The sequence below is a fragment of the Arachis ipaensis genome, chromosome B3 (assembly GCF_059453495.1).
Source record: "Arachis ipaensis isolate K30076 ecotype BB chromosome B3, ASM5945349v1, whole genome shotgun sequence".
NCBI classification, from domain to species: domain Eukaryota; kingdom Viridiplantae; phylum Streptophyta; class Magnoliopsida; order Fabales; family Fabaceae; genus Arachis; species Arachis ipaensis.
In genome coordinates this window covers 4,826,197-4,883,001 of record NC_142438.1, presented here as the reverse complement: position 1 = coordinate 4,883,001, position 56,805 = coordinate 4,826,197, and the positions used below count along the sequence as shown (strand labels likewise).

At 33.5% G+C, this 56,805-nt stretch overlaps 6 protein-coding genes, 1 long non-coding RNA gene and 1 pseudogene across 11 annotated transcripts; 6 read left to right on the top strand and 2 right to left on the bottom strand.

The window, feature by feature from the left end:
* Nucleotides 1–5,532: 5,532 nt before the first annotated feature.
* LOC107634107 (uncharacterized) lies at nucleotides 5,533–6,328 on the bottom strand. The gene has a single exon (XM_016337681.3). The coding sequence runs from the start codon at nucleotides 6,114–6,116 to the stop codon at nucleotides 5,760–5,762; it is 357 nt and encodes a 118-aa protein (XP_016193167.1). The 5' UTR covers nucleotides 6,117–6,328; the 3' UTR covers nucleotides 5,533–5,759.
* A 14,723-nt stretch (nucleotides 6,329–21,051) lies between these two features.
* Nucleotides 21,052–23,915, top strand: LOC110262341 (ATP-dependent zinc metalloprotease FTSH 10, mitochondrial). Of its 4 annotated transcripts, none has more exons than XM_021117848.2 (5): nucleotides 21,057–21,264; nucleotides 21,339–21,564; nucleotides 21,815–21,942; nucleotides 22,742–23,058; nucleotides 23,652–23,915. In XM_021117848.2, the coding sequence occupies exons 1-5, from the start codon at nucleotides 21,214–21,216 to the stop codon at nucleotides 23,686–23,688; spliced, it is 759 nt and encodes a 252-aa protein (XP_020973507.1). In that variant the 5' UTR covers nucleotides 21,057–21,213; the 3' UTR covers nucleotides 23,689–23,915. The 4 variants fall into 4 exon arrangements, with proteins under 4 accessions (XP_016187267.1, XP_020973507.1, XP_020973508.1 ...); XM_021117849.2 differs by having other exon boundaries at nucleotides 23,546–23,658; XM_088508787.1 differs by lacking the exon at nucleotides 23,652–23,915 and adding an exon at nucleotides 23,552–23,597.
* Nucleotides 23,916–24,338: 423 nt separating this feature from the next.
* Nucleotides 24,339–26,843, top strand: LOC107629084 (ATP-dependent zinc metalloprotease FTSH 8, mitochondrial). Its single transcript, XM_016331778.3, has 5 exons — nucleotides 24,339–24,645; nucleotides 24,747–24,969; nucleotides 25,151–25,222; nucleotides 25,446–25,576; nucleotides 26,313–26,843. The coding sequence occupies exons 1-5, from the start codon at nucleotides 24,595–24,597 to the stop codon at nucleotides 26,688–26,690; spliced, it is 855 nt and encodes a 284-aa protein (XP_016187264.1). The 5' UTR covers nucleotides 24,339–24,594; the 3' UTR covers nucleotides 26,691–26,843.
* A 2,414-nt stretch (nucleotides 26,844–29,257) lies between these two features.
* Nucleotides 29,258–31,719, top strand: LOC107629083 (ATP-dependent zinc metalloprotease FTSH 10, mitochondrial-like). Its single transcript, XM_016331777.3, has 5 exons — nucleotides 29,258–29,336; nucleotides 29,447–29,672; nucleotides 29,838–29,909; nucleotides 30,133–30,257; nucleotides 31,030–31,719. The coding sequence occupies exons 1-5, from the start codon at nucleotides 29,286–29,288 to the stop codon at nucleotides 31,414–31,416; spliced, it is 861 nt and encodes a 286-aa protein (XP_016187263.2). The 5' UTR covers nucleotides 29,258–29,285; the 3' UTR covers nucleotides 31,417–31,719.
* Nucleotides 31,720–32,766: 1,047 nt separating this feature from the next.
* Nucleotides 32,767–33,729, bottom strand: LOC107620122 (subtilisin-like protease SBT2.6 pseudogene; annotated as a pseudogene).
* Nucleotides 33,730–39,699: 5,970 nt separating this feature from the next.
* LOC148569686 (uncharacterized) lies at nucleotides 39,700–42,119 on the top strand. Its single transcript, XR_015907338.1, has 3 exons — nucleotides 39,700–40,671; nucleotides 40,788–40,892; nucleotides 41,638–42,119. It is a non-coding gene; the product is annotated as an uncharacterized LOC148569686 (long non-coding RNA).
* An 892-nt stretch (nucleotides 42,120–43,011) lies between these two features.
* On the top strand, nucleotides 43,012–48,016 carry LOC107629082 (ATP-dependent zinc metalloprotease FTSH 10, mitochondrial). 2 transcript variants are annotated; one of them, XM_088508786.1, is made up of 8 exons: nucleotides 43,012–43,456; nucleotides 43,559–43,784; nucleotides 43,973–44,044; nucleotides 44,267–44,406; nucleotides 45,158–45,631; nucleotides 45,809–46,576; nucleotides 46,911–47,138; nucleotides 47,370–48,016. In XM_088508786.1, exons 1-8 carry the CDS (start codon nucleotides 43,406–43,408, stop codon nucleotides 47,850–47,852), a joined length of 2,442 nt encoding a protein of 813 aa, XP_088364912.1. In that variant the 5' UTR covers nucleotides 43,012–43,405; the 3' UTR covers nucleotides 47,853–48,016. The 2 variants fall into 2 exon arrangements, with proteins under 2 accessions (XP_088364912.1, XP_020973504.1); XM_021117845.2 differs by having other exon boundaries at nucleotides 43,099–43,456; nucleotides 43,970–44,044.
* A 3,169-nt stretch (nucleotides 48,017–51,185) lies between these two features.
* LOC107632343 (uncharacterized protein C24B11.05) lies at nucleotides 51,186–56,054 on the top strand. The gene is made up of 8 exons (XM_088509787.1): nucleotides 51,186–51,375; nucleotides 51,461–51,526; nucleotides 51,611–51,711; nucleotides 51,797–51,834; nucleotides 51,935–52,025; nucleotides 53,027–53,347; nucleotides 53,741–53,806; nucleotides 55,846–56,054. Exons 1-8 carry the CDS (start codon nucleotides 51,306–51,308, stop codon nucleotides 55,942–55,944), a joined length of 852 nt encoding a protein of 283 aa, XP_088365913.1. The 5' UTR covers nucleotides 51,186–51,305; the 3' UTR covers nucleotides 55,945–56,054.
* Nucleotides 56,055–56,805: the final 751 nt, after the last annotated feature.

The window sequence follows — 56,805 nt, the reverse complement described above, 5'->3', positions numbered from 1 at the left end:
GGGCCGAATTCGGGTGACCCGAACTTGACCCGAAATACTGACCGGGTCTATTTTTGAGACCCTTACCCGATCCTAGACCCGATGAAATCACACTAAATTAGCCCCTAACGTATTCGGGGCCGGACCGGGTCGGGCCATGTACACCCCTAACAAGTAGAAAGGGTAAAGGAGAATTTACCTAAATATTTATATTTATATTTATATTTATATTTATATTTATATTTATACGTTAGATAGTAGGTACTAGCTTGCTTAGTACGTAATTGACGGATCCAGCGTTGGTATATTAAATGTTTAAACTTGCGTACATAGTAGTGGCGACCAAGACCACCGGTTTAGGATTGATTACTATCAGAAGCAACTTAATTACATAGAGAAAGGATGTCAAATAATGTAAGCCCGTTGGAGGAAGCTGCTCTATCCGGAGATATAGATCGGCTCTATGCTCTAATTGAGGAGGATCCAGATATGATGAATGCCGTGGATGCGAAACCATTTGTTAACACACCTTTGCATATTACTGCATCTGTGGATCTCAGGACGAATCCTGATGAGGAGCTCAAGTATCTCTACTTTGCTACCGAGATCATGATGTTGAAGCCTTCATTTGCTTTGAAGCTCAACCCGCAAGGGTTCAGCCCCATCCACCTTGCTGTAAAAAATGGGCATAGTAAACTGGCTCGTCGCCTTGTAGACATGAAGAAAGAGCTTGTGAGAGTGAAAGGAAGGGAAGGCAAATAGGAGAGTGTGACCTCTTAGCTTACTTTCTGTCTGCTTGTCCAGATTCCATTCTAGATGTGAACACAAGAGATGAGACTGCGCTTCACATTGCAGTGAGAAATCAACAGTTTGACGCCCTCGGGGTGCTGATTGGGTGGCTCAAGGGGAATACCCGCAAGGGTGCTGCAAGCCTGGAAAGATCCATCTTGAACCGGAGAGATGTGGCAGGCAACACCATTTTGCACCTTTCTGTTATCAATCATGACATACAGGTCTACACGTTCGCTCGCTCATGTATGATTATTGAAGAGTATTTTAGTCAAATGAACTAAAATATATATATGGAGAGGAGAGTGTACATCTTAGAAACAGAAAGAAATTGAGTGACATTTAGATCATTTTCTCTTGATTTTAATTTGTTGGATACACATGCACGCATGCAGGCTCTTAATTTTTTACTTTGGCATCAGCTATGTCTATTCTGTGGAACTTATAACTCCCCCACGTGAAACAACCCGGCACCTGATGAGTGCTGCTCAAGTGACGCTTCTATTTGTCATCATCGTCTCTGGACTTCTCATTACAGCGGGGATGACTAATCTCCGTGTCCGTGCAGTAGCAGGCCTTTCTCCATTCACAGCAATCAACAAATACATCTTGCGCCCGCTTCTTAAAATGTTTAGGAGGAGTAACAATGCAAGTAACATATAATAGTGACACTAGTGTTACTGCTCAAACAGGGAAATTAAATGGTTATGAATTCCAATGAAGAGGAAGGTAATCAAACTGCCATGAAAGAATTAAAAATACCAGATCTGATGCAACAAGTAGAGTGCTTCATGTTAATCAAGAAATATATATCAGATCATTAAAAGGAATTGTCAAAAGATTTCTACATCCAAAAATTCAAAATCAATATTAGTTGATTATTGACTGATTTTTATTGTTTTCTCGTATTTATACTTTCAGTATGGTTTGTTATGCGTGAGAATAAATTTAAAAAATATAACAGGATAGGCGCGGCTAAAATTTTTTTGCTATGGATGTTGGCATGGAAGTCAGTAATTGGACTTATTCATTATTTTGCAAGGGAATTTTTAACTCACAAATCGAAAGATCCAAATCGTTTCTCAAAAATTAAAGAAACTGATTTCTACATTTTAAATCAAATAATATCATATTTGAAAATAATATCTTTACAATCCATGATGATGCAAAACACCATTCCCATCTCAATATAAAAAATAATTTGTGGGTAGGCGCTATGCTATTTGCATTATTTTTACATATTCATCATAATATTATACAATTATTTGACTAGTATTATTATTTGGCTGGTATCATTTAGGAAGACTTTTTCATAAGCTAAATGTATCCAACTTATAAACTAAAATTAAATAATGGTGCATTTAAAACATTAATTATATATTTTAACAGAGGAGGGAACTTACATTTACAGTCAAGATCTGCTATAACTTGTTTATTACTAATTAATTTCTCTTACTGTATTGTTCTAATAAGAAAAGCAAAATGTATTATAGTAGCTACAAAGAAGCTTAACATACATAGTAATATATTTGCAAGTAATAAGCATGGCAAATATAAGTAGGTCATTGGAGGATGGATCCATACATTTTGGAGCATGTTGATGCCATACCATTTGTTCACACTCATTTGCACATAGCCGCATCTTCCGTGAGCCTCAAGAATCATCCCCATCTACACTTGAGATTATGAGATTGAAACCTTCATTACCCCTCTGCATTTTGTAAGCCAAACCGGTGATTCCAAGCAGTTGGACGCTTTTCAAGTACTCATTGGCTAGCTCATAAGGCATGTTAGAATGGATGCTTGGACTTTTCAACAATCCATCTTAAACTTCAAGGATAATGAGGAAGGAAAAACCATTCTACACCTTTCAGCTCTCAGTTATAACATCCAGGATAATCAAATTTATTTATAAATATTATATATATTGAAAATGATGCACCGACGATAATTAGCGTATATAATATGGATTGGAGCCAGTTATGTATGTTTAACAAGGTGCATATGTTTATCCTTTGGCATGTGCGTTAATGCCATATGTATTGGGTTACAAAAGAATAATTTCTGCACCTCTAAATCGGGGGTAACTTCAGCATCGTTTCATATAATTCTATGGTTATTATTTTATTTCCCCATTTTCATATCCATCTTCTACTCTTGGCACACAAAAGTCATTTTCCGTGGTTACAATTGTCGTTTTATTTGTATATGGATACATTTGTTAGCGTCTGTATGTTTCATGGGTACAAATAGTAATTTATTCATACTTTTTGGATTCATTTCATCGATAAGGCTTAAACCATAAGTACAATCATATACATGTGATATATATGAGTATTATAAGTCCATGCATGAAATAGACTATTTTACATAAAAATATGGTTAAAATATCAGCACCCATTATGTTAAGCAGTATAGTCCCTTCTTATGAGATGTATTTGGCAACTAGTAGTATATAGTAACGCAAATTGGGAGTGGGTGGTTTGATGGGCCATGATACATAACACAATGCCCAATTTCAAGTTGAGGATTGTGGGGTTCTGGCTGAGGGCCACTCTAGGGGGCCGGGCCCTTAATCATCCTCCCTGACCGCAGCCAGTCTTATCGATTTCCCAAACCCTATAAAGAAATCCCCATTCTCTTCGGTGAGTGGTGGAACGTCAAGCTCTTCAGACATGCGCTGGCCCTAATGTTTCTCATGCCTTCACTATTAACGGACTTCCCGGGCCCCCTCTACAATTCTCTCAAACTCTCCAGGTTTTTAAACTGCGGTTATTACCAATAAATAATTTAGATGGTGACCATCATCCTTCCTTTTGCTAAATAATCTCCTTTCAAACAAATGCAAACAAACTGCTTGCTATATAATAATTAGATCCACGTTTTACACTGACATTCACATCATATCAACAGTACACTACACAAGAAAGAAGCTTCCACTTTTAAAGCCTAATCTTCCATTGCCAATTTCAGCAACTTGTTCCGCACTTTGAATTCCCCAGAGTACCCTTGCAACGTTCCTGAAACCGTAGACAAGAGCTACTTCGAATTCTTACCGTTAATCACACACAACTTACATGACTTCCTATTTCCTAACTGCCTAACAGAATTTCCCACCAATTCTAACCGCTCAAGCAAATGTGTCAATTAAGAGGAAAGGAAATAAATTACCTTATTTTTGAAATTAATTAAATAAATAAGGTGTCTATTATTATTTATTTCTGAGCGTGCCGTATAGTTTGATCTGTTCTTTCTGTCTAGCTAGTGTCTATATATATATACAACCAACATGAAGCACGCTTGTGTTGGTTAATTGGTACCACACACGGGGAAACACTGTTGATGTTGACGGTTACATTATTGTTCATTTCATTTTCACAAGTTCTGTTCTTGACTGGTCTCATGTTAACAAAGAAAAATGACATTTTATAAGAGGAATGCTAGGGGCAGCAATTTTTGTGATTTGTAGCCATCAAATAGGTATCAATGATGGTTTTAATGGTGTGAGATTTTATCCAATGGCTCACTTTTCTTTACTGATTACATGCTGGTCAGAATTTAACAAAGTTGCTTGCCCTTTCATAAGAGTGTTTGGTTTGTAACTCTGTTTTTCAAAATCAGGTATTCAAAATGCAAAGTCTCTCCCACCTTGACTAATGCGTGTAACCACTGTACAGCATTTTACACACACATGCAGAGATAGATATATTTAAGAGAAAGTCTAGGGCAGTAACTTTTGTGTTTTGTGGCCAGCACTTAATTATTAAAAGAAAAGTGAGTGATCTCCCACTATTAAATGTAATCTCATACCATTAAAAATACTATTGATGGCCAATTGATAGTTATAAAACACAAAAATTGTTGGCCCCTAACACTCCTGTCACTTCATGATATGGAATACCCCACACCAAGCAACTTAAAATAATAGTGTACCTTATACCTACCTACCTAATACGTAAAATGCATTACATTATTGTTAGCTGTTTTTTTATTGCTGGATTAATCTTGTAAAACAAAGCCTGATTAATGGTTCAAATACCCACTATTATGTGTGGGATAAATAAAACAGAAAATGAAGTAATAAGTAACAACTCTAAAGAAAAAGATTCTAACTTTACAGTTTACATGGTGCACCTTGCTCCTCGGCATCTGTCTAATTCCGAAAAGGTTAGCAAATTTTCCCTGTTGGATGTGTCATTTGCTGGATTCAAAATTGATGAAAAAGTTTTTTTATTTTTTTAAAAAACAAAAAAAGAGGGAGCAAAAGTCAGGGTAAATTGTATATTGCAACATTTAGACCAAAAAACAATGGTGTCTACTATATTTTATGGGAAAAACGATGAAGGAATGTGGCTTACATTTTCAATGCAGATCCAAATTCTATTATTATAATAATATCCTGTGAATATGATCTACCAAAAAGTAAATCTTTTCTTCTAACCAAGAAAAAGTAGCACACTAAGCAAAAGGGGGATATGAATATGACAGAAGCAGAGTCATCACTCATCAGTAACCGGATTTAGCACATGAAAGCAACTTGAGGATCTAAATCTTAATATAGCAGTTCTTGCTTCATAAGATTCTCAAACAAACTAAACTAGTGTAAGAGCTGCAGGGTGAAGATTCAAGAGAATATAATGTAGGTGACATATATCTATCTATACATTTTCATAAAGCAATGTGCAAAGCTTTTAATCATCTTGATTATGTAATTTATCTAAACTAAATTATAAACCAATGTATAATATATTTTCATTACACGATATCTGTTACCTAAAAATTTGATACATTCATAATATATGATATCTGAATGTTTCAAATTTTGAAAGTGACAAAATAGTCAAAATCATCAAAATGGGATTCTAGTAGTTGAGATAGTTAAAAAAAGAAACTTGTCCAAATTGCAAACTCAACCCATAAAATCTGAACAAGGGATCTCTGTGGAAAATAGACTTAGCTTCTTCTTCTTCTTCTTGTTCTTGTTTCTTTCTTCAAGAATCACCATGCTTGTGCCAGCAAACTAACATGGCCACACACCTTCTCATGATGTAAAATCTTGCCTTTTGTTCCTTAGCTATCTTGGTGCATTTCCTTCCAATAGAAGGGTTGTTACTATTACTGTTACTGTTACTATTATTCTTCTGCGAGAAGCTCCTATGGAGATTAAGATTGTTACTATTGCACTTTGATGTGGAGGAACTTCTCCTCAATAGAGGGGAGTTTGAAGAAGAAGATCCTCTTGTTGAGCAACTCCTTGAGAACAATGACTTGTTGGTGTTGCTACTGTTGTTGCTGCTGCTTGAACCAGTTTCCTTCTTTGATGATGATAGCTTCCACTTCTCATCCATTGAGAAATTATACAAAGAAATTAAAGTTTAGAATCTATAGAACTAGCTAGCAATATGATACACCCTTATTAGTGTGTAGTGTGAAGAGGGGAAAAAGGTTGTGAATGAATCTAGTAAGAGAAAAAAAAGAAAGGTTGTTGTAGTGTAGGACTGTGCAGTAGTGTCTAAATATAATAAGGGTCGATCATAGAAAAATTATTAGTAAAATTCGATGCCACATTGCTCCAATTAGTTTTATAACGATATACATAACAGGTATGCAATACTTACTCATCATTCACATATATATAATATTCTTTTTATATTTACATGGCATAAGCTGTGTCACACAGTGTACACTACACTACAAACATTTTTAAGCATTTTTTTTCTTCTAATTAGCTCTTTTTTATTCCAATTTTTGACTGATTAATTAAGGAGTAGTAGAATTTTGAAGTTAAAAATTTGAGACACTATTCTTATGTATTTATACACAAATATATAAATATATATGTGTTAATTTTAATGGCTAATTTTGATATATACATATTTTTTAATAACTAATTATGATCTAAACAACTAGAATTCAATGTTTATCGGCTTCAAAAGAAATAATTTTAACATAAGTTGAATAAAAAATAAAAATATTCATGCAAAAATTGACACGAATTCAAAAGAAAATTTTATGTGACAGAACGTGTTAAAGATAGGATCATTCATATTTTTCTTTTTATCGGTCTAAGTTTTTGAGAGAAATAACTTCATAAATATTGTTGTAGGGGAGAGCACGGGTCGATTTGGTTTGGGTTCATTGTAAAATTAGAACCGAACTGATTAAAATATAATTGGTTCGGTTTGGTTCGAATTTGTATTTTTTTGTACATGTACCCGAACCAAACCAAACCGATTAATAATGGATTGGTTCGGTTCGGGTAATTGGATACCCGATAACTTTGAAATTCATAAAAAAAAACAAATTTTTATTTTAAAAATTCAACAAGTACAATAAACATGTAATATTAATAGAAATAATCCAAACATGTTAAATACCAAATACATTAAAAACTAAACTCATTAAAATCCAAACATATTAATAGTGAATAATCATTGTCTGATGAAAAAGTCATATATATATTTTTTATTTTTTATTTAATTAATATATGATCGGGTTCGCAGGTTGGTTTGGGTTCCGCACCCCTATAACCGATACCTGAACCAATCACTAACAAAGCCTATCAGTTTGGTTCGGATTGAACCCGATTACCCGTTGGTTTCAAAACCAATTTAATTGGTTCGGTTCAGATTCGTACGAGTAATCGGATACCCCTACCCTTGCTCACCCCTACATTGTTGCCCGTATAAATTCTTTTCTTACCCTTTTTTTTTTTTTTTTGCATAATTATGAATTATATTGCATTGTAACTAATAATTGTAAGTATAAATTACCGAGTAGTAAGAGTTGAAAGTGTGTATTATTGAATGGGAGGTTCAGCCTCGAAAGGTTTGATTCTTTATGGAGACAGAGTCTCCCTTGTACGCTTCTAAAATGGGCAATCACTTATTAAAATTGTCCACTGTTGTATGTAGACCACATCGTTAGCTGGTTTTCATGTGGACGGTTCTGTGCCTTGTGCCCCCTTTCCAGCATCCCAAGTTACTAACACACCTTCCAAATATTAATCTTCATTAATTAAAACAATATTTTTCACACTATAATACCTACTATTACTACTTATGATTAGTTCGCCTAAGATGCCCTCTCTTCTTGCTTCACCAAATCAATTAAATGTGCACATGCATGTGGGGATTAACCAACCTTGTCACTAAGCTAACCTAACTCTAAGATCCTTGTTGAGAGTCAAAAAGTTGTCTTTGAATAATTACAAGTCGTCATCATCATAGTGAGTAATATAAGATACCATATAGTCCTCATGATTCTTATTATTATTTTATTCCTGTGAACGTGACTCTTGTTTGTCAATTGTCACCCATGGAAATTATTTTTTTTATTTTTTAAATTTGCTCTTCATAGGAATAATTTACACCAAGGTATGGTGTGATGCATAAGAAGACAATATGTTCCTTAAATCATCTTTTTGAATATCTCTTGCTCTCTCCTTTTTTCAAAAGGTGGGGAATAATAAGAAAGGATATCATTTTTAAAATTTGGGGTATAGTCAATTATAGCCAATTATTTAAAAAATATGCTAGTTACATAAAAAAAAAAAAATCTATTACCTATATATAGGTATTTTATAATTGATTTTTTAGAATTTTTTATTACCTATATATAGGTATTTTATAAGATATGTTAAATTAATATATATTTTTTAAATTGAAAGATATTGTTTATGCGTTTTACATTATTAAATAAGATTTAAGAATAAAAATATCAACTTATTCATGCACGAATCAAAAAATAAATTTAAATAATACATATGTCAAAAAAACATTGCTCATGATCATCATCACTTAATCTTATATATGAACTAATTATTAATTAACACCTGAGGAACATAATTCAGTGCTAAAGTATCTTTTTCACCCTTGATATATATGATCTTGATGTAGTTTTCAAATTTTTCTAATGATTAATGAAAAATATGGCATATCACAAAAGAAACTAGCTACAAGTCGATCCTGCCAAATTTCGTGACAATCACAAACCACTGTTAAGCATATTCATGTAATTTAAATAATGGCCGTAATATTTATTTGTATTCGTTATCTAATATTCTGGATTCACAGGCACATGGCAACTACGTAGCTAGACTGCTAGAGCAGTGGTTATGATCAGATTTCAAAATTTTGAATTAGGATACAAAACCTTAGAGTTAGCTAAACTTAACATGTGAATAAATTGATTTGTATTTTTCTTATGAATGATGTAACATCTTAATTATCTTAATATCGAATTCTGATCATTAATACTAGCTTATTATATATATATATATATTTTTTTTTTTTCGTGCATTATTATTGTTGCAACACTTTTTTTTTTATTACGACTAAGGTTAATGCGCTCCAAAATTAAAAAAAAAACGAAGTGCAATGCTTATTGAATTTTTAAGTCTGAATTTTAAATTTTTAATTTTAAATTATAAATCCTAATTATTAAACCAAGAATATAAACCTTAAAATCCTAAATTTTAAATATACATTTTAAATTTAAATTATTGATATAAAATATAATAAATAAAGAGTTAAAATTTATTTAATTGGTAAGAAGTGTTACTTAATATAAATAAAAATGAACTCATAATTATTCACATACAATCCCGCTAGATAACCAATTAAGATATCAGTCAATTTGATGAACAATTTTTTAAAATTATTAAAAAAAATAAACTTTTAAATTTTTTAAAATAGGACTTTTTTAAAAGAAAAAACTTTCATTCAAGGAAATAGTCAAGCGTCACTTATATATTGCAGAAAAGACATTAAATTTAAAACTAAATAAGAAAATAAATAAGTTCTATGTTGAACTATGATTTGAGAGGAGGTACAAAGTTAAATTACAAAAAATCTTATACAAAAAAAACAGACTAATTACAATATTTTTTGTTTCTAAATCTACACAGAAAGTGGTACAACACAAAAACATATCTTCTCTTCTTCTCAAAATTGGTCTGAATGTTGTCTGAAACTGTAAATATTTCCATGGATGAAAGGCTCTCATTGTATCTTTATCCCGTATCTGTGAAAACATATCCAAAACATCCATAAAAGAGACTAATATATCATAAAAGGGGAGAGAAACACCACAAAAAAATTATTTAATCTAGATCTGGATCTTAAATATAGATCTCTAAAAAAAAAGTAAAAAAACAATGAGATCAGTAAAAACAACAACAAACTAAGGAAAGGAAAAAGAGGAAAAGGATGGGTAAAGGAAGGAAAGAAAGAAAAAGACGATGACGTGGAGGTGGGGTGGCGGGAGAATGGCGATGGTGGGAAAGGTAAATAGAGAAAAGCAAGAGAAGGAGTGAGACTAAGGAGGGAAGAAGAAGAGAGAAGAGAAATAAAAGAGAAAATGGTTAAAGAGGGGAGGAGCAAGTGAGGGCCACCGCGACCTAGACTGAGACACCAGCACGACCCTTAGGGGTTTCTTTTTTTCCTTCTTCCTTTGCAAGAGCAAGAGAGAGAAAACTTTAGGCTGCTCCACTCTTATTACTAGCTCTTAAATTATTTTCAAAGTGATCTCATTTTAAATTATTTTAAAAATAGGATTTTAATTAAACTTGTAACCGCTTTTAAAAATAAATTTTTGAATTTTTGAAATAGGATTTTAAATTTGTAATTGCTTCGCCAAGGTAAAGCTTCATCTCATCCTCTCTCATTGCATCATTGATATCTTGTCTTCAACCGTCCGTCACGCTACCATTGTACCCTTTGTCGCAATTTTTCTGTGTGTCGTGCGAGGGCGAACTGCATCAAAATATCCCAAGTTTAAAAAAAAGAAACATCTAAAGTTTAATAAAAGAAACATCCCAATTTAACAGTAGAAATATTTTAATTTTTACAAAAGAAACATCCAAGTATAAAAAAATTCCAAATTTAATAAAAGAAACATCCCAAAGTAAATAAAAAGAAATTTTTTCACGTTGAAAATCCAATGGGGTCTCACGAAACTTTGCATGCATAGCCGCACGTCGTGGCAAAAAGAATTGTAATACGTTCGACGACGATCGGCGGCGAACTCCAATAGACGAGACTCACGACAACCGAATCATAACGTCAACGATCCGATTTTACTGCAGGATATGTTGCATGGAGATCGGCACATCACACCAAAGAGGTTTCGATGCAGAGGAGACTGGCGCCGTGATGCGATATCAGTTATAGTCTATGAGGCGACGACGACGTGCGACGGTTGCTAAAGCTTCAGGAAACACATGTAAGGAGATGGCATTCATGTTGTAGAAGCGGCTACACGAGAATTGATAAGTTTGGAAAACTCTAAATTAATATTTATGATGACTAAACATTATTAATTATATTATTAATTTGATTTTCATTTAAACATATGTTAATTAATAATTTTGTAATGCAGGTTTTCTTATTGGGCCGAACAAGAAAAGAATTATTGCTAGCCCAATATGCTTAAAAACCATTCAGCCTTGTTTAATGATTCCTATATCATGTGGCTGAAGCAATTTGTGATTATTTGAGCCAGAATTCAAATATCATCATAAGCACAAATTAAAGCTAACATTCAGCATTGATACAAAAACTGTTTTGATCCACATTGTTGAATTAATGGTAACATTACCTGGGCCAAAATTGAACTATTATTGCTACATGACCCAATGCTTGATCCGAAACTTATTATGAAAGGAAGCAAACTTGCTTCATGCCTCCAATGGATCCCAATCCTTCTCTTGGGATGGATTTCAAAATTTAATTTGTTAGCATTGAAAACATGAGAGAGAATGTCATTGATATTATTGATGGCATTAAGGCTACACGCTACTCAGGGAAGGAAAAGCAACTTCTATTCAACTAATTTGTTTAATTCATTTAATTACTTTTCTTCCAATTGTTTCTTCTCTCTCACTCTGATACGTGCTTCAAATGTTCGTGATATGAAGAGTTCAAGAGTTATTTAGAAGATATTTTAGTTTACATTTTTAGAATATTTTATTTAATGTATTTTTATTTTGTTTATTTAATTACTAGATTGGGCCTTGTGTTCATGGGCTTTAGGGTTTTCTTTGTTTTAACCTAATAAGAGGTTATAAATACCTCCTTGGCTATTGTAGTCGGAGAATAGAATTATTTAGAGGTTTCAAAACCCCTTTTTGGTTTCGTGATGAAACCATGGTGTGGACAATTGAGGTTGAGGAGTCCCTCTCTTGTTACATCGGGGAATTGAGTAGAAGGTTGAGGAGTCCCTTCAATTCAATTCCCAAACTATGGCGTTGACAAGTTAGGTTGATGAGTCCCTTTCTTGTTGCGTCAAGAAATTGGTAGAAAGTAGAGTGATTCTCTTTGTACTCAATTTCAATTTATCTTTTTTGTTTCTATTTTAATTTCAATGTATCTTTTTATTTAGTTTGAATCCTTATTTTCTTATTTATCTTTTATTTCCGTATCACATTCTTTCTTTCTTCTCTTTCGGACATTACCCAGCAAACCATGGAAGCTACATTGAGCTACCGAAAAGAAGCAAAGACACGCCAAAAGACTATCACAATGATGGCAAGAAAAAGTAAACTAAAAGTATGTAGTGGCTGAGATTCTCACCATGAATGGTAAGATTTGGTGAGGTAATCTCGAGTTCTTCATACCCAAAAAGAAAGAAGAAGATCTCGGCCAGCAAGGAGAAGATCTTGGAAAGGATGGCTTGTCTCTGATTCTGCTCAACTATCACAGGAGGTAGCTAGAGTGGCTACGTGATGAAAGAGGCAGAGATTGGAGCAGATGAAGCTATCATCATCATGAAGCATCAAGGGCCAGAAGTTCATCTTGGAGAGCAAGGCAAGGATGAAGGGCTCGGATTGATGAAGAGTGGTGACCAAGGAAGGACTAGAGGTAATTGCATGTTGGGTTTTGCATGAGTTATCTCTTCTCTCTCTCTGGCCGAACCGGTTCTGTTTAAACAAGAAGAAGATTGGCTTGGTTTGTTTGGTTTCAACCTTGGAGGGTTCTTCCTATAAGTAAGGGTGAACAGTTAGGGTTGATTCAAGGAATGAGAGTGCAAGGCACAGAGTTCTCATAGCAGCACAAGCTGACATAATTTCTTCTCCTTCAATGTTTTATGTTTTGTATTTTTCTATTTAATTTTTTCATGTCTTGAGTCTCATGGAAAAAGGCAAACAGTGAGGTTTGTATAAAAAAGCCATAGAGCGGAAAAAAGGCAGAAAGTGCAAAATTAAAAGAAAAAGCCATAGATGTCCTTAGAGTTCCTTTGTTCATCTATGTTGTGTTTCATGATTCTGTGGGAATCCCCTTGTTAGTTGGGTTAGCACTTTATAGTCTGTAATTAAGAAGATTATAGTGAAATTCCATCATGGTTGTGATGGAGACTGGATATAGGCTGCACTGCACTTAGCAGCTGAACCAGGATATATCTGGGTGTAATTTTCTCTCTTCTCTACTCCATTTCTGTTTCTACTGCACAGGAGCTAAAACTGAAAAAATATCCCGTGCCAAGTGACGAGACAAAAATAAAAATCTCGTGCCAAATGATGAGACAAAAATAAAAGTCTCGTGACTAGGGATGAGACAAAAATCAAAAAGTCTTCTGAAGTTATTTCAAAGACTAGCAAGTGTTACTGAGCAAAAAGGGGGCTAAGATTCAACCCCTCTTCTCTTAGCCACTGAAACCATCAAGAATGGTACATGGAGGGTGTTTTGCGTTAGGCTTATATGACGCATTTTTTATATCCTAATCATATGTTTTCAAAATCTTAATTTCTGAAAAGTTGTTCAAATGGGCTTACAGTGGAATTGGTTCCTATACTTTCTCTAATACTAATAAACAATAAATACACAATGTACATGATGATGATGTATGAATTTAAGAAAATATTTTTGTTATGAAATTATACATCCCAAAAATTTAAATTGATAAAAAGAGGTAATATGAATAATTATATCTTGAATACTCCTTCAAACAAGAATCTCTTTTTTAAGTTTGCTTAATCTTTGCATAGACCTTTTTTATTTTTATTTGTCTTATACTTTTTTTTGAAACTCACCAAAAATTGAATTATTGATTTTTTGGACATAAAATTTTGATACCATATTATAAAATTATTCATTCCAAAAAAAGAAGTAATATTAATGATTATATCTCAAATAATTTTATATTTATTTGTTGTATTAAAATCTTTTTAGAAATTGCTGCGCTGAATGCAGCAATTGCAGCATGGAGTTTAGTTAATTGATTAACATATCATACTGTAGTTGTTAACTATATATATTAAACCAACAGAAAGAAGAAATTAAATAATGGAAAAAGTTATAATAAATGCAGGAGGAATCTAATAATGATTTGGAAACAAACTTTTTGTTGTGGGAATTATTTGACTGGTCAAAAAAATTTTCAATGCATGCAAGTATTGCTATGATTGTAAGCAAAACTAATGAAAAAAAATAGATGCACCATCTTCGTCCCTTTTTCTCTTTGGTTGGTCATATAGAGGGTCATTCACGACACAAAAAAAACGAATTTATATCATGATGTTCTCTTATAGTACTCTCTCCCCACATTCGGTGGGAAATAGTAATATTTCGAGGTCTCTAGAAAGCTCATATACTGTTAATTATTATTATTATTTAAGAGTGAATATATATAAAAAATTGAAAGCTGAGATATGCATAAAAGAAAAATGGTTTAAAGATGACAAGGATGATCAATATAATGTCGTATCACGTGGAGTTTTGGATTTTTAGGCCGGAATTGAATTTTATTTTATGGTGAGTTCTTTATCTCCTCGATTCTTTGGTATTATTGGATTGCTAATTAATGATTAAAAATACACAGTGGTTAAGAAAAATACAATGATAAAGTTTAGACGAAATAGGACGACATGCATGATGATTGTCAAGCAAAGTAAAAACCTTTGCAGTAGTTTACACTTTTTTAGGCAAAAAATAATTGAACTTGTTGAGAAAAAGGATCCCTCCTAACACAAGGGGACATACATGATACATGCTTTAGGATCCACAAAATAGTTACAAAAATACCAATATATAGAAGAACCCAATGTATAATCAAACTCAAATCATAACAATGAAATGCTATACTCTCTTTTATTTTCACTAACAATTAGTATGCGTTGATATTGGCCATCATTTTGTCAAGAGCTAATATAAACATAGAATATTTAGAGAGTAGAGTGACAATTAGTTATTGAGGATTTTGACTTTAGATTAATTAATTTAAAAAAAAAAATATTAATTAGGTCTTTCATAATAACAAATAGTAGACATATATATTTTTTTGTCAATAAATAGTATAAAACAAAATAAAATTGTTCATATATTTTATTATCTTCAGTATGTGTGTTCTATTGTCACTTGTAAGTGAATATATTATAAAAATAATATAATTTTAGATAGTAATGTATTTATTATTTTTTTTGAATTTTTATATTATTTTAATTAATTGTTCTTTATTTATAACGAATTTTATCAAAATAAGTAAAATTTCGCTTCAAAAATTATTATTTGCATGACGATATTTTATAAATAAATAAATTATAGTAGACAATATATATAAATACCACTATTAAACTTTATATAATAAATTAATAAAAAACATTACATATCTACTGTCTACTATTATAAAAAATCAAGTTAATACTTTTTTTTAAATTAATTAATTTAAAATCAAAATTTATAAAAACTTAATTGTCACTATTTAAAATTGTACAGAGATAGATATGGACAGAGTTTATTCATGAGCTTTATTATAGCAAGTGAATTATAGTGTATGATTTTCGTTACTATTTAACTAGTAGGATAGGATTTTGCAATTTGGTGGTGGGGTGGCCATGTCGGCTGGAAAATGAATATGAGGATCGAGGAGTGCCACATGCACACATGTGACCTGCAACTCCATCGTCATTCCTCAGCTGCAACAGTTGCACCTCCAATTTAAATTATGGAGGTGCCGGGGTAAACAATGAAAATTTTAAACAACATGAATAATTACCAATCAAATAAAAATACATTATATTTTAATTTAATATTACTAATTAAATTTACTATTTTAACCTTATTAATTCATATTATTTATACATTGTTCAAAAATTTTGTTACCTATACTTTTCTTTAAATTATTAACAAGTATACAGACTAATTTATAACACAAATTTGGACAAACAATTTTATTAAATTCTTTAAAAAAGATTAAAATATAAAAAATAATTTATAAATACTTTTTGTATTTTTTATTTTTTTCATAAATACTTTAAATAATTTTTAAGAAAATTATAATTTAATTTTAAAAATTATATCAATTTTGAAAAATTATTAGATAATTTTTTATAAAATTATTCTTTTAAATTTTTTGGAAAATTTAAAATTTAGAGTTACAATTTTGTGTTTCGAATTTAAATTTTAGATTTATAATTTAAAATTAAAAAGAATTCGTTGATATTGATAAAAAAATTAATTCCTTAATTGAACTTAATTATTAATTAATTAACTGCCATTCCCACTAGGTAATCAATAGCAGCTAAAGCTATACCTATCTAATTAACACACCACTGCTCTTGATATTATTACTTTGGCACTTTTCATTGTTTCATCTATCTCATATTAATTAGAAAAACAATTTTATTCTTGTTTTGATCGATGAGCTTCGCCTTGCATAATTATTCGTCCTAGATGAACCCAATCTTAATTTAGTTACTTTTATTCCCAAAAAAAGATAGGTGTTTAATTTGTGCCCTTCTTTAATTAGTTCTTTTAGTATTATTATTATTATTAATTTTGTGGCAAACGCTAATTGAGAGTATATATATATTATATATACACTCAATATTTAAGAGTAGTTTATTGCAACTTATTAGCAGGTATGCATCACTATATATATGCAATATTTTTAGATGCATGGGGGGAGACAGATTCTGTTTTCTGTATGAACGACGTTTTTTTGAGTTTAGATGATGTTCTTTGACTGGTGACCAATGGCAGCAGTTATAGCAATGCATGACAACCACCCTAATCTTCAGCCGAAAATATAGAACACAAACTAAAGCTAAGAAAGAAAATCTATTAGAGGGACAAAAAAAAAAGTAAATTGTAAACATGCACATGTGCTGCAATATGTGTATCTTTTATATTATTATAAGTAAATCAATGTTGCTATATTTAATTAGTATAAAAGAAATCATAGATATATGTATCTATTTCAACATTACACATACTAATCAACCTTAGAGTCCTCAGAGATAAAAAAAGTTGCTAGCAAGAGAAAATTAAATCGATCATTCAAAAATTTCTAGTACCAAAATAAAGCACTTGTCCAGTCACTATAAAGACTTTTAAATCAGATTAATCATCGACTCTGATACCATTTGTTGGATCGTTATGTGGACTGTTGTGGGGAGCTCTTAACCACCAGAAATATTTTGAAAAGAAATTAAATGAGAGAACATAAGATAAAAAGATAATATATCTAACTAAAAATTTTAAAATAATAAGTTAATGAATCTCTTATCTTATAAATTTTTTTCTTTTTTTATTTTTTTTTTAATGTGGGATTAATTTCATAGGCTACTCACCCCTTGCAATACTAACATGTGTGTGTTTATTTGGTGATATATATATGGATGCACAAGCTAAGGCACAACATCAGTCAACATATATATCAAATTAATGTAAATTATTCTGCATCGTATTACTACTTTAATTTATTTTTTGAGTGATGGTATGCTAATTTTTTTGAACATATAATTATTTATGTGATTTTTTTATTAATTTAAATTTTTTAAAAAGTAATTTTATAATATATTATTAAAATTTTTATGACAAAAAATATAAAATTCGATTCTTATTGTTATCTGCAAAAAATTAGTATAAAACAAATAAAAAAAATCTAAAAAAAAAATTCTTGTGTTAAAAAAATGTATTTAATACACAAATATTTAAGTTTTTTAAAAAAGTAATTTTATGAGGCCCAACGTATTTATATATTGAATAATAATGTTATTTATGTATTTAAGTTAATATTTTATGTTTAGTCATCTATATATTATGCCCTATTATTGATTAGATTTTGATTTCTGACTATTTTTTTATTTATTTTATCTTTTTCATCTTTAAATTCAAATAATGTCATAAATAGACATTGGATTACTTATATACTATATTGCCTTTATTAATTTTTTATTATTGGTCATGTAAATATTATTATTTATTCATCTCCTTCGACATATGGGAGACAGCAAGAGGAATTGTGCTACATGATTAATAATTTTGTAGACATATGTACACCATAAGAGAAAAAAAAATCTAATTAAGTATATACATTCTCATTTCGTGAAATAAGAAGAAAAAGCAAAAATAATATTATTAACTACATGTTAATTAAAAAATTATTGTTGCTACTCGGATCCAATTTTTCATAAAGAATATCTTATTGACTTATTAGAGACTTTGAATTAAAGGAAAAAACTTAGTAGAAAAAAACTATAAAAATGTATATTTCTAATGAGAATATTTTAATATAGCAGCGTTATAATTCATTGTTGGCGTTCCTTCTAACCATAAACCAAAGTTTTTGTCGCCAACACTGTGGCAATAGCATGCATTGGCCAGCAGCAATAAGCTAAGATATAGTGAATCGAAAATGTTTAGTAACAAAAAAAAATCAGCCAAAAATAGTCATAATTTGTCTTATTTAATATTTATTAATTATTACGATAATTAATTAATACTAAATAAAACAAATTTTGACTTTTTTTTATCTACCTAACATTATCCATATTAAATATAGGATGCGCATGTTTAAACCTCGCTCTTCGCCTTTTTTTTCCCCTAAGAAACATAAAAAATAAAAAAATTAATAAAATGAGTATTTCTAATAAATTCAAACAGAGTGTTAATTAAATTAAGAGAAAACAAAAGGATAAGAGTCTAATTATTTTTAAATTAAAATAATTAAATACAAATAAATATAATGTTAATTATAAAATTAATAATGATTAAGCTCTCTTATTTTCTCACTTTAAGAATTTCTTTACTTTATAAGATCCTTTTTCTTTTGAGATCAATGCATGTATGTATGTTAAGCCTGCCAAACGCAATTAATCTCACACGTTCGTCATTTCTTTTTTTTTTTTTTTTTTTAATTTAAGAACACTTAGTTTGATATATATTTTATGTGCCAGATCTAATTCGGATTAACAACAGAATTGTCTATTCAATTTACTGCAGATAAGATAAGATACGATATGAATATGCCTGTAAGTAGGGTAGAATACGGATTTCGAATATATCTTATTCTATCATACTCGCATACCTTATCCTATCATACTAGGACCTCATATATATATATATATATATATATATATAAAATGAAAAAGTGAATGTTAAATTTATAATTTTATTTATAAAAATTTAAAATAATTATTAAATTAATTAATGATTATATTATTTATAATTTTATGTTAGATTTGTTTTAATTTTTATTATTTTAAATTTTAATTTTAATTTAAATTTTTAATTTTATTAATATATATAAAATTTAAAATAATTGAATTTTATATTTGTTTAAAAAATTTTTTATTTTTTTGCAGATATAATCAGGTAAAATTTGAAATTTTAAAATATGAATAAAGTTAAAATTAAAAAATTTTCAAATAAGGTAGGATAAAATTTTACAAAATTTTTTTAACTCTGAGTAAGGTTAATTAGAATACTTTATCTATTGCCAGCTCTATTTGAAGTATTCATAAAGTAGCAATTAAGAGAATTTACTAGTAGAGGTTAAAAAATAAATAAGAAAAAAAAGAAACATACATTATTCCCATGCATTTGAGAACACTCTGATCTTATTAGTTTCCAAGACAAATGCAAATTGTAACGAACATTTTTTTATTTTAATTATGAAGAAATTAAACTAATTAATTAATGATCACAAACACACGTTTTTTGAGGGCGTGGCAATAGAGAGAATAGCTCCTCCAAGTCACAAGGCTGAAAATACCTATTATTCTTTGTTGATGGCCGCCATTGTTTCTTCTTCTTCTTACCAAATGAAAACGGCTTCTTTTTCGGTGGTGGCGGTGGCACTAACGCCGCCGGTATCCGGCATTCCCACCGCTCCGGTGTTGAACAACCATCACTTCCTCTTATCTCTTCATCCATGTACCTAATATTAATTCTTTTAATTTTTTTGTTACCCTAAATTTTAATTGAAAGATCAGAAACCTTACAAAAGGCTCTAATTTATATATACAAAGTGGAAAAGGAGTTAATAATGGAGTGATAATAATAAGAAGGAGGTAATCAAATTAAACATACATGCATGCATGAAATGAAAAGCAAGTAAGCAACAATGGAGGAAAGTTGAAAGTGCAAGGTGGCTAGCGAGCAGTGACCAATATTTATATGTATTAAGGCTTAACCAAGCTGAATTCAGCCACTGAAATTTATGTCACTTGTTGCCATGCATGCATGCATGCATATACTAATAATTCTGTGATTATGATAGCGACACCTACTCTTTACTTCCCTTCTTACGTGGTGAGATCAGCTTAATCTTTTATATATACGTGTCTTGATGCTATAGGTCTCCTTTTTCAGCTAAAAAATTTAAATATAGATATCAATTTGGTGTAATCCTTTAAAATGAGATTTTTGAGTGAAATAAGATAAAGTTTTTTTACAGAAACAACTTTTGGTTAATAGAAATAGTCATATAATACATATAAATAATAAAAATAAATTAGATCTAATTTTAACCAAAAGGCATATGATACAGAAAATAATAGGCTAATTTTTTTTAATAGTGATTAAATATATGTAATACATTATTATTGGAAGATCAGGTGTTTTTTTTATATAGTATTTTATTTAAATCGGACGGTCTGATTTGTTTGAAAAAAAATAAACTGCAAATTGGAGGATCCAATTTATTTGAAGAAAAAAATAAATTACAAATTGAAAGGTCTGATTTGTATTTTTTTGAAAAATGCTAGGAGGCCAACAATTTTAGTGTTTTGTAACCATTAATTGGCCATTAATAATATTTTTAATGATGTGAAATTACATCTAACAGTAGAAGTTTTAATAATTAAGTGCTGGCCAAAAAACACAAAAATTATTTACTCCTAAATTTTTTTTTATTTTTTAAAATAAAATCGATTTTAATATTAAAATTTTTTTTATTTTCAAAATCATAAATTGATCCGCCCAATTTATGATTGTTGATTTAAAAAATAAAACAAATCAAAAACACCAAATTATTTAAGCCATCTCTTTCTCACATCATTGTGAGATACAGTACCTCTCACAAGGCAGTTAGGTCGTTCATGTTATTTTCGCCACCGATATTAACACACTTCCTCATTTTTTCCCAAATCCTTTGTTTAGATCTATCCAATTCACTCTTCATGCTTAATTCTTCTTCTTCCTCTGTCTGTGTTTTCTTCGAACCATGATTTTTTCAAGGATTGGGCGCTCACTCTCGCGCTCTTCACGCGCCAAAGTAAGAAACCTTCTCCCTTTTTTTTTCCCTCTTTCGATCCGAGTTCCGTTTGCTCCTCAGGATTTGGATTGCAGGAATATTTGGGCGGTGATGCGAAATTGGGAACCCTTCTCGGAGCTTGGCGAACGAACGTGCATTCACAAGGAACAGAATTGGGATTAGGGGTTTTCAGGGGATATGTTGCTCATGCTAGAGCTCGTGGAAACGGAATCCTTTCCAGTTTGCCTGATTTTAAGTGTGTTCCGGCGAACCCTAAGATTCATTACCGGTTGTTTTGCAGCGAAGGACCTAAGAAGAATAGTAAGTTAGGGCTTTTGCTGTGCCATCTGTGTCTGTGTGCGTCTGTATTGCTTTTATTGTGTGAAGTTGATCATCGCAAATTGTGTGATTGGTGCACTAATATCAACTAATAATAGGTTAACAGTTGCTTAACTTTTGTGTAGCTCTTATGGACTTGTAGATGCTCTTTTAATTTTTCTTTATTCTTCCTGGGTTTGGCGTATCGTGCTATAACTTTTGTAATGTGTACATTTGCCCCTTCTAATTTCAGAAGAGCCAGAGACAAATACAGATGATCATGGAAATGTTTACTTTTGTCCCTTTAAGCTACTTTTTATCTCTACTTTGATGATGGTGCTAATCACGGTTGCATTATGTTATCGTCGTGAAGGGAAACAGGTAAGCATATTACCAGTGCCTGTTGCTTGGTTTGAATTTATTGGATCAGTGAAATTGGGTTGAGTTGAGAACTTGATATACAAATACCTGCTTTTCATTTGATGAAATCAGTGATTTCAAATGCATGAAAAGTTCACCATGTATTGCCCAGATAAGTGATACATTTTGCCTCAATTGTCTTCATCTTTCAATGTATTGGGATACATGGAAATAGCAGAGCTCATAAAAACTGGTGCTATTTTATATCATGCATTACACTAAGTTGTTTGCTGAATTCTTTTGATGCTACATCAGTATCTTTTCTGAGACCTGCATTTTTTATATCATTAGGACCCCTCCCTGATTCCTTGTCTTCTCCTTAGCCCTTATCCTCATTTGCATGCGTGTACCCTTGGAAGTTTTATTTTCAGGGACTCTTATATGAAGCTCATTTAATTGATATACCTTTACTGATTTTACTTGGTGAATTTTTCTATGGCTAAAGTTATTCATATTGGAAAAATGGTGAATCTGCTAGATGAGCTCTATGCTGCTGTCACCAACAGCTTGCTTGTATTGAAGCTCCATTAATAATTTTAAATACTATTAATTTCAAGAATTTGGTTGTTGCTAGTCTTGAATTTTGTTTGAGCTGTGAAGTGCTTGCTATAATAAGGATGACTTTGCATGATTTCTAAGCTGAGAATACACCACTGTTCCTCCTGGCTATAAGATGGTTTTTTGTGTCTGATTTTGTTAGTTTCTTTTGTTTTGTTATATGATTTCGTGCTGACATCAAGAATAATTTGATTATGTGCAGATTAACTTTCAGGAGTTTAAATATGAGCTTTTGGAGCCACGTTTAGTAGACCATATTGTTGTGTCAATAAATAAGTCAGTTGCCAAAATATACGTGAGGAATACTCCACGTAACCAAACAGACAGTGAAGTTGTCAAAGGAACCCTCCCCGCGAAGGGAACTGGTGGGCAATATAAATTTTATTTCAATATTGGAAGTGTGAAATCTTTTGAGGAGAATTTAAAAGCAGCACAAGAAGAACTAGGCCTTGAACCCGATGATTATGTTCCTGTTACATATTCTTTTGAAGTGGATTGGTGGGAACAGGAGTTGATGAGGTATGCTCTAACAGCGACTGCTTTGTTTTCGGGATCCTTCCTGTTATTCCTGTATATGATAACGTGATTGTAAGGTGGACTTGGTGTTGGTGTGGACTGACTTAGCAATCCATTAGTCCAGATAATAAAATTTAACTTCCACAAGACAGTAATGTTGAGCCGTTTAACTCTTATGACATGACATTACAAGTTGACCGTTTAACTCTTATGACATTATAAGTTGAGTAGCGGTGTTACTAGTGTTAATCATAAGGGCGAAATCCTAAGAACTCAAGTAACACAAGTAATTGGTGCCTATGCAAGGGAAGTATTTCTCTGGATATATTTCCTATGTACCCTTTTCCAAGATAAAAGGATACTTTTATTGTGGAACTATAAATTAACGTGAACGTTTTTACTGCATTGTTAAAAAGATGTTTGTGTAGGAAGTCATCATTGCATTGAGGTGTTATTCCTGAGTCAATAATGTGTTCTGTGTTCTGGGTAGGGTTAGATTGCTGTGGAAGTTGATCTTCTACCAGTGAAGGTGTTTGTGGTGGTGGCTATGAGTTGTTATGTGGAATTGATGAGGGAATTTCACTTTGCTGGAACAGGACTTTGGGCTTGGATTGTGTAGCAGATTGGGCCTGACCTTGGCTACCAACAGCATCTTGGACCCCACTTTTAGCCCAACATCTTCTTTGGTTCGGATACATGTACAAAAAATCGCAAATCCGAACCAAACAAAACCAATTACATTTTGGTCGGTTCGGTTCTAATTTGATCATAAATTCGAACCAAACTGAGTCGTGCTCACCCCTACAAGGTTGCCCTTTGTTAAATGAAAATAGACTAAATAGTACAAGAATTATCCAAAATTAATATGAGGTTTATTAATTTAGATATGCCAACCATATGTGTATTATACGCTGATATGAATTATGGGGGTGCTATACATGAATGTGGGACAGTTTTTAACTGAAACCTGGTGGAAGAAATCGAACCATTCAAATTCTGTACAACAAAAAATTGGATAACCAAATCGGATAGTCCAAGTCATAAGAGACGAAAAATTTGAATTTCAAGAGTCCGATTAGTTTTTTTTTTTTTTTTCTAAAATCAAAACAGACCTTCTGATTAGGCTTTTTATTTTTTATTTTTTATTTTTTTTTCTAAAATAAAAACGGACCCTCTGAATTCTGTTAAAACACCCTACCCCTCTCCTCCGCAATGTTGTATCAACCCCCCCCCCCCTTTCTCTCTCCTCCACGTTAAAAATAAAAAGCGTTAATATGATACTTAACTGGCGTACTGCCTCAAGGAAATGCCCGAAATGCTGCATCTCTATTACAAAACTGCCTTACCGCGTCGTTCATGTTATCTTCGCCACTAATAATAACACACTCATTCTTTCCCTATTCCATTCTTCAGATCTATCCAATTCAATCTTCACGCTTGATTCTTCATTCTTATTGTGATGATTATATTTTTATACTTCAATCAACTTCAACCTGCGACATAAGTAGATAGAATCTCTGTTTGCGTCTTCTTCCAACCATGAATTTTTCAAGGATTGGGCGCTCACTCTCGCGCTCTTCACGCGCCAAAGTAAGAAACCTTCTCCCTGTTTTTTTTTCCTCTTTCGATCCGAGTTCTGTTTGCTCCTCAGAATATAGCGTAAAAGTTCCAACTTTGGATTTGGATTGCAGGATTATTTGCGCGGTGATGCGAAATTGGGAACCCTTCTCGGAGCTACGCGAACGAATGTGCATTCAGAAGGAACGGAATTGGGATTAGGGTTTTTCAGGGGATATGTTCCTCATTGTAGAGCTCGTGGAAACGGAATCCTTTCCAGTTTGCCTGATTTTAAGTGTGTTGCGGCGAACCGTAACATTCATTATCGGTTGTTTTTCAGCGAAGGACCTAAGAAGAGTAAGTTAGGGCTTTTGATATGCCATTGGTGTACTGTGTGCGTCTGTATTGGTAGTGGAGATGGAACTGATTCTGTTGTTGCTTTTATCTGCTGAACTGAGCTGATTGTTTTTGCTTTAGGGATTGTATGGATTCAGTTTTGCAATTTTCTGATTGATGTTTGTTGTTGTTTTCTTGGCAGATTCTGAGAAGTTCTATCCCAAGGAGAAGGAGGAAACTCCAAAGGGGGAGGATAAAAAGCATGAGTCTAAAGGTAAGAAAAAGAGAGAGGACATTTTGTGTGAAGTTGATCATCGTAAATTGTGTGATTGGTGCACTAATATCAACTAATATTAGGTTAACAGTTGCTTAACTTTTGTGTAGTTCTTGTGGACTTGTAGATACTCTTTTAGTTTTCCTTTATTCTTCCTGGGTTTGGCGTATCCTTTACGTACTATACCTTCTGTAATGTGTACATTTGCTCTTTCTAATTTTAGAAGAGTCAGAGACAAACACAGATGATCATGGAAATGTTTACACGATTGAGATGCCCCTTATGGAATTTATCATCTCTTGTTTGGTGATGACGCTATTTGTTAAAGTGTTTCTTCATCGTGAAAAGCAACAGGTAAGCATAGCTTTAAGTGTATTACCAGTGCCTGTTGCGTGGTTTGAATTTGTTGGATCAGTGAAATTGGGTTGAGTTGAGAACTTGAGATATACAAATACCTGCTTTTTATTTGATGAAAGCAGTGATTTCAAATGCATAAAAAGTTCACTATGTATTGCCCAGATAACTGACACATTTTGCCGCTATTGTCTTCATCTTTCAATGTATTGGGATCCATGGAAATAGCAGAGCTCATGAAAACTGGTGCTATGTTATATCATGCATCACACTACTTTGTATGCTGAATTCTTTTGATGCTACATCAGTATCTTTTCTGAGACCTGCATCCAATGTATCATTAGGAGCCCTCAATAATTCCTTGTCTTCTCCTTAGTCCTTATCTTTACTGATTTTACTAGGTGAATTTTTCTATGGCTAAAGTTTTTCATATTGTAAAAATGGTGTATCTGCTAGATGAGCTCTATGCTGCTGTCAGTGACAGCTTGCTTGTATTGATGCTCCATTAATAATTTTAAATACTGTTAATTTCAAGAATTTGGTTGTTGCAAGTCTTACATCTTGCTTGAGCTGTGAACTGCCTGCTATAATAAGGATGACTTTGCATGATTTCTAAGATGAGAATACACCACTGTTCCTCCTGGCTATAAGATGGTTTTGTGTCTGATTTTGTTGGTTTATTTTGTTTCGTCATATGATTTCGTGCTGACATCAAGAACAATTGGATTATGTGCAGATTAACTTTCAGGAGTTTAGAAAGGAGCTTTTGGAGCCAGGTTTAGTAGACCATATTGTTGTGTCAAATAAGTCAGTTGCCAAAATATACGTGAGGAATACTCCTCGTAACCAAACAGACGGTGAAGCTGTCGAAGGAACCCTCCCAGGAAATGGAACTGGTGGGCAATATAAATTTTATTTCAATATTGGAAGTGTGAAATATTTTGAGAAGAAGTTAGAAGCAGCGCAAGAAGCACTAGGCCTTGACCCCCATGATTATGTTCCTGTTATATATTCTTTTGAAGTGGATTGGGATCACGAGTTTATGAGGTATGCTCCAACAATGATTGCTTTGCTTGTGGGATCCCTCTTGTATATGGTGACCAGGAGATTGTAAGGTGAACTTGGTGTTGGTGGCGACAGTGGTCATAGGGGTGCTCGTGAAATACTTAACATAGGGAAAATGGGAGAAAATATGGGTAAATTAGTAAATTCATACTATATTAATGTTTTTTTAATATTTGCTGTTAATAAAGACTTAATAACAAAATTTAATATGGTAAAAGTATTTAATTAAAAAGAAAAAAAATATATGGACTTAATTAAAAATTCAGTGAAGCTATAGAGTCTGAAACTATAGAAAGTGATGGAATTATTAAACTATTAATTAATACATGAACTTATATTCAACTTTTTAACAACTTTTTAATTTTGATAAGCCGCAAACTGTTTTTAAAAGGTTTTTATCTTAGATTCTTTTAAAAACACCTATTTTTTAAAAGTTTCAAATATAAGTACAGTCTTTTTATTTACTAAACTTAAGTAAGATGAAATAGACTAAAGCCCCATAGTTAAGGGTGAGCGCGGATCGGATATGGCTAAAATCTTGATTTAATATGCACTAAAAATATCCGTAATTGTTTAGCTTGGATTGGATCGGATCGGATATCGAATATATCTATAAAATATAAAAATATTTTTTAAAAGCTTATTTTTATTTAAAAAATTCAATAAAATCTTTTTTTTTATTTTTTAAATATTTTTATTTTTAAAATAATATTAAACATTTTTTTAATAATAAAAATAAAATAATACAACATATGATCATTATTTATTAGTTGAAATAAAATATAAAAAGAATATTTTTTTATTTATTTATTTTTGTGATACGTATATATGTGGATACTTATATAAAATCCGCAATTCGATCTTATTAGTGTGCATATCCGCAATTTTCGAATTGAATTCGGATAAATACTTCGGATCCGATCCATGAATGTCCCTACCCATAGTGGTGGTTGACATTCACGACTTTCATCATTTTCGAGATCCAGTTACAGCCACCATATTGATTTCTAGACTTTTTCCGACGTTGAGTCAACGAATGAAATGCTAAACTAGTTCTAACTTGCCACACTAAACATATGACTAAATGATATCTTTTCGTTTTAGCTCTTAAATAAGATAGAAGTAAAGTTTTTTTTGGAGAATGAAGGGAGATATAATAATTTGTACATTATATTAAAACTCTTTTTTATTTTATCTTTTTTATCTTGCTTAAGTGCCAAAACAAAACGATGCTGTTTAGTCTTGTGTTTAACGTGACAAGTAGTCAACTTAATACTTAATTTACTGGACTAAATCCCCATTTTGGTTCATGAGATTCACGCGATTACTCAATTTGGTCCCAAAATTCCAAATTATCTATACTAGTCCTCCAGATTCAAGTTTGGGCATCAATTTGGTCCCTCAACTCTTTCCGGCGATGACTAGCAACTCTTTTCGGCGATGACTAGGCAAACGGAGTGCTGAGATGACACCCTCCCTGCCATGCTGCTGGATGATGAGTAAACGACGTCATTTACCTTTGGCACCCAAATAAGTAAAAGATGTTGTCACTTTGTATATGAAGGGAGTAGAAACGATGGAGACCTAAAATAAAGTCAGAAATGAAGAATAGTGGAGGTAGAGAAGAAAAAGAATACTTTATTTTAGGTCTCCATCGTTTTTACTACCTTCATATACAAAGTGACGACATTTTTGACTTGTTTGGGTGCCAAAGATAAACGACGTCGTTTACTCATCATCAAGCGTGATAGGGAGGGTGTCATCTCAATATTCCATTTGTCTAATCATCGTTGAAAAGAGTCGAGAGACCACATTGATGCCCAAATTTAAATATGGAGGACCAGTATAGGTAATTTTAAATTTTAAAGACTAAAATAAGTAATCACGTAAATCTTAAGGATCAAAATGAAAATTTTGGTTTAATTTATTAATTCAATACTAAAAAAATTTAAAAGTTAATATAGTGTCTAAAATAAAATTTAAAAAAGTTAATATAAATAATTTTAAATTTAAGAAATTAAAATAATAAATATAAAGGATCCTTTGATGATTTAGTGGTAAAATTCAAGCACCTCTGAAAAAATGTTTTTAAACAAAATTAAGGCTGTCAGGTAGTTCATGTTATCTTCGCCTACACCGGTAATAACACTTAAAACACCCTTTGGTCATTCTTTTCAAATCTTTTCGTTCACATCTATTCAAACTCTTCATGACTCTTCATTCTTAGTTCGAATAAAATTTTAGGATAGGATTATTATACTTTTCCTTATACTTCGGTTCTGCTACGTTACCAATAGCATATTTGCTAACTTCTGTTAACTCTTATTTATAATTGTGTTTCATGAAAGTATGTTTGTGGATGTGTCTAATAAAAATATCTTTTTTATAACTGTGTTTAATAGAAGTATTTTTATAGATATATTTTTTGGATGTGTCTCTTTATATATATATTTAAAATATATTAATTATGTCACAAAAAAAATATATTAATTATTAGACACATCCACAAACACACTTTTATAAAACACAATTATAAATAAAAGTTGGTAAAAGTTGGCAGATAATATGTTACTACCCTATCTTTTCGTTGTACTTAAATTAAATTTCAACTTGCGACAGAAGTAGATAGATTCCTTTCAGACAAATGATTTTTTCAAGGATCGGGCGCTCACTTTCGCGCTCTTCTCGCGCCAAAGTAAGAAACCTTCTCCCTTTTTTTTCTTTTTTTTTTTCTTCTTTCGATCCTAGTTCCGTTTGCTCCTCAGAATATAGCGTAAAAGTTCCAACTTTGGATTTGGATTGCAGGATTATTTGCGCGGTGATGTGAAATTGGGAACCCTTCTCGGAACAACGCGAACGAATGTGCATTCAGCAGGAACGGAATTGGGATTAGGGTTTTTCAGGGGATATGTTGCTCATGATAGAGCTCGTGGAAACGGAATCCTTTCCAGTTTGCCTGATTTTAAGTGTGTCGCGGCGAACCGTAACATTCATTACCGGTTGTTTTTCAGCGAAGGACCTAAGAAGAAGAGTAAGTTAGGGCTTTTGCTGTGCCATTTGTGTACTGTGTGCGTCTGTATTGGTAGTGGAAATGGAATTGATTCTGTTGTTGCTTTTATCTGCTGAACTGAGCTGATTGCTTATGGATTCAGTTTTGCAATTTTCTGATTGATGATTCTTGTTGTTTTCTTGGCAGATTATGAGAAGTTCTATCCCAATGAGAAGAAGGAAATTCCAAAGGGGGAGGATAAAAAGCATGAGTCTAAAGGTAAGAAAAAAAAAGAGGACATTTTGTGTGAGGTTGATCATCGTAAATTGTGTGATTGGTGCACTAATATCAACTAATAATAGGTTAACAGTTGCTTAACTTTTGTGTAGTTCTTATAGACTTGTAGATGCTCTTTTAATTTTCCTTTATTCTTCTTGGGTTTGGCGTATCCTTTACGTGCTATAACTTTTGTAATGTGTACATTTGCTCCTTCTAATTTCAGAAGAGTCAGAGACATACACAGATGAGCATGGAAATGTTTACAAGTTTCCCTTTAAGCAAATTTTCATCTCTTCTTTGGTGATGACGCTAGTTGTTAAATTGTTTGATCGTTGTGAAGCGCAGCAGGTAAGCATAGCTTTGAGCATATTACCAGTTCCTGTTGCTTGGTTTGAATTTGTTGGATCAGTGAAATTGGGTTGAGTTGAGAACTTGAGATATACAAATACCTTCTTTTCATTTGATGAAAGCAGTGATTTCAAATGCAGAAAAAGTTCACTATGTATTGCCCAGATAACTGACACATTTTGCCGCTATTGTCTTCATCTTTCAATGTATTATACATGGAAATAGCAGAGCTCATGAAAACTGGTGCTATGTTATATCATGCATCACACTACTTTGTATGCTGAATTCTTTTGATGCTACATCAGTATCTTTTCTGAGACCTGCATCCAATGTATCATTAGGAGTCCTCCATAATTCCTTGTCTTCTCCTTAGTCCTTATCCTCATTTGCATGCGTGTACCAATGGAGGTTTTATTTTCAGGGACCCTTATATGAAGCTCATTTAATTGATTTACCTTTACTGATTTTACTAGGTGAATTTTTCTATGGCTAAAGTTATTCATATTGGAAAAATGGTGTATCTGCTAGATGAGCTCTATGCTGCTGTCACTGACAGCTTGCTTGTATTGAAGCTCCATTAATAATTTTAAATACTGTTAATTTCAAGAATTTGGTTGTTGCAAGTCTTACATCTTGCTTGAGCTGTGAACTGGTTGCTATAATAAGGATGACTTTGCATGATTTCTAATTTTGTGACTGATTTTGTTAGTTTCTTTTGTTTCGTCATATGATTTCGTGCTGCTGACATCAAGAACAATTGGATTATGTGCAGATTAACTTTCAGGAGTTTAAAAAGGAGCTTTTGGAGCCAGGTTTAGTAGACCATATTGTTGTGTCAATAAATAAGTCAATTGCCAAAATATACGTGAGGAATACTCCTCTTAACCAAACAGACGGTGAAGCTGTCGAAGGAACCCTCCCCGCAAATGGAACTGGTGGGCAATATAAATTTTATTTCAATATTGGAAGTGTGAAATCTTTTGAGAAGAATTTAGAAGCAGCGCAAGAAGCACTAGGCCTTGACCCCCATGATTATGTTCCTGTTACATATTCTTTTGAAGTGGATTGGGATCAGGAGTTTATGAGGTATGCTCCAACAATGATTGCTTTGCTTTCGGGATCCCTCTTGTTCTTGTATATGGTGATAAGGAGATTTTAAGGTGGACTTGGTGAGTTGGTGTTGGTGGCGACAGTGGTCATAAGGGTGCTCGTGAAATACTTAACATAGGGAAAGCCTATATTACTAAAGTTGACAAGAAAGCAAAAACTAAGGTTAATTGCTTTATTCTTCATCTTATAGAAGATGGCCATTTTTCTGAATCATTTTTTAACAGCATGTTTCCAGTTGCTCTCATTGCCTTGCCATTTTTGTTATTTATTCAAGGGAGATGTAGTTGTGCATAACACAGCGCAGATACAAATTTCTTTTTTTCTATTCATATATTTACAGTTCTTCCTTAAAGATGTTTCTGGTTGTGATGAGGCAAGGCAAGAAATTATGGAGTCCGTCCACTTCCTTGAGAACCCAAAGAAATATGAACAACTAGGGGTGTAAATTCCCAAGGGTGCTCCCCTGGTTGGTCCTCCTGGCACAGGAAAAACCCTTTTAGCAAAAGCAATAACAGGGGAGTCTGGTGTCCATTTCTTTCAATGTCTGGTTCATATTTTATGGAAATTTTTGTTGGTGTTGGACCATCTAGGGTAAGAAACTTGTTTCTGGAAGCAAGGCAGTGTGCACCCACTTTATATTTATTGACGAGATTGATGCAATTGATGAACGCAAATGATGAACACAGATCGGCAAAAGTACATTAAATCAGTCATTGGTGGAGATGGATGGTTTTGGAACCACTGCTGGGGTTGTTGTACTTGCAGGAACAAATAGATCTGATATCTTGGACAAAGTTCTAAACCCAAACATCTATTGAATACTATATATGAAATAAGAAAGGAAAGCAGTAAATAAATAAATAACAATTATGCCCAAGTCTTCGGTCAAAATTACTTGTTTTTTTTTTTTTTTTTTTTTTTTTTTTGGGCAAGGTCGAGGCCAACATGCAGGCCCAAACCAAAACAAACCAGATTCCCAAGGCAGATCCATAGACCTATACCCGACCCAGCGTTGGAAGAGGTCTCCTTCCCCACTTTGCAGCTGAAGTTTCAAACTCATTACCAAACTCAATGGCCACAGCCAAGGCATGTTACACAGAGCAGAGATCCGCCATTGCAGCAAGCTTCCATTGACAACTTCTTCCAGAATGAGGGAAAGAGACAATCGGAAGAATCCTCAACAGACTAGATCTGAGCAATACTCCAGTCACCTAACCCTCAGTCATCTACCCGATCCAAGCGTCAGCTGAAACATGGCCCCAAGGAGCATAAGCCAATATTCTTGTTTGATGAAACTGAATGCATGCATCTAGTTGTTCATGACTACTCTCCCCTCTTAGCCGGTTCCCTGTCTGTGGTTTTCGCATCCAGCCTCCTGGCACATCCCTTAGCAGCCGCATCAACATCTCCTCAAAACACCCTCCGGACTAGCAGAAGGCATGGTAAGCAAGAGGGAGAGAAACAAGGGTGTGTGAGTGTAGATTCTTATCTGATGAACATGAATGCCTGGTGTTGTGCACAAAAAGCCTAGATAAACCTCATATCCTGCATCAAAGATCAGCCCAGGGTCCAATGCAAGTCTTGGATCAACATGTCCACTTCCATAAACAAATGGAGTAGCTTGACAAGCTTTGTAGTTCCTGCTTCAGAAGGTTGTTGAGCTAGAAGAGGATTCCCTGCTCTATCTAATGTCAATGTTGTCGTCATCAAGGCTGATTTAATGGCAGCAGGGCTCTAATGTGGATGCTTCTGCTTTATGAGAGCAGCAATGCCAGCTATATGCGGCGCAGGCAAACTAGTTCCAGATATCATGGCAAATCCCTCACCAACATAATTTGGCCTATCGATACCATTTGGACTCCAAGCAGCCCAAATCAACGAACCAGGAGCTAATATATCTGGTTTGAGGAGATCTGCCTCTTGGAAGCTGAAGCCCTTTACATTTGACCCTCAAACCATCTCCAATTTTACCTTTTCCTGTGAAACTCTGGACTCGTCCGGTCCAATCTCTTGGTGTAGAAATATTATGATGATCAACAAGTTCCTTCGAGTTTCTGACATCTACGATAACAATCCCAGGAAGACCAACAGGAACTGGGTCAAATCATGTTTCTAGGGAAAACGTTTTCAACACAAAGAACAAATCCAACTGCGCCAGGGCCTTTGCTGTTTCTGAGACTTTCTTTATTGATGCTGAACCAGAAATGAAGTTGAAAGAGTATCCACAGAGAAGAACTTTGCCCTCTATCAGTCTCTTGTTCAGAAGTTCTGGTCTCTGGCAATCTATGGGGATGGACTTCATCACTGAAGAACCTAGCAGCACATCATTTGCAGCACCCAAGGTACCAAAATGCATATCCATAATGCCTCCAAACTTTCAATCTGCAATCTAATTAATTCCCTGCCTGATTTAATTTATACACAGCCAAAAAAGAACAAAAAGGTCATCATACTCATGATCTGTTTGCCAGTTGCAGAGACATATAGTGCTCTTCTGCCAAAATGTTGATGATGATTTGTGGCCTGCACCTGAGCCAATTCTGTTGAAGAGAACCGTCAGCAGTAAGCCTGGCTACTTCATGTGCTAAGCCATTTCCTTCTCTAGGCACCCAGGTAAACCCACAATTTGTGATACTTCGCACTAATTCCAAAATGTCATCCAAAATAACTTGAATTTCTGCAATTGATGCTTTTGATTTTAAAGCTTGTATGAGTATCAAACTGTCAGATTCAAAAATAATTCTATCCAGTTGAAAGTTTTTAGCCATTATTAATGCTTCCCTAACCGCAAATGCTTCCGCAGCTAGAGGTGAGGAAGCTGCAATTCTATGATTTGAAGCTGTGAGAAGGCTTCCAGCATGGTCTCTGAATACTGCCGCTGTTGCTCCTGCAGAGTACACTTCGCGAAAAGCTGCATCCACATTACACTTAATCCATCCTGGCGGAGGCGGTCTCCAGGTGACCCTTCTATCTGTCCTTCTATCATGATTAGAACTTATAGCTGGTTCTTCTACAACATCTGCAAAATCAATTTCCATTTGTTTAGCATTTTGAATTACTAGTAAAGGACTAGGTTTAGACCTGTGATGCACTGCCTGATTTCGTGCTTTCCAAACCTCCCATACCAAAAAACCAACTCTGCTGCTACACAGCTCATAATCAGTTCCTGTGCCAATCTTCATACTTTTAAAAAAATCCATTATCCATTTCCCAAAAGATGATACAGTATAGGCCGTAGGACAGCACTGGATTTGAGCTCCGAACCACGCAGCCCTTGTCCAAGGGCAGAGTAGAAGCGCATGCTCAGTGGACTCTGGTTCCTGCAAACAAATAGGACAGGTAGGAGTGTTAGAGATTTTCTTATTATAAAGATTTTGGAACACTGGCAAAATGTTATGCGAGGCCCGCCATAGAAAGGTTCTGATCTTTTGAGGCACTTTTAATTTCCAAATGTCTCTCCATAAATCCTTAAAGTCATCACTGGTTGATGGGCTAATGCTATTAGCAAGATACTGTTCTTTCCTGGCAGCATGGTAACCTGTTTTGATAGTATACTTGCCATCTGGTTTAAAAGGCCAACTAAGCTTGTCTTCTCTGCCAATAACACTCACCGGAGTTCTAATGATCTTCCCAACAGTATCTCCATCAAAATGTTTCCTTAATTCACTCATATTCCACCCCTGTCCTTCACTAATCAGCTCCTTTACAAATGTGACATCATCATTCATAACAACAGGACTGTTCGTCATGTTCAATATCCAATTGTCATCTAAAATTCGCACTCTTTCTCCATTTCCAACCAACCATCTCCCATTTCTCAAAAGGAAATCCTTACCATGCACAATACTTTTCCAGATCCAAGATGCTCCCCTTCCCGCCTTAGTTACTTTAAAATCCTCATTTGGGAAATAAACAGCCTTAAGCACCTGAACCCATACCGCATTAGGGCATTCAAAAACTCTCCATGCTTGTTTTGCCAAGTGTGCTAAATTTTGACTATAAAAATCTTTAAAACCAATTCCTCCATCCCTTTTGCTAGCACAAATTTTATCCCAACTTCTCCAATGGATACCCCTATCCTTACCAGTAGAGGCCCACCAAAATTTAGCCACTTTTTGACAAAGGCGATGACAAAAACTTTTAGGAAAGAGGACGACATTCATAGCATAGGCAGGTATCGCTTGAATAACCGATTTGATGAGAACCTCCCTCCCAGACTGAGAAAGCAGTTTTTCTCTCCAACCGCAAAGCTTATCAGTCACTCGCTCCTCAATCCACCTCAGAGCTTTATTCTTAGATCTGCCCACTGGGCTGGAAGACCCAGGTACTTGCCTGGTTGATCCCAAGCCGGCAACCCTAAGATCTCTTCTATTTCTACTCTATTTCTGATCGGAACCTGGTTGCCAAACGTGATACCAGACTTGTCAACATTTATTCGCTGCCCCGAGGCTTCTGTATACATATTTAAAATAGTAATGAGCTGATAAACTTCCTCCTCACTAGCTTTCGAGAAGATAATGCAATCATCCGCAAAGAGGAGATGAGAAATGGCTGGAGCAGTGGGAGCAATTTTGACACCAGAGATTCTACCCTCTTCTTTGGCCTTGTCCATGAGAATAGTAAAAACTTCAGCTGCTATGATAAACAGGTATGGCGAAAGGGGGTCTCCCTGCCTTAGTCCCCTCTGCGGCATAAACCTCCTCGACAAAACACCATTGATCTTAATTTTATAAGAAACCTGCGAGACACACATCATAATCAACTTGACCCAGTGCGGATTAAACCCAAAAGCATTCAGAGTTGCTTCTAGGAACGACCATTCAACCCTGTCATAGGCTTTATTCATATCAATCTTAACAGCTAAATTCCTGGAAGCAAACTGCCCTTTTGTATTTAAAGCATGAAACATTTCCTGCACTATCACCATGTTATCCTGAATGAGACGTCCCCCCACAAACGCACTCTGGATAGGTGAAACAATCGCATCAATAACTCTTCTAAGCCTAATAACCAACACTTTAGAAATGATCTTATATATGAAGTTGCAACAGCTGATTGGTCGAAGCTGATTAAGAGATTCTGGAAAATTGGTCTTAGGGACCAAGACTATAATAGTATCTCCAATGCTACTTGGTAGGACCCCTTCCCGAAAAAAGACCTTAACAACTTCACAAACCTCCTTCTGAAGAATTGCCCAATGCTTCTGGAAAAAAAGGCCATTTAATCCATCTGGACCAGGTGCCTTAAGACTTCCAAGGCTGAAAGTAGCTTCTTTAATTTCCTGATCAGAAACCTCCTTCAAAAGCTCTCGATTCATATCTTCAGTAACTCTAATAGGGATCTTGCTAATGCATTCAGACATAACAAGGTTGCCGGAAGCTTTAAACAGATTCTGAAAATGAAGAACAGCCAACTTTAGTATCTGATCCTCACCACACACCCATTCTCCACTAGTATCCTTTAACCTCACAATTCTATTCCTGTCCCTTCGTTGGATGGTAGAAGCATGGAAAAAAGCAGTATTCTTGTCGCCAAACTTCAGCCATTTCACTCTAGATCTCTGACCCCAATACTTTTCCTCCTGTTTCCATAACCTAATAATATCCATTTTCAAATTACTAATTTCCTGCTGCTGAGTATCCGAGTAATCTCTTTCCTCTGCTAGCTTAAGGCGATGCATTTGCTTTTGTATTTCAACATCGGCCCTCTTAAAGTTAGCCTTGCTCCATTTGACCAATTCCTGCTTACAACTATTCATCCTTCGAGACAAATTGGTCCAATGATCAACCGAGCTATTACAAACACTATTCCATCCTTTCCTGATGATATTACCACAGTCAGCATGATCAGCCCAAAAAGCCTCAAATTTGAAGCATCTGGTCCTTATTCCCCTGGGTGTAACATTGAGGACTAAAGGCCTATGGTCAGAACTAATAGCTGGTAAAGCTGAAAGGGTGGCATGTTGGAAAGCTTCTCTCCATTCCCAATTAGCAAGTACTCTATCTATCCTTTCCTTAGTGACAAAACCATTCCTTGGATTGCTAAACCATGTGTATTTAGTACCTTGTAACTCTAAGTCCATTAGAGCATTCTTATCAATAAAGCACCTGAAAGTGTCAATCTGACTAGTCGGCTTTGGATGCAACCCCACTTTCTCATGCTGCGCAATAACATCATTAAAGTCGCCAATAAAAGCCCTCGGCACATGCAAATTATTATCTACACAAGTTAACTCATTCCATAACTCCTTCCTTCTCTTAAAATCAGGATGGCCATAGACAAAAATTCCTTCCCAAACATTATCATTAACAGTGCTTATCTGGGCCTTAATAAAGTTATCACACCAAGCATAAACATCAATATTTATATTACTTTTCCAAAAAAGACAGAGCCCTCCGGACAACCCCCGGGACTCAACACAAAACATATTATCAAAACCTAAGTTTCTCCTAGTCCTAGCACAACTAAGATTACTAGCTTTAGTCTCCATAAGAAACAAAACGGACGGCCTAAGATATTTACAAATACTTCTTAATTCAGACACTGTCGATGGGGCCGCCATACCACGACAGTTCCAGCTAACAACAATCATGGCTGCTGGTGGGGCGTGATAAGGCCCGCCTCCTCAGCCATGACTGATCCAGGAACATATTTGAACTTCTTACCTGATTCTTCCATTCTTAGGTGTTCATCATCCTCAAACTTGTCAACAAAGACTGCGAGGTTGCTTGTATCCCTAGACCTTTTAGAGTTCAGATTCAGCCTCAGATCAAACGCCAGTTCCAACACAGGTTGACTATCATTCCTCTGCTCCGACCCAGCAGCAATCTTCTCCTCCTTATGATGCTGCTCCTCAGCTAGTTCGACGTAATACTCCTCTCCATTATCCATTCGCTGTATCATGGTTCTACCAGCAGCAGTAACAATTCTCTTCATTTTTGGTTTGTCCCTGTAGCTCCACACCTGTCCTGCATCATGCCTAACTATTCGTGTCTCCAACCCAGAGTGCTTGTTAATTTCTGCGTCACCATGATGCTTAGCTTGGGTCTGTTTTTTACCAAAGAGCTTCTCCAATTCTTCCCCAATTGTTAGCTTTCTGGAGTTCCCACAGACATCATCCTCTGTTTGTTGGCGCTGAATACAATCCTCCATCTGCTTGGGCTCATCCAAACGACCCTCATTCAGCCTTGTTCTGTTACCAAAAGGTTGGCACTTCTCATTCCCCCCAACCTCAAGATGCTCCTGACACGCCATATAAGACGTGGCATTGGGCCTAAATGCACAGCTACCTTCACCTGTCTCTTGAAGCTTGTCATAACCTTCCCTGATGTCAGTTCTAGTGTTTGCAAACTTGTCCCCACTTCTCAGAGCTTCCCCTGCTTCACCATGCAGCCTAGATCCGTGGCTTTCCTTTCCTAACGCCATCTGATGGACAGAATTTGCATAACGAGTTCGCAGAGGCTCTGTTTGTAATCCCCTGCCCGTACAACTCTCTTCAGTCAAATGCTCCTTCATATGCTCCATTTTGGCGCACTCCCCCTCACAAACTTGTTTAGCCTCAGTCCATTCCCTGTTCATTTCCTTCTCATCCTGCTCTTTCCCCTTGGCTGAGATGGCCCTGGCACGATTAACTCCCAAACCCAGCCCATACCTAGGTTGCATATGGTCCCAGCTAGCCACTGCCATTGGGCTGCTACATTCCTTCTTGGTATGACCTAGGACTCCACAATTCAGACAATAACTATCTTGTATCCTCTCATACTTGAAGTCCACCCAAATAGTTTGATGATTCTGTGTTGCTAACCAAAAACCCGTTGGCAAAGGCCTGGTAATGTTCATAGTTACCCTCACCCTCAAAAACGTTCTCTGTAGTGTATCATTTAATCTGGGATTTTCTGCTTCCATCACAGTTCCTAATTTCTTACCAATAATTTCTGCTGTTTTCCTTGTTATATAGTTGAGTGGAAGTCCATGTATTTGTACCCATAATTCCATATACCTGTGATCCACATCATACAGTGACTCACGTCCGTTCCATATCTGCAGATTAAGAAGATGTCCACGAATGCTCCAGGGCCCTCCGTTCCTTATTTGGATCCCTTTCCGCACGTCCTTAAAGCTGATGAGCAATTTGTTCCTGCCAACATCAGAAATGGCAACTCCTTCTGGATGGCCCCAGATACCCAGAAGAGCTGCTCTACAGGTATTGAAACTAACTTCTCTGTCTGATAGAATCTTTCCTACCAAGTTAAGATTTTCTGCATCAAAACTGTCATCCTCAACAGGATTTATGGAAATAACTTTGCCTTCGATAGATTGCTCCTCTTGGCAGGCCATATGTACTATTGTGCAAAAGAAAAAGAAGCTATGCAGAAAAAGGTGAGAAGTATGCACAAAGAGGTGAGTAACAAACAGGTAAGCACGAAGCTATTAATCCAAGGAAACACTCCATATGAGAGAAGAGATCTCCATGAGAGAGAAAAGGCGGTTCTGTCAACCGATTAATTTTGTTTGTTTCTCTTTTTTTGTTTCCTTCATTCGGTCAAAATTACTTGTTTATTTTACAATTATGAGTAGAAGAGTATACAATATTAAGGATGGATGAATATGGACAAAGCCCTACTTAGGCCTGGCCCAATTGACCGCCGGATAAGCATTGATAAACCTGATATTAAGGGTGAAAAAGATCAAACTTGACTACGAGCCTTCATTTTATTTACAAAGGCTTGCAGCACTTACACGAGGATTTGCTGGAGCAGACATTGCCAATGTTTGCAATGAAGCTGCTCCGATAGCTGCAAGGAGTGAGAAAGCTCAAGTGAAAATGCAACATTTTGAAGCAGCTATTGATAGGCTCATTTCAGTGTTTAAGAAATATGAAGTGATGAATAGATTGTGTGGAGAATAGCATTCTACTCCAAGTTATATGTGTTGTTCAGTTAAATATATAAATCATATATCTTGTTGCTACAATAGATTGAAAATGCTGGACTTTATAAAAATTGGAACTCTTAACTCGGCCTTTTCCATTTATTGTTAGAGTTTTTCTAATAATATATCTGTTTTTCAACCTGGTGATGAGCACTGGAAAGACGTACTGTATAGCTTTCCATGAATCAGGTCATGTTGTTGCAGGCTGGTTCTTGGAACATGCCGAACCTTTGTTGAAGGTAACTATAGTTCCTCGTGGCACAGCAGTTCTTGGGTTTGCACAGTATGTTCCAAATGAGAACTTTCTCAGGACAACAGGAGCAGCTTTTTTATATTTACTTGTATGACACTTGGTGGTCGAGCTGCTGAGCAGGTATATATGTGCACTGGTCTTTTCTCATCACCTTTGTGTTTCTTCTCCATGTTATTCTTTGCTGTAATTCTGGGAGAGAGGCCATTCAAGCCTGCTGAACTCACCAATTATGATAGGTTCAAGCAAGGTTTTCAAGAGGATGAGAAGAAGGTTGTAGCGCCAAGCACAGTAAAGAACCCTGAGGAGTGAGGACAGTGGTGGTTCTTCACCTAGAGACCCAGGTTGTTCCCACATAGTTGAACTAGTTTTTGTCTGTTATTCCTGATATAACTGCAGCTCTGCAGCATGGAAAAATAATTCGTCCCTGAGTTGTCTTAAATGGTGTAGACTGATTTAGCAATCCATTACAAGTTGAGTAGCAGTGTTACTAGTGTTAATCCTAAGGGCCAAATCCTAAGAACTCAAGTAACACACCTATGCAAGAGAAATATTTCCTATGACGCCTTTTCTAAGATAAAAGGATACTTTTACTGCGGAACTATAAATTAACGTGGATTGAAACCAATAAATTCATTAACAAAAGAGAAGAATAAGATCGATACTCTAATAAATATAAGAGTTTATCTATGCCATGTTTATAAATTAAAAAAATTTCCATTAAAAATATAAAAAAATTTAATTTTTAATACATTTATTTTGTATTTATTAAACAAAAATATTTAAAATTTTTGCTAATGATAAATTTATCATGTATTTTTAGAGTACATGTTAGTTAAATCCTAAATATAATTATACTCACATCCAAATCTTTTTATAAATTAAGTCCAACTAAGTCAAACAATAAAACTTTGAATAATGCTAGCATAATTATTTTTTGTTATGTTAGACTAACTTTGTTGGACTTGGTTAACAAAAGACTTGGATGTGTAGCATTATTCGGTTAATAGGTTGTTATATGTATAATAAAAATTTAAATTTTCAATACTTATTTAAACAAATGATGAACTGGTTCTTGTATCATAGCAGAAAGCATTCGTTCAAGTTCTTTTCGGGACTTTGGTGGATATGGCGAGCAAGGAATAATAACATCTTTAATCCTCATGAAACTTGGCCTCCGAAAAAAGTGATTTGTCTGGCATTAACTTCAGAAAATGAGTTTAGGAATATTTTTTAATTACAACATATGTCCCTTCCTTCTACTCTAAATAGTTTTTGGAATCCCCCATCCATTGGTACTTTTAAGATTAATTGTGATGCTAGTTATCTTGGTTCGGGTGATAGTGTTGGTTTTGTTTGTGTTATTAGAGATTGTAATGAGAGTTGGCAAACGAGGTGTTTGGGAATGATTGAGAGTAATAATATTCTTCAAGGAGAATTGTTTGCTATTTGGAGAGGATATTTTTTAGCTTGGGATATGGGTCAGAGTCAATGAGATGTTATTTGTAAGACGGATTGTGTGGAAGTGTTTAATTTTGTTACTAATCACTAAGATGGTTTTTGATTTATTGATCCATTAGTGTTCAAAATAAAAAATATCATGCATTAGAATTTGTGTGTTAACTTTCATTTGATTATGAAAGATGCAAACACGGTGATAAATACTATGGCAAAAATAGCGATGAAGTTACAACTTTCTCATGTGGAGTTTCCTTCACCTTTGAAGGAGTTTAAAAGTAGTCTTAAATGAGACTATCCTCTATTTATAACACTTCATTTGTTTTGTTTTATTTTATTTTTTTTTGTTTAGTTTGTTTCCGTCAAAAAAAAAATCTAAATTGATTATCAATCTGACCCATTGGTTAGGTGCCAGGTGGATGGCTGGTATGGTTTTTTAAGAAGCCCAAGATTTTCCTTTGTTAAATGAAAACATTGGGCCATTAAGTGGGCCTCTAATTTAACCAAAATTCATATGATACAGTATTGCCTCAAAGGTTTCGGGTCGAGTCTTACCGGCTGGAACCGAAAAGAAAAAATTAATAAATATATGAGAAGTGTATGAATGTGTATTGTGTACATAAAATTGGGAATTATCTAATCTATTGGATACCTAAAATTAGGATTGTCCAATAAAAAAAAAGTATTGCCTCAAGGAAATGGCTGAAATGCTGCATCTCTATAACAAAAATGAAGAAACAAGAGGCGGCACCTTATTTTGCAAAATCTTTTCAACTAAATTAGTATAAATACAGTAAATCTATAGTTAAATATACTGAATTAGACTAATTGTTTGGATCATCATTATTTTCATCCAAACAAGAAAAAACCTTTGGATCATTATTTTCGGATCATGTGATTGGCTAACCATCCAAACAAAAAATATCAACAGGTGGGGAGAATTATTGACCTGATTACCATGCCAACTTTTAATTATTCATCTCATTTGATTTTTTCTATCAACATAATTCATTTTTTTGGATGAAGAACCTGTGGGTCGACTACCGTGTTTGCCAAGACAATTTATAAAAACTAAGAAAGCAAAAGCAAACGTGCTTCTTTGTTGACCTCTAATGACATTTTATAAACCAAAGGCAACGTCGTTATTTTCCTAACCAAACACTGCGTTAAACCACCGCGTCGTTCATGTTATCTTCGCCACCAATAATAACACACTTCTTCATTCTTTCCCAAATCCTTTCTTCAGATCTATCCAAGTCACTCTTCACGCTTAATTCTTCATTCTTATTGTGATGATTGTATTTTGTTTATTTTTTCGAATAAAATTTTAGGTTAGGATTATTATATATTTATACTTCAATCAACTTCAACCTCTGTGTTTTCTACTTTTCTTCCAACCATGATTTTTTCAAGGATTGGGCGCTCACTCTCGCGCTCTTCACGCGCCAAAGTAAGAAACCTTCTCCCTTTTTTTTTTCTCCTCTTTCGATCCGAGTTCCGTTTGCTCCTGAGAATATAGCGTAAAAGTTCCAACTTTGGATTTGGATTGCAGGATTATTTGCGCGGCGATGCGAAATTGGGAACCCTTCTCGGAGCTACGCGGACGAATGTGCATTCGGAAGGAATGGAGCTGGGATTAGGGTTTTTTAGGGGATATGTTGCTCATGCTAGAGCTCGTGGAAACGGAATCCTTTCCAGTTTGCCTGATTTTAAGTGTGTTGCGGCAAACCCTAAGATTCATTACCGGTTGTTTTCCAGCGAAGGACCTAAGAAGAAGAGTAAGTTAGGATTTTTGTTGTGCCGTTTGTGTACTGTCTACTGTGTGCGTCTGTATTGGTAGTGGAAATGGAACTGATTTTGTTGATGCTTTTATCTGCTGAACTGAGCTGATTGCTTTTACTTTAGGGATTGTTTGGATTCAGTTTTACAATTTTCTGATTGATGTTTGTTGTTGTTTCCTTAGCAGATTATGAGAACTTCTATCCCAAGGAGAAGAAGGAAATTCCAAAGGGGGAGGATAAAAAGCATGAGTCTAAAGGTAAGAAAAAAACAGAGGACATTTCGTGTGAAGTTATTATGGCAAATTGTGTGATTGGTGCACTAAGATCAACTAATGATAGGTTTAACAGTTGCTTAACTTTTGTGTAGATCTTGTGGACTTGTAGATACTCTTTTAATTTTCCTTTATTCTTCTTGGATTTGGTGTATCTTTTACGTGCTATAACTTTGTGATGTGTACATTTGCACATTCTAATTTCAGAAGAGTCAGAGACAAACACAGATGATCATGGAAGTTTTCAAGAGACTTTCATGAAGCAAGTTCAAAATTTTATCACTCCTTTATTGGTGATGGGGCTATTTCTTGGATCATTTAATTTTGGTCCTCGTGAACAGCAACAGGTAAGCATAGCTTCAAGCATATTAGGAGTGCCTGTTGTGTGGTTTGAATTTGTTGTATCATTGAAGTTGGGTTGAGTTGAGAAATTGAGATATACGAATACCTGCTTTTCATTTGATGAAACCAATGATTTCAAATGCATGAAAAGTTAACTTTGTGTTGCTCAGATAACTGACACATTTTGCTGCTATTGTCTTAATGTTTTGATGGATTAGGATACATGGAAATCGCCGAGATCACAAAAACTAGTTTTGTGCTATATCATGTATTATACTACTTTGTTTGCGGAATTCTTTTGATGCTACACCAGTATCGAGCCCTGCATCCAATATTTCATTAGGATCCCTCCATGATTGCTTGTCTTCTCCTTAGTCCTTTTCTTATTTGCATGTGTGTACTGTTGGGATTTTTTTTTTTTCAGGGACTCTTATGTGAAAGCTTATTTCATTGATATACCTTTCCTGATTTTACTTGGTGGATTTTCCTTTAGCTAAAGTTATTAATATTGAAGCTCCATTAATAATTTTGCATTCTGTTAATTTCAAGAATTTGGTTTTTGCAAGTCTTAAATCTAGCTTAAGCTGTGCACTGTTTGCGCTACTTTTTATAAGGGTGACTTTGCATGATTTCTATGAGAATATACCACTATTCTTCCTGGCTATAAGATGGTTTATTTTGTCTGCTTTTGTTAGTTTCTTTTATTTCATTATTATGATTTCTTGTTGACATCAAGCACAATTTGACTACATGCAGATTAGCTTTCAGGAGTTTAAAAATAAGCTTTTGGAGCCAGGATTAGTAGACCATATTGTTGTGTCGAATAAGTCGGTTGCCAAAATATACGTGAGGAATACTCCTCGTAACCAAACGGAGAGTGAAGTTATCCAGGGAACCCTCCCCGCAAAGGGAACTGGTGGGCAATATAAATATTATTTCAATATTGGAAGTGTGGAATCTTTTGAGGAGAAGTTAGAAGAAGCGCAAGAAGCACTAGGCATTGACCCCCATGATTATGTTCCTGTTACATATTCTTCTGAAATGGTTTGGTACCAGGAATTGATGAGGTTTGCTCCAACACTGTTGCTTTTGGGATCCCTCTTCTATATGGGAAGGAGAATGCAAGGTGGACTTGGTGTTGGCGGCGGCGGCGGTAATAAGGGTGCTCGTGGAATATTTAACATTGGGAAAGCCCATGTTACTAAAGTAGACAAGAATGCGAAAAATAAGGTTAATTGCTTTATTCTTCATCTTTTATAAGATGGCCATTTTTCTGAATCTTGTTTAACAGCATGTTTCCAGTTGCTCTCATTGCCTTGCAATTTTGGTAATTTATTCAAGGGAGATGTAGGTGGTGCATAACACAGTGCAGATACAAATTTCTTATTTCTCCTCATATATTTACAGGTTTTCTTTAAAGATGTTGCTGGTTGCGATGAGGCAAAGCAAGAAATTATGGAGTTTGTCCACTTCCTTAAGAACCCAAAGAAATATGAAGAACTAGGGGCAAAAATCCCCAAGGGTGCTCTCCTGGTTGGTCCTCCTGGCACAGGAAAAACCCTTTTAGCAAAAGCAACAGCAGGGGAATCTGGTGTTCCATTTCTTTCGATATCTGGTTCAGATTTTATGGAGATGTTTGTTGGTGTTGGACCATCTAGGGTAAGAAACTTGTTTCAGGAAGCAAGGCAGTGTGCCCCTAGTATTATATTTATTGACGAGATTGATGCAATTGGTCGAGCAAGGGGACGTGGAGGTTTCTCTGGTGCAAATGATGAACGTGAAAGTACATTAAATCAGTTACTGGTGGAGATGGATGGTTTTGGAACCACTGCTGGGGTGGTTGTACTTGCTGGAACAAATAGACCTGATATCTTGGACAAAGCTCTACTTAGGCCAGGGAGATTTGACCGCCAGATAAGCATTGATAAGCCTGATATTAAGGGTCGTGACCAGATATTTCAGATCTACTTGAAAAAGATCAAACTTGACCACGAGCCTTCATTTTATTCACAAAGGCTTGCAGCCCTTACACCAGGATTTGCGGGAGCAGACATTGCTAATGTTTGCAATGAAGCTGCGCTAATTGCTGCAAGGGGTGAGGAAACACAAGTGACAATGCAACATTTTGAAGCAGCTATTGATAGGATCATTGGTGGTTTGGAGAAGAAGAACAGGGTAAGTTCTTTTTTAGATTTAGCTAAATGGATTTTTAGCGTAAAATACTACAATTGTCTTTTTAAACTCTTAATATTTAATAAAAGTTTTCAGTGTTTCCCTTTCATCAAAGGTTATGGTGGGTAAGAAATAAGAAGGGATGGATAGGTTGTGTGGGTTTGGTTGTGGAAAATAGCATTCTATAGTTATATGTATTGTTCATTTAAATATGTAATCATATCTTATTGCTATAATAGATTGAAAATGTTGGACTGTTTAGAATCTGGAACTCTTGACTGCCTTTTTTCAACTTATTATTAGAGTTTCTCTAATAATATCTATGGTTTTCAACCAGGTGATAAGCAAGCTGGAAAGACGTACTGTAGCTTACCATGAATCGGGTCATGCTGTTGCAGGCTGGTTCTTGGAACATGCCGAACCTTTGTTGAAAGTTACTATAGTTCCTCGTGGCACAGCAGCTCTTGGGTTTGCACAGTATGTTCCAAATGAGAACCTTCTCATGACAAAGGAGCAGCTTTTTGATATGACTTGTATGACACTAGGGGGTCGAGCTGCTGAGCAGGTAATTTTCTCTCCATTGATATGTACTTGTCTTTTCCCATCACCTTTTTGTTTCTTCCCCTTGTTATTCTTTGTTGTAGTTAATGTTTGATCTCCTATTAAGAGAAATAATGATGTTCATTGCTTAGTCGCTGATTTTTCAATCTCAAGTCTTTATTACCGCCATGTATCATGGGTTACCAAACTCCAACCTTCAATGACAATAATCATTTAATTTTCTGCGCTGATGTAGATTCTCGTCGGAAGAATCTCAACTGGTGCGCAAAATGACTTGGAAAAAGTGACCAAGATGACATATGCCCAAGTAGCAATCTATGGTTTTAGCGACAAAGTTGGCCTCCTCTCTTTCCCTCCAAAAGAGGATTCGTTTGAGATGACTAAACCATACAGCAGCAAGACAGCTGCGATCATTGATAACGAAGTCCGGGAATGGGTGACCAAAGCTTATAAACGGACCGTAGAGCTCATCGAAGAACACAAGGAGCATGTTGCTGAGATTGCAGAGTTGCTTCTTGAAAAGGAAGTACTTCACCAGGAAGACCTTGTTCGAGTTCTCGGAGAGAGGCCATTCAAGCCTGCTGAACTCACCAATTATGATAGGTTCAAGCAAGGTTTTCAAGAGGTAGAGGAGAAGGTTGTAGAGAGAAGCACAGTAGAGAACCCTGAGGATAGTGGTGGTTCTTCACCCTTAGAGCCCCAGGTTGTTCCCACATAGTTGAACTAGTTTCTGTCTGTTATTTGTACATGAGTTTGTTGTTTTTCCATTTCCTGGTATGATAAGGACATGACCTTTTATGATAACTGCAACAAGGAAAAATAATTCGTCCCCGATTTTTCTTTAATGGTATATACTGACTTAATAAAACTTAATTTCCACAATCCACAGCAATGTTGAGCCATTTAACTCCATGACAGTACGAGTTGAATAACACTCTTGCTAGTGTTAATCATAATGGAGAAATCCTAAGAACTCAAATAAGTAACATAAGTAATTGGAGCCAATGCAAGCAAGAGAGGTGTTTCTCTGCATTATTCACCATCTAACATTCTAGTTTCGATGGTTATATTTAACTATGTACCCTTTCCTAAGAGAAGATAAATGGATATTTTTCCTGTGGAACTACAGTATTGAGATTAATGTAAACATTTTTAACGGTACAATACTACAATGTTAAAAAGAGCAGTGCAATGTCATAGAAAAAATTGTTGGAATTTAATAATTTTACAGCTTGATCCAAACCAATAAATTCACTAACAAAAGAGAATATAAACCATAAATTTCACTGACAATTTATATGTTTTACAAACTCTTATTTTGTTCAACTTTGCACAGCTATAATATTGCAGTCGCATACAAGTAAGTGATATCAAAAGATATATTACATAAAACTTCTGAATAAGGGTATTCATTGATCGGATTGTATCCGTAGATTCGCGGTAAATATCCGCATTCGATCCGAAAATTGCGGATATAATTCGATCCGTATATTGATCGGATCGGATAGGATCTGATCCGTACCCTTTACGGATCGGATCGCGGATATCTGCTCTACATCGGCATATCCGATCCGCACAATAATAATTAAAAATAAATAAATATATATATATTTGGTATTATATTTACTTGTTTGTATGTTTTAGTTAGTAATTATTATTCATATATTGTATTATTTTATTTTTGTTATTTAGAAAAATTTTAATTAAAAATATTTTAGGAATAAATAAGTTTTAAAATGTGAAAGAAATATTTTTATTGGATTTTTTACATAAAAATATAATTAAAAAGAGAAGGTTCAATTATGCGGATATATTCGATATCCGATCCGATTTGCAGATCGGATCGGATACTAAAAAACGCGAATATCATATCCGATCCGATCCGATGAAAATTGTGTGAATTGGATCGAATTTCTGGCCATATCCAATCCGATCCGATTCGCGTACACCTCTACTTCTGAAAATTGTGTATTTAATTTGATTTTTTGTGAAAATGTTTAGACAAGTATTTGGAAGGTACATACAAAAAACTAAAGGAAAATTTAATCACTAAACCACATTTTTCTTTCTTTCTTTTTTTAAATTCGATTATAAAAAAATATTAAAAAGCGTAAAATCGCTAAATTTTAAGAATAAAAATATCTTATTTTTGTAATCATATTTGTAAAAGGTGGTATTAAAATTCTATTTTTAAAAACTTTTTTGATAATATATTTTATATATGATTATTTTTGTCTAATTTTTTAATTCTTCTAAACCTTATTTTATTGTCAATATTTTTTTGAAATTATTTTTATCAATTACTAGTAGAGCTAAACCCCAAAATGGTCCCTGAAATTGATGTCGTGCACTAAAATTGTCCCTGAGATTCCAATTGCACTAATTACCTCCCTGATTGACAAAAATGCACCATATTAGTCCCTGACCCATTTTCCATTAATATCGTGATGACATGGCTTGATGACGTGGACTGTAAGTGACACATGTCATTCCATGATTTGACCACATGTAATGATATGATGATGTGGTGACCAGTGACACGTGACATGCTGATGTGGATGGTTGTGCCACGTGTCAATGTTATTTGGCCACGTATCCGTTTGTGCCACGTGTCGCAATAGTATTTGTCCACGTGTCTTCCATTATGTCATCATTGTAAATGCACCAAATTAGTCCTTTACTTTGCATTAAGTGACTCATTTTAGTCCTTGAAATTGAATGTCATGCACCAAATTAGTCATTTCATCAGTTTTTTCTCATTTTTTTTATAAATTCAAAATTCTCAATATTTTTTAATGCATTAATTTTAATTCTATTTTTTCACATGTTAATCAAATAAAAGTGCTTTTATAAAATATTTTTTCTTTTGCGAATACCCTAACCGCCGATTTGGAGTTGACGTGAAGACGTGAAGGCATTTCAAGCACCTTCACTACCATCTCCGACCTCTTTTAGTGCTTTTATAAAATATTTTTTCTCTTGCGGATATCCCTAACCGCCGTTTTGGAGTTAACGTGAAGACATTTCAAGCTTTCCTCATTACCATCTTCTACCTCTTTCGTCTAGACTGCAGAGGTCGGAGATGATAGTGAGGATGCTTGAAGTGCCTTCAATCTAGTTCATTTACACATAACGAAAACGGGTATTTCAAAAAAAAACAAAAAAAGATGTTTCTTTTAATTATTGATTTCTTGTTAAAAACACATATTTTTTTATGAAAAAAATGTGTCTAATCAATCATATAATTATTTTTTTTTATAATAACATAGTTATATATTACAAAATTGATCAATGTTAAATTATTAAAAAAATTATATAATTAAAACTAAAATCTTAAAACTTTTTATGAAAGCACTTGTATTTAAATGATATATGAAAAAATAGAAATGAAATTAGTGCATCCAAGATATTGAAAATTTTAAATTTAAAAAAAATGAGAAAAAATTAGTGAAGGGACTAATTTAGTGCATGATATTCAATTTCAGGGACTAAAATAAGTCACCTAATGCAAAGTGAGGGACTAATTTGATGCATCTACAATGATGACATAATGAACATGTGGACGAATACTGTTGCGACACATGGCACAAATGGACACGTGGCCAAATAACATTGTGACACGTGGCACAACCGCATGCCACGTGTCACTAGTCACCACATCATCATATCATTACACGTGGCCAAATTATGGAGTGACACGTGTCACTTACAGTCCACGTCATCAAGCCATGCATCACGTAATTAATGGAAAATAAGTCAGGAACTAATATGGTGCACTTTTCTCAATATCAGGAATGTATTTGGTGCAATTGAAATCTCAAGGACGATTTTAGTGCACGACACCAATCTGAAGGACTATTTTGGAATTTAACTCGTTACTAGTAGTGTACTCTTATGGTAAACATAAAATCTGAAAAAGTATATATCATATCTAAGTATTAATTGCGTCAAACAATGTATTAATTATGGTTTGACTGAAAAAGTTGTCTCGTTCTTATGCTGTAATTTCTCTAATTCATTTTTCATTTTCCGTCAAAAGTTTGTTAGAGACTCAACCCACAAAAGTGAGGAGAATCTTCTACTTCAATTTTCCACAAGGTTTTTTCTTTTTACGTTTAGTTTTGTTTACTTTAATTTGTATACAAAGTAGGCCAACTTAATTCAGGTGCCAATGGAAGAAAATAATGGACATGATCAGTTCCATGAAGCTTCAAAGGCTAAGTACGATTGTCTTTTGTTTGGTAAGGCCTTAAATTCATCACAATTCACACCAATAATGCTGCATTTCTGTCCAATTTATATGTTAATTTTGCCATGATTTTTCAGATCTTGATGACACCCTTTATCCTTTTAGTTCTGGTATGACAGTCCAGATCGGAGAAAAAGTTATAGGTAATGAACTTGTTACATATTGAAGATTTATTTAATAATATGAACTCATGCTTTTAATTAAATGTTGAATGAATTTCACAACAGAGTATGTGGTACAAAAGATTGGTATAGAAGATGTGGCTAAGGTCCGTGAATTGTGCCTTGCGTTATATAAGACTTATGGAACAGTATTGGCTGGTTTCAAGGTATAGTCCAGATATTATTGCATTTTATCTGTCTAAAGTCTAAACCATTAATGAACTAATTTTTTTTTTCTTTTCTCTTTGCTAGGCATTTGGACATGATTTTGACAATGAAGAGTTTAATAGGTGATTATTGATTTGATTTTCCAATTTATATATTTCACTATTTGGCAAATTCTATCGTTAATCATCATCAATGTGAATATGTTATTTTGTGTTTGAACAGTTTTGTACATGAGGCATTGCCATATGATGATGTACTGAAACCAGACCCTATTCTAAAGGACATTTTACAAAACCTGCCTCTCAGAAAGATTGTAAGTTTCTCCATTATTTTATTTGGACCACAAAGCTTGCACAAATTAATTTTAAAATGGAACCGAAGATGAAATACGTGAATATGGAATTTTTGTTTTCTATGGAGAGACTGAAGCATGTTTCTCCCAAGATGCTAGCTAGATACTTGAATCCAAGGATCAACTCAACATGTAAAATCATATATCTCGCAATTTGCAAAAAGTTAATTCATGAGAATGAATCATTTCAATTTTTTTTAATTGTTTTGTCAAATATCATTTCTTAGTTTTTTTTTTTTTTTTGAGTGAAATTAAGAAAAAACATATGAGAAACAAAATTAAATAATAAAAAATTACAATTGAAAAAAAAAATTGAAAAGATCTATTTTGTAGAATCTATCATTTCAGTTTACAAAAAATATGTTTTCAGAGACTGCAAACTCTTTTTTTCACAAACTGCTAGGAAAAAACTTTTTTCACAAATTACCAAAAACTTAAAATAAACCTTCTTATTGGGAGAAGCCTATCACTATATATTTCTGCATTTCACTCACAGATCCCATTTTAAGGCATTACACCAAAACTATACCCATATACGAAATTTCAGCCACAAAACTTCTCCATTTGTTTTTAAATAGTTTAATTATTCTGTTAATCTTTATAGTTTTACCAAATTTTTAATTAAGATCCTATATTTTTTTTAATTAATTTTTTATATTATTTTTAATTTTATAATTAGGTCATTTTCATGTCAAAAACATTAAAATTAACAGAATATTTCTCTCAAAATCTATACGGTCAAATATCAAATTAGGTTTTTAATTATGAATACCTTTAATTTGCGATGAAATATTATGTTAATTTTAACGTTTTTGATATAAAAAGGACCTAATTACAAAATTAAAAACTGAATTAAAAAAAAAGTATAAAGACCTAATTAAAAATTTGGTAAAACTATAGAGACCAATAGCGTAATTAAACTCTTTTTAATTTATTTATCCTTTTTTATTTTTTGGTTTTAGATTTTTACGAACGCAGACAATGCTCATGCCGTTAGAGTGCTTAAAAGGCTTGGACTAGAGGACTGCTTTGAGAGAATCATAGACTTTGACACTTTGAATTCCTCTAATAATAACATGGATCCTGCTCATGATTACCAACATGGCATTGATGCTGAATCAAAGCCAGTTAGCGCAAGAATATGTGAGATTTATGAGTATATGAAAAACCCTGATTCTTCTTATATAGACATGGTGCTTCCTAGGACCCCGGTTGTCTGCAAGCCCTTTGAATATGCATTTCAAAAGCTTTTCAAGATTGCTAATATTGACCCTCAAAGAACAGTAAGCACTCTAATCCACTAATAATTCCTTACATTTTATTTAATTCACTTTTTGCTATGTCAGTGTTAGTTGCTGTTTTATTTTGGGAGAATATACAATGCATGCATGTTATTGATGAATATTAAATTATCATAGTAGGGTGGTTTAATTTTTTACATAAAAATGTTTTCAGGTGAAAAAATACTTAAGATGTGAGTTACGTATTATTTCATACAATTTAGTTAACTATATTAAATTCTCTAACAGTTTTTACCAATTATGTCAATTTAATCACTTTATTATTATTATTATTATTATTATTATTATTATTATTATTGTTATAATTTGTGATAGATGATGAGATTGGTGATTTACATGTTTTTTTTTTTTTTTTTGTTAATTTGGTATTTGCAGCTGTTCTTTGATGATAGTATCCGCAACTTACTGATGGCCAAAAGCTTTGGCATTCACACTGTCGCAGTAAGTACAATTTCATTAATTATTTGCTACTTAGGATATATATTTGGTCTATGAATGAATTTTATTTATAATTAAACTTAATTGTATAATAAATTAATTCATATAATCTTTCATTTTATTGGGTTTGACAACGGGATGAAACTCGTTGAACCAGCCTGCATAAACTAAACTAAAAATTTAAAACTATTATAATTAAAAAATGTGTCTAATCCGCACTATTTAATATGCCGGTTTTGGCGGAACCGAGATAGATTTGTCTTTTTTTTTATAACTGAAAATATTTTAAGTTATAATTTAGATTATGTTTTATGTTTGATTGATTAGAAATTTAAAAATATTTAATTATATATTTTGAATAATGTTTATTTTATTTTTTATAAATTAATTTTATTATTTTGTTTTAAAAAATTTAGTTAATAATTATATTTATTATATATTTAAAATTATAAATTTATTAAAAATAATTGTAAAATTATATATATTATTTAATATTTAATAATTTATTAACAAAAAAATAATAAAATAATAAAAAAAAGAATTGGCAAAGTTAGTTGGTGAACCCAACATTAAATGAGAACAAAAAAAAAAAATTCGGAATCGACAGGGTGGCCAGCCCGCCATTCCCGTTTGCCACGTTTGCCCCCAACCAACATTGCCTTAATTATAAATTTATTAAATACGCCATTAGTCTATGCATCTTTCTATCAACCTACTTTCCTTTTTCTTCCTCCAAATCTATATATGTCCATTGACATTTAATGTTATTTATGATAATGTTCATAAGAGAGAAAAGGTTACTTTTTTTCTGCTAAATTTCAAGTGCTCTTTTTAGTGTATTAGGGCAGTAAATAAGCATAGGCCAATTCTATGGTGCCTATCACTTTGGTGTCGAAATTGCCGAATTTACCTTGTATGGTAAGTTTTAAATATTAAAAAATTATTTATTTTTATATTTTTTTAATTTAAATATTAATTTTTATCTTCTTTTAGTAAGTTAGGCAAATATTGATAGGCACCATAGAATGCACCATAAGCATATATCTTGCGAAAAAGTCACACTCAATCATCCGGTCAAAAAATAAGAAAATAATTTTACCACTCCTTAGAATACTAATGCAATTCACACGCAAAATATTTTTATTATTTTTCTTAAAATACCTCCTTTTACTCTTCAATTCTACTTTATAAAAAATAACTAAAATACTCCTAATATATATATAATTTTAAAAAATTCTAAATTCTAACACTATGACGACAAAGAAAAAAAAATGGTTAGAATTTAGAGTTGTTAAAATTATATAATAATAATAATAATAATAATAATTTAATTATTTTTTATAAAAAATATTAATTATTTAAACTGATTCAAGGTGTAATTTATTAATTTTTTGACCAAATTAATTTATCTGATTTAATTTTAATAAAAATAATACGATTTAATAATTATATGTATTAAATTTTAATTATTAAAAAATATCTTTAAAAAAATATTTTAAATATTTTTATACGAGTGGCTTCTTAGTATATATTAAAACAAAATTGAAGAGAAAGAAAATTAATATACTTGATAAAATACAATAACGTGGATCACATTTCTAATTAATTAATGCAGATGGAAGGTAAAAATTTACATGTAATTATTTTTATGTGAAGTTGATAATTAAAAATTATTAAATAATAATTTAATTAAATTTATTAAATCATCTAATAATTTTTAACTATTAACTTTATATGAAGACAATTGTATTTAAATGTTCAACCGAATAAAATTATATCCACATGAATCATGCATGTGGGTATTTGCATCTGTATATTTGCATTTGTTTGATAAATAAAAAATAAAAATAAAAATATACTTTCCGTTAAGTATTAATATTAAAATATACGATAATATAAAAAAATCAATTTATCTTATATAATATTCATTAAATTTAAATAAAGTAAATTTTAATTGTTTTTTATTTTTATTTTTTATATGAAACATTTCTGCAAAATATATTGCAACCAAAGTGCTGAAAGTATCCACATGGATGATGCAGGTGGGTACTTGCATTGAAACTGCAGGAGTAGATCATTCAATGAAGAGCATCCATGATATCAGGAACGCATTTCCAGAGCTCTGGAAACAACGCCCATGAAAACTTTTCTTTGGAATTATTTACATGCAAATTAAACGTAATATCTCATCAAATTTGATAAGGAAGTGTATGATTACAGGACGGATCTACATGCACTTGTGTGGGACAATTGCCCCCATTAAATTTAGGAAAATAAATAATCACTATGTATGATTATCTTCATATTTAAAAAAATTAATTTATGAAATAATAATAATAATAATAATATTTATTTAGTATCTCACAAATATATTATATTCTTAGTATCAACTCTTGTCTATATATAGCTTAATAGCTTATGAAGTTAATCAAGGAGTAGATTTTAATATATAAAAGTTGAGAAAGTATAGGGAGTCAATGACCTAAATGAAAGTTTAGAAAGTATTAGAGATATGATTATTAGTGTTACATTATCTTATCAGATTACGCTTTTGGGATTAGTGGTTTCAGGATATAGTATTAGAGTTGTAGATCCGGAAGGTTAAGAGTTCAAACCTTGGTGAACCCAAAATTAGTTTTTTATAACATGAGATGTTTATTATCCCTGGTATCCGGATGGTTATTCTGGATAGTATAGGTGGTATCCGAATGGTTATTACGCGGCGTCATTGGTGACCACAAAAACGAGTGTGTGTGTATATATAATTTGAAATAATTTCATCACATGCTTTGAAATTTAGGGTCTAATTAATAGTTTAAGATTATTATTATTAATAGAAAATTTAAAATTTTATTATTTTTTATAAAAGTCATTTAATTAATAATTTTAATATTTTTTTTAGAAGACATATTAACTAATAAACTCTAAAAATTATTTAAAAAAATTAATTTAAATATGTGTAATATTACTTTAGATAAAAAGACTATTATTCTTTTTGTCCT

Coding starts and splice junctions, on each gene's coding strand:
- LOC107634107 (XM_016337681.3), bottom strand. CDS start 6,116: ATGGATGAGAAGTGGAAGCTATCATCATCAAAGAAGGAAACTGGTTCA.
- LOC110262341 (XM_016331781.3), top strand. CDS start 21,214: ATGATTTTTTCAAGGATTGGGCGCTCACTCTCGCGCTCTTCACGCGCC. Junction 21,565..21,814: donor CGAAGGACCTAAGAAGAATA/GTAAGTTAGGGC, acceptor TTCTAATTTCAG/AAGAGCCAGAGACAAATACA. Junction 21,943..22,741: donor ATCGTCGTGAAGGGAAACAG/GTAAGCATATTA, acceptor GATTATGTGCAG/ATTAACTTTCAGGAGTTTAA.
- LOC107629084 (XM_016331778.3), top strand. CDS start 24,595: ATGAATTTTTCAAGGATTGGGCGCTCACTCTCGCGCTCTTCACGCGCC. Junction 24,646..24,746: donor CGCGCTCTTCACGCGCCAAA/GTAAGAAACCTT, acceptor TTTGGATTGCAG/GATTATTTGCGCGGTGATGC. Junction 25,223..25,445: donor TAAAAAGCATGAGTCTAAAG/GTAAGAAAAAGA, acceptor TTCTAATTTTAG/AAGAGTCAGAGACAAACACA.
- LOC107629083 (XM_016331777.3), top strand. CDS start 29,286: ATGATTTTTTCAAGGATCGGGCGCTCACTTTCGCGCTCTTCTCGCGCC. Junction 29,337..29,446: donor CGCGCTCTTCTCGCGCCAAA/GTAAGAAACCTT, acceptor TTTGGATTGCAG/GATTATTTGCGCGGTGATGT. Junction 29,910..30,132: donor TAAAAAGCATGAGTCTAAAG/GTAAGAAAAAAA, acceptor TTCTAATTTCAG/AAGAGTCAGAGACATACACA.
- LOC107629082 (XM_021117845.2), top strand. CDS start 43,406: ATGATTTTTTCAAGGATTGGGCGCTCACTCTCGCGCTCTTCACGCGCC. Junction 44,407..45,157: donor GTCCTCGTGAACAGCAACAG/GTAAGCATAGCT, acceptor GACTACATGCAG/ATTAGCTTTCAGGAGTTTAA. Junction 47,139..47,369: donor GGGGTCGAGCTGCTGAGCAG/GTAATTTTCTCT, acceptor GCGCTGATGTAG/ATTCTCGTCGGAAGAATCTC.
- LOC107632343 (XM_088509787.1), top strand. CDS start 51,306: ATGGAAGAAAATAATGGACATGATCAGTTCCATGAAGCTTCAAAGGCT. Junction 51,835..51,934: donor GACAATGAAGAGTTTAATAG/GTGATTATTGAT, acceptor GTGTTTGAACAG/TTTTGTACATGAGGCATTGC. Junction 53,348..53,740: donor ATATTGACCCTCAAAGAACA/GTAAGCACTCTA, acceptor TGGTATTTGCAG/CTGTTCTTTGATGATAGTAT.